The sequence below is a fragment of the Bos taurus genome, chromosome 5 (genome assembly GCF_002263795.3).
Source record: "Bos taurus isolate L1 Dominette 01449 registration number 42190680 breed Hereford chromosome 5, ARS-UCD2.0, whole genome shotgun sequence".
In the NCBI taxonomy this organism is placed as follows: domain Eukaryota; kingdom Metazoa; phylum Chordata; class Mammalia; order Artiodactyla; family Bovidae; genus Bos; species Bos taurus.
Genome location: NC_037332.1, coordinates 29,034,553 through 29,101,345, shown reverse-complemented (window position 1 = coordinate 29,101,345; position 66,793 = coordinate 29,034,553). Strand labels below are relative to the sequence as shown.

General features: G+C 39.5%; 1 protein-coding gene and 1 pseudogene across 1 annotated transcript; both read left to right on the top strand.

The window, feature by feature from the left end:
* The first annotated feature begins 16,145 nt into the window (after nucleotides 1–16,145).
* Nucleotides 16,146–52,470, top strand: TMPRSS12 (transmembrane serine protease 12). Its single transcript, XM_059887246.1, has 6 exons — nucleotides 16,146–16,727; nucleotides 16,779–16,834; nucleotides 17,615–17,895; nucleotides 36,584–36,852; nucleotides 45,770–45,912; nucleotides 51,969–52,470. Exons 1-6 carry the CDS (start codon nucleotides 16,325–16,327, stop codon nucleotides 52,218–52,220), a joined length of 1,404 nt encoding a protein of 467 aa, XP_059743229.1. The 5' UTR covers nucleotides 16,146–16,324; the 3' UTR covers nucleotides 52,221–52,470.
* LOC132345263 (large ribosomal subunit protein uL22-like) lies at nucleotides 36,860–38,115 on the top strand (annotated as a pseudogene).
* Nucleotides 52,471–66,793: the final 14,323 nt, after the last annotated feature.

Below are 66,793 nucleotides of genomic sequence, written 5' to 3'. Positions count from 1 at the left end.
TAACCGTGGACCTCCAGGGAATTCCCACTAGTTAAGGGAATTCCCATACTGTTAAGTCCTAATGCAGTAAAACAAGAAAAGGAGATAAAAGGTATACAGATTGAGAGGGAAGAAATAAAATTTTCTTTGCTCGTAGATGATATGATAATCTATATAGAAAATCCAAAAGATTCTACAAAGGAACTCCTGTTATTAATAAGTGATTACAGCAGGGATGCAGGATACAAGATTCATATACAAAAGTCATTTGCTTTCAGATGTAACAGCAATGAATAACTGGAATTTTAAATTAAAAATATAATACTATTTACATTAACACCCCCCAAAATGAAATACTTAGGTATAAATGTAACAAAATAAGTACAAGATTTGTATGAGCAAAACTACAAAACTCTGACAAAAGAAATCAAATAAGAACTAAATAAATGGACAGGTATTCCATGTCAATGGATAGACAGTTAACACTGTCAGGATGGCAGTTCTTCCAAACTTGTTCTACAGGTTCAAAACAAGCCCAATCAAAACCTCAGCAAATTATTTTGTGGATATTAACTGACTCTAAAGGTTATACAGAGAGGATAAAAGACTCAGAATAGACAACACAGTATTGAAGGAAAAGAACGAAGTTGAAGAGCTGCCAGTACCTGACTTAAAGACATACCATAGAGCTACAGTAATCAAGATGATACTCACAAAAGGACAGACAGACAGGTCAATCGAATAGAACAGAGAGCCCAGAGACAGACTTCAATAGGTACAGTCAACTAATCTTCAGCAAAGGAGCAAAGGCAATAAAATGGAGCAAAGACAGAGTTTTTAATAAATGATGCTGGAATAGCTGGAGATCCACGTGAAGAAAAAGGTGAATCTAGATATAGACCTGTATCCTCCACAAGAATTACCTCAAAAATGGACCACAGACCTAAATGTAAAACACAAAAGTATAAAACTCTTAGAAGATAACATAGAAGAGGGCTTCCCTGGTGGTCCAAGGGCTAGGACCCCATGCTCCCAATTCAGGAGACCCAGGTTCAATCCCTGGTCAGGGAACTAGAACCCACATGCTGCAACTAAGACCCAGCAACAGTTAACTAAATAAATAACTATTTTTTTTTAAAAAGAGAAAATCTAGATGACCTTGGGTTTGGCAATAATTCCAAAAGTATGATCCATGAAAGAAATAACTGATAAATTAGACTTCATTAAAAGTAAAAGTTTCTGCTCTGTGAAAGACGATGAAAAGAAAAGCTACAGACTGAGAGAAAATATCTGCAAAAGACATACCTAACAGAGGACTAGGGGCTTCACAGGTGGTGCTAGTGGTAAAGAATCCACCTGTCAATGCAGGAGACATAAGAGACACAGGTTCGATCCCTTGGTCGGGAAGATCCCACATGCTATAGAGCAGCTAAGCCCATTTGCCACAACTACTGAAGACCACACACCTAGAGCCTGCGCACCACAACAAAACGTAGCCCTGTTCTCCACAACCAGAGCACGGCCATAGGCAGCAAAGAAGACCCAGTGCAGCCAAGACCTAATTTTTAAAAAGTGAGATTCCACTAACACACTCACTCATTGTTCAGTCGCTAAGACTCTGCGGCCCCATAGACTGCAGCACACCAGGCTCCTCTGTCCTCTACGGTCTCCTGGAATTTGCTCAAACATGTCTGTTGACTTGGTGATGCTATCTAACCATCTCATCCTCTGCCACTCCCTTCTCCTTTTGCCTTCAATCTTCCCCAGAATCACGGTCTTTTCCAGTGAGTGGGCTCTTCACATCAAGTGGCCAAAGGACATGATGGAGTTTCAGCATCAATTCCTCCGACGGATATTCAGAGTTAATTTCCTTTAATATTGACTGGCTTGATCTCTGTGCTGCCCAAGGGACTCTCAAAAGTTTCTCCAGCACAATTCAAAAGCATCAGTTCTTTGGCACTCAGCCTTCTTTTTGGTCCAATTCTCACATCCGAACATGACTACTGGAAAAACCAAAGATTTGACTATACAGACCTTTGTTTGCAAAGTAATGGCTCTGCCTTTTTTTTTTTTTTAATTGAAGCATAATTGCTTTACAGAATTTTGTTGTTTTGTGTCAAACATCAACATGAATCAGTCATAGGTGTACATACGTCTCCTCCCTCTGGAACCTCTCCCCCATCTCCCTCCCCATCCCACCCCTCTAAGTTGATACAGAGCCCCTGTTTGAGTTCCCTGAGACATATGGCAAATTACCATTGGCTATTTTACACATGATAATGTAAGTTTCCATGTTACTCTCTCCATACATCTCACCCTCTCCTCCCCTCTCCCTGTGTCCATAAGTCTGTTCTCTATGTTTGTTTCTCCACTGCTGCCTTGAAAATAAATTCTTCAGTACCATCTTTCCAGATTCCATATATATGTGTTAGTATATGAACTGTGGTGTTGGAGAAGACTCTTGAGAGTCCCTTGGACTGCAAGGAGATCCAACCAGTCCATTCTGAAGGAGATCAGCCGGGGGGATTTCTTTGGAAGGAATGATGCTAAAGCTGAAACTCCAGTACTTTGGCCACCTCATGCGAAGAGTTGACTCATTGGAAAAGACTCTGATGCTGGGAGGATTGGGGGCAGGAGGAGAAGGGGACGACAGAGGATGAAATGGCTGGATGGCATCACCGACTCGATGGACATGAGTCTGAGTGAACTCCAGGAGTTGGTGATGGACAGGGAGGCCTGCATGCTGCGATTCATGGGGTCACAAAGAGTCGGACATGACTGAGCGACTGAACTGAAACTGATATGATATTTATCTTTCTGATTTACTTCATTCTGTATAATAGGCTCTAGGTTCAGCCACCGCATTAGAACTGACTCAAATGTGAATATTCCATTGTGTATATGTATCACAACTTCTTTATCCATTCATTGGTCGAACATCTAGGTTGCTTCCACGTTCTAGCTATTGTAAATAGTGCTGCAGTGAACACTGGGGTACATGTGTCTTTTTCAATTTTGGTTTTCTCAGGGTATATGCCCAGGAGTGGGATTGCTGGGTCATATCGAGGTTTTGTTCTTAGTTTTTTAAGGAATCTCCATACCATCTTCCATAGTGGCTGTATCAACTTACATTCCTACCAACAGTGCAAGGGGGTTCCCTTTTCTCCACACCCTCTCCAGCATTTATTGTTTATAGACTTTTTGATGAGGACCATTCTGACAGGTGTGAAATGATATCTCATTATAGTTTTGATTTATATTTCTCTAATAATGAGCGATGTTGAGCATCTTTTCATGTGTTTGTTAGCTATCTGTATGTCTTCTTTGGAGAAATGTCTGTTTAGGTCTTTTCCCCACTTTTTGATTGAGCTGTTTCTTTTTCTGGTATTGAGTTGTATGAGCTGCTTATATATTTTGGAGTTTAATCCTTTGTCAGTTGTTTCATTTGCTATTATTTTCTCCCATTCTGAAAGTTGTCTTTTCACCTTGTTTATAGTTTTCTTTGCTGTGCAAAAGCTTTTAAATTTAACTACATCCCACTTGTTTACTTTTGCTTTTATTTCTATTACTCCAGGAGGTGGGTCAAAGGGGATCTTGCTTTGATTTATGTCATCGAGTGTTCTGCCTATGTTTTCCTCTAAGAATTTTATAGTTTCTGGTCTTATATTTAGGACTTTAATCCATTTTGAGTTTATATTTGTGTACGCTAGTAAAGTAATGCTCAAAATTCTCCAAGCCAGGCTTCAGCAATACATGAACCGTGAACTTCCAGATATTCAAGCTGGTTTTAGAAAAGGCAGAGGAACCAGAGATCAAATTGCCAACATCTGCTGGATCATGGAAAAAGCAAGAGAGTTCCAGAAGAACATCTATTTCTGCTTTATTGACTATGCCAAAGCCTTTATGTGGATCACAATAAACTGTGGAAAATTCTGAAAGAGATGGGCATACCAGACCACCTGACCTGCCTCTTGAGAAACCTGTACGCAGGTCAGGAAGCAACAGTTAGAACTGGACATGGAACAACAGACTAGTTCCAAATAGGAAAAGGAGTACGTCAAGGCTGTATATTATCACCCTGCTTATTTAACTTATATGCAAAGTATATAAGTTTCATGAGAAACGCTGGGCTGGAGGAAGCACAAGCGGGAATCAAGATTGCCGGGAGAAATATCAATAACCTCAGATATGCAGATGACACACCCTTATGGCAGAAAGTGAAGAGGAATTAAAAAGCCTCTTGATGAAAGTGAAAGAGGATACTGTATTGGTGTTTTTCTTTCTGGCTTACTTCACTCTGTATAATAGGTTCCAGTTTCATCCATCTCATTAGAACTGATTCAAATGTATTCTTTTTAATGGCTGAGTAATACTACAGTATACTAACGCACATATATGGAATTTAGAAAGATGGTAACAATAACCCTGTGTATGAGACAGCAAAAGAGACACCGATGTATAGATCAGTCTTATGGACTCTGTGGGAGAGGGAGAGGGTGGAGAGATTTGGGAGAATAGCATTGAAACCTGTATAATATCATGTATGAAACGAGTCGCCAGTCCAGGTTCGATGCACGGTACTGGATGCTTGGGGCTGGTGCACTGGGACTACCCAGAGGGAGGGTAGGGGAGGGAGGAGGGAGGAGGGTTCAGGATGGGGAACGCGGGTATACCTGTGGCAGATTCATTTCGATATTTGGCAAAACTAATACAATATTGTAAAGTTTAAAAATAAAATGAAAACAACAACAACAAAAAAAGAAAGTGAAAGAGGAGAGTGAAAAAGTTGGCTTAAAGCTCAACATTCAAAAAACTAAGATCATGACATTTGGTCCCATCACTTCATGGGAATTAGATGGGGAAACAGTGGAAACAGTGTCAGACTTTATTTTTTTGGGCTCCAAAATCACTGCAGATGGTGACTGCAGCCATGAAATTAAAAGACCCTTACTCCTTGGAAGGAAAGTTATGACCAACCTAGATAGCATATTCAAAAGCAAAGACATTCCTTTGCCAACAAAGGTCCATCTAGTCAAGGCTATTGTTTTTCCAGTGGTCATGTATGGATGTGAGAGTTGGACTGTGAAGAAACCTGAGCACCGAAGAACTGATGCTTTTGAACTGTGGTGTTGGAGAAGACTCTTGAGAGTCCCTTGGATTGCAAGGAGATCCAACCAGTCCATTCTAAAGGAGATCAGCCCTGGGTGTTCTTTGGAAGGACTGATGCTAAAGCTGAAACTCCAATACTTTGGCCACCTCATGTGAAGAGTTGACTCATTGGAAAAGACTCTGATGCTGGGAGGGATTGGGGGCAGGAGAAGGGGACGACAGAACGTGAGATAGCTGGATGGCATCACTGACTCAATGGACATGAGTTTGGGTGAACTCCGGGAGTTGATGATGGACAGAGAGGCCTGACGTGCTGCAATTCATGGGGTCGCAAAGAGTCGGACATGACTGAGCGACTGAACTGAACTGAACTGATGGTGTTAGGAAGTGTTCTGATTTCATTCTTTTACATGTAGCTGTCCAGTTTTCCTAGCACCACTTACTGAAGAGGCTGTCTTTGCCCCATTGTATATTCTTGCCTCCTTTGTCAAAAATAAGGTACCCATAGGTGCATGAGTTTACTTCTGGGCTTTCTATCTTGTTTTACTGATCTATATTTCTGTTTCTGTGCCAGTACCATACTGTCTTGATGACTGCAGCTTTGTAGTATAATCTGAAGTCAGGAAAGTTAATTCCTCTGGCTCTATTCTTCTTCCTCAAGACTGCTTTGGCTATTCAGAGTCTTTTTTGTTTCCATATGAATGGTATGTTCTAGTTCCTTGAAGATGTGATTTTAATTTGATAGGGATCACACTGAATCGCACTGTAGACTGCATGTGGTAGCTTAGTCATTTTTATAATATGAATTCTTCCTATTCAGAAACATGGAACATCTTTCCATCTGTTTATGTCATCTTTGATTTCTTTCATCAGTGTCTTATAATTTTCTGTATACAGTTATTTTGTCTCCTTAGGTAGGTTTATTCCTAGATATTTTATTCTTTCTGTTGCAATGCTGAATAGGATTCATTTCTTAATTTCTCTTTCTGATTTTTCATTGTTAGTTTACAGGAATGCAAGTGACTTCTGTGTATTGATTTTGTATCCTGCAACTTTGCTAAATTCACTGATTAGCTCTAGTAATTTTCTGATAATATCTTTAGAGTTTTCTATGTATAATATCATGTCATTTGCAAACAGGGAGCACTCTTACTTTTCTGATCTGGATTCCTTTTCTTTTTTTTCTATGATTGCTGTAGTCTAGACTTCCAAAACTATGTTGAATAATAGTGGTGAGAGTGGACACCCTTGTCTTGTTCTTGATCTTAGAAGAGATGCTTTCAGTTTTTCACCATTGAGAATAATGTTTGCTGTGGGCTTATCATATATGGCCTTTACTATATTGAGGTAGTAGGTTCCTTCTGTGCCCATTTTTTGAAGAATTTTAATCATGCTGCTGCCGCTGCTAAGTCACTTCCGTTGTGTCCGACTCTGTGTGACCTCATAAACGGCAGCCCACCAGGCTCCACCATCCCTGGGAGTCTCCAGGCAAGAACACTGGAGTGGTGCCGGGAGCCAGCACGGGAGTTCCCACCCATGACAAGGTCATGTGGGAGAGCCCTGATGGGCAAGGCGAGTCAGGGCTCGAGAGGCCCCCTGGACCTGCCTGAGCATCTACCCCAAAACCAAAATCTGTTTGTTTTACTATTTCACAACTTTCACCAACTCTTCTGACATGAACGGGGGGCTATCCCCGACCATCTTTCTCTGTAAGAAAATCAACTTAAAACTCTAGTTAATAAGTCTCCTGGGCCTAAAAGGAGTGTTTCAATTCAAACCCCTCTGATGACTTTCTAGCTTGCCTGACAGGTTTGTTCGGACTCCTGCAGCTACGCATGTGATTGTTCACAGCCTCCGAACCACGAGAGGCACAGGAAGCTTAAGATATTCTAACAATGCAGAGCTTCTCAGAGAGTTAAAGTTGTTAGAATAGAACTAGTAGAGGATTTCTTTGTTGAGCTAATGCTTGCTGCCAAGTTTCCATATCCCTTACCTACTGTGTCCCTGGGAGTATATTGATTAATATAGTTGGTGTATAGAAATGTAAGTAGTAGCTTTAATGTTTGTAACCTTGGACCCTTGAGTTAATTCTTTTCTTGTTATAGCCCACCACATTTTTGCCCTATAGGAATGCAACTTTAATGCTTTTGGAGGGTGGTGCCTGACTTTAGAATAATCACCTTTAGAGAAAAATAAGTTTTCTGAAGAAAGGGTCATAAAATGTTAACAGGCCTCCTGGCCAGAAGATTATGTAAATCACCTAAAGCTTTTGCATATGATAAGTTTGCAGAAAGAAAGCCTGGCTTCAATAAGGATCAAGGACTGCTGACCTTGCATGACTCTACCCTTCCCGCCCCGCCCCTCCCATTATCCTCTATGCACAACTTAAGGTATAAAAACTACTTTGTAAAATAAAGTGTGGGCCTTGCTGAAACTTGGTATCCCCATGTCGTTCTTTGTCTTTCCTTTTCAGGCTGATTCCCTGGAGCACAGGGGCCCTCTGCGTTCACTTTCCTGCCTGGGCTTCTAAGACCCACTTGAGAAGGTGCCTAAGGTGGGGCACCTTCAGCTATTTGAGAGGGCGCCTGTGGCCTACATGAACAGAGCAAGTCCCATGCTGGGGCTTTATTGGCTTTCTGCGTAAACCAAGGAATATCAGCCTCTTTTCTCTCCTCTATTTTCTTAACTGCAAAATTCTTTCCTTATCTCTTTCTCTATTTCTCTCAGTCCCCGATGCCGTCCTCCCAAGGGAATCCCTGGATCCAACCAGGGCTGGACCCTGGTAGAGTGGGTTGCCATTTCCTTCTCCAATGCATGAAAGTGAAAAGTGAAAGTGAAGTCGCTCAGTCGAGTCCGACTCTTCGAGATCTCATGGGCTGCAGCCTACCAGGCTCCTCCATCCATGGGATTTTCCAGGCAAGAGTACTGGAGTGGGGTGCCATTACCTTCTCCCATTTTAATCACAAATGGGTGCTGAATTTTTTCTGTATCTATTGAGATTATCATATGGTTTTTATCTTTCAATTTGTTAATATGGTATATCACATTGATTCATTTGTGTATATTGAAGAATTCTTGAATCCCTGAAATAAACTCACCTAGATCATGGTGTATGAGCTTTTTAATGTGTTGGTGAATTCTGTTTGCTAAACTTTGTTGAGGATTTTTGCATCTATGTTCATCTGTGATATTGGCCTGCAGTTTTCTTTTTTTGTGTTGTCTTTGTCTTGTTTTGGAATCAGGGTGATGGTGGTTTCATAGAATGAGTTTGGAAGTGTTCCTTCCTCTGCAATTTTTTGAAAGAGTTTTAGAAGGATAGGTATTAGCTCTTCTCTAAATGTTTGATATAATTCCCCTGTGAAGCCATCTTGTCCTGGGCTTTTGTTTTCTGGGAGATTTTTTATCACAGTTTTGATATCAGTGCTTGTTCATAATTTCTATTTCTTCCTGGTTCAGTCTTGGAAGACTGAACTTTTCTAAGAATCTGTCCATTTCTCCCAGGTTATGCATTTTATTTCCATACAGTTGCTCATAATAGTCTCATAATCCTTAGTATTTCTGCATTGTCTGTTGTAGCCTCTCCTTTTTCATTTCTAATTTTGTTGATTTGATTCTTTTCTCTTTTTTCCCTGATGAGTTTGGTGAAAGGTTTGTTAATTTTGTTTATCTTCTCAAAGAACCAGCTTTTAGTTTTATTAATCTTTATTATTGTTTCTTTCATTTCTTTTTCATTTATTTTTGCTCTGACTTGTGATTTCTTTCCTTCTGCTAATTTTGGTGTGTGTGTGGGGGGGTCTGTTGTTCTTCTTCTTTTCCCAGTTGTTTTAGGTGTAAAGTTAGGTTGTCTATTCGACGTTTTTCTTGTTTCTTGAGGTAGGATTGTATTGCTATAAAATTCCCTCTTAGAACTGCTTTTGCTGCATCCCATTGGTTTTGAGTTGTCATGTTTTCATCTCATTTTGTTTTTTCTTTATTTCCCTTTTGATTTCTTCAGTAACCTGTTCCTTATTTAGAAATGTATTGTTTACTCTCCACGTGTTTGTGTTTTATACAGTTTTTTTCTTGTAATTGATATCTAGTTTCACAGTGTTGTCGTCAGAAGAGATGTTTGATACAATTTCAGTTTTCTTAAATTTACTGAGGTTTGATTTGTGATCCAAGATGTGGTCTATCCTGGAGAATGTTCCATGTGCACTTCAGAAGAAGGTGTATTCTTCTGCATTTGGATGGAATGTCCTGAAGATATCAATGAAATCCATCTCATCTAATGCAGCATTTAAGATTTGTGTTTTCATATTTTCTGTTTTGATGATCTGTCCACTGGTGTAAATGGGGTATTAAAGTCTCCTGATATTATTGTGTTACTGTAAACTTTTCCTTTTATGTTTGTTAGTGGTTGTCTTATGTATTGAGGTGCTCCCATGTTGAGTGCATAGATATTTACAATTGTTATGCCTTCCTCTTGGACTGTTCCCTCATTATGTAGTGTCCTTCCTTATCTCTTGAAACCTTCTTTATTTTAAGGTCTATTTTGTCTGTTATGAGAATTGCTACTCCAGCTTTCTTTGGATTTCCATTCACATGGAATATATTTTTCCATCCTTTCACTTTCAGTCTACATGTGTCTTTAGATCTGAAGTGGGTTTCTTGTAGACAGCATATCTATGGGTCTTATTTTTGTATCCACTCATCCAGTCTGTGTGTTTTGGTTGGAGCATTGAATCCATTTACATTTAAAGTAATCATTGATATGTTCTTATTGCCATTTCCTTAATTGTTTGGGGTTTGTTTTTGTAGATCTTTATATTTTCTTGTATTTCCTGACTATATAAGTCCCTTTAACATTTGCTGTAAAGCTGGTTTGGTGGTACTGACTTCTCTTAACTTTTGCTTGTCTGTGAAGCTTTTGATTTCTCCATCAATTCTGAATGAGATCCTTGCTGGGTAGAGTAATTTTGGTTGTAGATTTTTCCCTTCCAGTACTTTAAATATATCCTGCCATTCCCTTCTGGCCTGCAGAGTTTCTATTGAAAGATCAGCTGTTAAACATATGGGTTTCCCTTGTATGTTACTTGTTGCTTTTCCCTTGCTGCTTTTAATAGTCTTTGTGTTTAATCTTTGTTAGTTTAATTAGTATATGTCTTGGCGTGTTTCTCCTTGAGTTTATCCTGTATGGGACTTTTTGCATCTCTTGGACTTGATTGACTATTTCCTTTTCCATGTTGGGGAAGTTTTCAACTATAATCTCTTCAAAAATTTTCTCATACCCTTTCTTTTTCTCTTCTTCTTCTGGGACCCCTATAATTTGAATGTTGGTGCATTTAATATTGTCCCAGAGATCTCTGAGACTATTCCCAGTTCTTTTCATTCTTTTTACTTTATTCTGCTCTTCAGCAGTTATTTTCACCATTTTATCTTCCAGCTCACTCATACATTCTTCTATTTCAGATATACTCTTGATTCCTTCTAGAATATTTTTAATTTCAATAATTGTGTTGTTTGTTTATTCTTTAATTCTTCTAGGTCTTTGTTAATTGATACTTGCATTTTCTCCATTTTCAAGATTTTGGATCATTTTTACTATCATTATTTTGAATTCTTTTTCAGGTAGTTTGCTTATTTCCTCTTCATTTATTTGGACTTGTGTGTTTCTAGTTTGTTCCTTCATTTGTGCAATATTTCTCTGCCTTTTCATTATTTTTTTTAACTTATTGTGTTTGAGATCTCCTTTTTCCAGACTTAAAGGTTGAATTCTTTCTTTCTTTTGGTTTCTGCCCTTGTAAGTTTGGTGCAGTGGTTTATATAAGCTTCATGTAGGATGTAACTTGTGCTTATGTTCTGGTGGAAGGAGGTGACTTTTTTTTTTTCCTCTGATGGGCAGGGCTAGTGCGGTGGTACTCCTGTCTGCTGATGACTGGGTTTGTGTTTCTGTCTTGTTTGTTGTTTGGATGAGGTGTCCTGCACAGGGTGCTACTGATAGTTGGGTGATGCCGGATCTTGTATACAGGTGGTTGCCTTTGTAGGAGTTCTCACTATTTAATATTACCTAGGGTGAGGAGTTCTCTGGTAGTCTAGGGTCTTGGAGTCAGTGCTCCCACTCCAAAGGCTCAGGGCTTGATCTCTGGCCAGGAACAGAGATTCCACAAGTGGTCTGTTATGGCATTAAATGGGATTAAAATAAATACCCCAAAACGAAAAGCCAAAGACAACCGCAGACAAATGGCAATTACAAAATCAGGCAAATAATAATTAAAATAATGGACTATACACACATACATATACATCCATAAGCAAAATCAAAACAGTCCAACAAAAATGAAGTATAACAGACTGACCCGGTGAACAAAGGAAACCAAAAATGTTACCCACCAGTTAAGAACAAAACTAACTAAAGCACAAACTGGAAAACAAAACTAAAGCAGGGTACCAACTGGGGAATAAAGCAATGAAAGCAAAACTAACAAATATGGTGAGAAAAAGAAAGGAAAGAGAGAGAGAATAGAAATGCAAAGTTAAACAGAAGTAGATAAAGAATACTTATATATATTAAAGATTAACAGCAAGGGGTAAAGAACAGTAGGAAAAGCAAACAAAGGAATAAATGTAGAAAAAATAATAAGTTTTAAAAATTTAAATAAAAAGAGAGAGAAAAGGAAAACTCTACAGAACTGCAAAAGGTCAACATAGAGACAGAAATAACAGTGTGATTGAAAAAAAAAATCTCAAAAGCTTAAATAGATTTCACAATGCTAATAAAACCAACAACTACAACAGAAGGAGGGAAAATAACAAAAATAAATCCAAAGAAACTAAAGAACAAGTCAAAATATAAGAATAATAAATGTTTTTCTTGAGCCTCTGCTGTCAGCGTCCTTTCCCTCACTGGGAGTCACAGTCCACCTCACTTTGCTAGGATGCCCTCCAACACTGTGCTGGTCTCTGGACCTGCTGTGAGGGCAGCTTAGACTATAATCTGGTCCTACTCCTGTGTGTTCTTGCCTCCAATGTCCACAGCTGTCAGAACTAGTGCATTTTCTTTTGTGGGAGTGCTCAATGTCTTTTTATATATTCCATAGACAACAGGGTCTGACTAGTTGATCATGTGGATTTAATCTGCAGCTTGTACAGCTGCTGGTAAGGTTTTGGGCCTTCTTCCTTAGCCACACTGCCCCTGGGTTTCAATTGTGGTTTTATCTCCACCTTTGCATGTGGGTAGTCCACTGGGGTTTGCTCCTGATGCTGCCTTGAAGAACTTAGGTCTGCTCCAGTGAGTGCCAGGTATTGAGGTGGTGCAGCTGCTTGGGTTGCGGGGACCCTGGTGGCGCCAAGTGTGCAGGGATGTGGACTGCCTCAGCCACAGGAGTTAAAGGAGCGTATGAGGGACTTAAAGGGGCACACTGGGTGGAGTCCTACTCTACTGTTCCCTGCATCAGGCAGTTGATGGGCCAGCCTTTATTGTTCAGCTGCTGGTGCTGATGTGCGGGGAGAGAGAGGCTATGGTGATGGCTCCACCCCTCATGCATGACTCAGCAGTATCCCTGCTTCCATGGCTGCCTCGCTTTCCTCTATAGGCACTTCCTCCCTCACGTCCTCTCAGTCTGTCTCCAAGCAGTCAACAGCAGCCTTCGCCCTGGGATTGTCCACAATCTCTATGCTCCAGTTCCCACCTGCTGCACCTTCTAGGGGACCTGCGTCCGTGTCCAGGGTACATATATCTGTAGCAAGGATTGTCTGATTCTCATTTCATTTAAGTTGTCACAGATCAGCTGCTTTATGTTTCTTAGCCTCAAATGTTTCTCCTCTGACCCAGACATGCCCTGATGTGGGGATCAGACCCCTGCTTCAGTTCCCCCACCCGCCGAGGGTAGGTCCAGTCCTACTAACACTCCCTGCTTTTCCCCCTAGTTCATTCATCCTACTGAGTTTTGCGTGGTTCTATATATTCTTTTCCAGTGGTCAGGTACTCCTGCCTGTTCTCAGTAGGTATACTGCAAGCCCTTCTGTGTCTGAAGGTGTATTCTTGATGTATCCGTGGAGAGAGATGTACTCCACGTACACCTACTCCTCTGCCATCTTGTTCTCTCTCAAAAACTTTTCTGCTTTTTAATACACTCTCTAGGTTGGTCATAGCTTTTCTTCCAAGGAGCAAGCGTTTTTTAATTTCACGGTTGCAGTTACCATCCACAGTGATTTTGGAGCCCAAGAAAATAAACTCTGTCATTGCTTCTACATTTCCCCCTTCTATTTGTCATGAAATGAGGGAACTGGATGCCATGATCTTAATTTTTTGAATGTTGAGTTTCAAGTCAGCTTTTTGACTCTCCCCTTTCACCCTCAAGAGGTTCTTTACTTCCTCTTCACTTTCTGCCTTTAGAATGGTGGTGGTGGTTGTTCAGTCACTAAGTTGTGTCCAACTCTTTGCGACCCCATGGACTGCAGCCAGGTTTCCCTGTTCTTCATCATCTCCCGGAGTTTGCTCAGATCCATGTCCATTGAGTCTGTGATGCTATCTAACTATCTCATCTTCTGCTGCCCTCTTTTCCTTTTGCCTTCAATCTTTCCCAGCATCAGGGTCTTTTCCAATGAGTTGGCTCTTCACATTAGGTGGCCAAAGTATTGGAGCTTCAGCATCAGTCCTTACAATGAATATTCAGGGTTGATTTCCTTTAGGATTAGAATGGTATCATCTGTATATCTGAGGTTGTTGGTATTTATCCCAGCAATCTTGATCCAGCTTACAATTTATCCAGCCCAGCATTTTACATGATATACTCTGTATGTAAGTTAAATAAGCAGGGTGACAATATATAGCCTTGACATACTCTTTTCCCAATTTTGAACCAGTCTGTTGTTCCATATCTGGTTCTAACTGTTGCTTCTTGACCTATATACAGGATTCTCAGGAGACAGGTTAGGTGGTCTGGTATTCCCATCTCTTTAAGAATTTTCCACAGTTTGTTGTGATCTACAGTCAAAAGACTTCAGTGTAGTTAATGAAGTAGATGTTTTTCTAGAATTCCTTGCTTTCTTTATCATCTAACAGATGTTGGCAATTTGATCTCTGGTTCCTCGGCCTTTTCTAAATCTAGTTTGTACATCTGGAGGTTCTCAGTGCACGTACTGCTGAAGCCTAGCTTTAAATATTTTGAGCATAACCTTATCAGCATGTGAAATGAATGCAACTGTGCAGTAGTTTGAACATTCTTTGGCACTGCCCTTCTTTGGGACTGGAATGAAAACTGACCTTTTAGAATAGGCCAATCCAAATCACCAAATGCTGCTAAGAATGTGGAACAGGAACCCTCACTCATTGCTAATGGGAATGCAAAAATGGTACAGCAAGTTTGGAAGACAGTTTGGCCATTTCTTACAAAACTAAACATACTCTTACTGTATGATCCAGCAATTGCACTGTTTGATATTTGCCCAAAAGAGCTTAAAACTTATGTTTATACAGAAATCTGCACACAGGTATTTATAGCAAATGTACTCCTAATTGCCAAAACTTGCAAGCAACTAAGTTATTCTTCAGTAGGTGAATGGATAAGCTTCGGTATATCCAGATAACAGAATACTATTGACCACTAGAAAAAAGTGAGATCTCAAGTCATGAAAAGATATAGAGAAATGTTAAATGCATATTGCTAAGTAAAAGAAACCAATCTGAAAGGCTACATACTGTATGTATGTATTATATATTCTGAAAAAGGCAAAACTATGGAAACAGTACATGAAGAGTGGCTGCATTAACGAAATCCATAAGACAAACACATAAAAGACCTAAGCAGGTACTTAATATGACATAATTAATGTCCCTTAAATACAGGATGAAAACATGAAAACATATTCAAATATTCAAATTCATTTAAAGTCAGGAAAATGCAGATTGAAACCATGAGCCCTCAATTTATACCCATCAGACTGCTAAATTAAAAAGCAGCAGAAAGGAGTACATCAAGGCTGTATATTGTCACCCTGCTTATTTAACTTATAGGCAGAGTACATCATGAGAAATGTGGGGCTGGAGGAAGCACAAGCTGGAATCAAGATTGCTGGGAGAAATATCAATAACCTCAGATATGCAGATGACACCACCCTTATGGCAGAAAGTGAAGAAGAACTAAAGAGCTTCTTGATGAAAGTCAAAGAGGAGAGTGAAAAAGTTGGCTTAAAGCTCAACATTCAGAAAACTAAGATCATGGCATCTGGCCCCATCACTTCTTGGCAAATAGATGGGGAAACAGTGGCTGACTTTATTTTGACTCCAAAATCACTGAAGATGGTGATTGCAGCCAAGAAATTAAAAGACACTCCTTGGAAGGAAAGTCGTGACCAACCTAGACAGCATATTCAAAAGCAGAGACATTACTTTGCCAACAAAGGTCCGAATAGTCAAGGCTATGGTTTTTCCAGTAGTCATGTATGGTTGTGAGCACTGGACTATAAAGAAAGCTGAGCGCAGAAGAATTGATGCTTTTGAACTGTGGTGTTGGAGAAGACTCTTGAAAGTCCCTTGGATTGCAAGGAGATCCAACCAGTCCATCCTAAGGAAGATCAGTCCTGGGTGTTCACTGGAAGGACTGATGTTGAAGCTGAAACTCCAATATTTCGGCCACCTGATGCAAAGAGTTGACTCATTTGAAAAGACCCTGATGTAGGGACAGATTGAAGGCCGGAGGAGAAGGGGATAATAGAGGATGAGATGGTTAGATGGCATCACCGACTCAATGGACGTCAGTCTGGGTAAACTCTGGAAGTTGGTGATGGACTGAGAGGCCTGGTGTGCTGCGGTTCATGGGGTCACAAAGAATTGCACACGACTGATCATCTTAGGCTGAACTGAACTGAACTGAAATTTGATTCTATCAGCTCAGCCTAAGATGATCAGTTGAAGGTAAACTACTACAAAAATATAGTAAGATCAATGTGTACAAATGAAACTGGCCTCAGATCCCAACCTCCGTACTTCTCTGCCTTCTGCTTTACATTTCCCTTCTCCAGCTTACCCACTTCAGTTTAGACGCTCTTCCTTCTGGAAGCCTTCCTGGCCCTGGAAATCTGAGCTAGCAGCGCCCTCCAGTGGTTCCAGCTCTAAGCGTGTAGATCTGGCTCAGGAAGGTCTCATCAGCGAATCCGCAGACCCTGGCTGAGGGCGATACTCCGTCTGTCCGGTAACTAGAACAACGGGGAGGCCTGATTCATCCAGGTTATCTCGGCAGCCTCACAGGCCTCACGTATGGCTTCTAGCCTACTTCACGTGCACAGTCCTTCCCCGCCGCCCCGCGCACTTCGCCACTGCCTTCCACTCCCCTCTCTCCCACCTCGCAAACCACATCATCTAGGCCGCAGGCCCACGAGCTCGCGGAGAGGCGGGAGCCGGCAAGAAATGCCTGCCGCCATCTTGCCCACCGGGAGTTCAGACATGGCGCTGGGGCTCCCGAGTGCAGCGCTGTTGTTTCTGGCGAGCGCTCTCATATGCTCAGAACACTACTCGCTCTTCTCTGAAAGGAGTAGGCGCGGCTCCTCGTGGGAACAGGCTGGCGGTCTGGGGTGGCCTGAGGCCGTGAGTAGGAGGCCCAGAGGGCAGAAGGCGCGCGAGGCCCGCGAACAGCAAGAGTTGGACGCAAAGGGCAGTATCTGTTCTCTTCTTTAGTCAGTCGCCCTTTCTTTCTTTTGTCCCACTTAAGTAGTATTTGAATTTGGGGCCCTCCTTTTCTGTTTTTACCAACTGCCTTTACCTAAAAATGTACAGACCCTAGCTGCTGCTGCTTCTAAGTCGCTTCAGTCATGTCCAACTCTGTGCGACTCCATAGACGGCAGCCCACCAGGCTCCCCCGTCCCTGGGATTCTCCAGGCAAGAACACTGGAGTGGGTTGCCATTTCCTCCTCCAATGCATGAAAGTGAAAAGTGAAAGTGAAGTCGCTCAGTCGTGTCGGACTTTTAGCGACCCCATGGACTGCAGCCTACCAGGCTCCTCCGTCCATGGGATTTTCCAGGCAAGAGTACTGGAGTGGGGTGCCATTGCCTTCTCCCGTACAGACCCTTGCAGTTCTATATTAATGATGACTGTAATAGTAGTACTTTTGGTAGAAATGACATACACTTGTGCGTCTGTATATGCACCTTAAAATATTCTGGGGTGTGTCATTCCCACTTTACAGATTAATAGTTCATTGAAATTCAAAGCTTAAAGGGCTGTTAGGTGACTTTTTCATGCTGTTCAGAAAAATTAACCCCACAAGTTAAACGGCAAGTATTAGAAACTATAGCTCTTGGTTCACCAGTCCCAGGAGCTCTCAGTTGCCATTTCAGATAGGGAAAAATGTGTTACCTGACCAGAGAAACTTATCTCACTATTACACTTTTCAGAAGTAAAGTTTTAAAATTCATGAATTGAGCTTATTTGATGTCTATTTGTAAGCAGTCTGACATCATGTTTGTTTTAACTCGCTAAGATTTTTTTGTCAAATATGGGCATAGCTTAGGTATCCAGCTTGCTCTATCAGTTTTTTTTAATAGGAATTTAAAGATTATATAAATGTATTACGATTAGAAACAAATACATATAATAATATGTTCAGTTCAAATAATATATCATTTTTATTTTTAGATTGTGGAATAGCACCACTTATGCATATGTTCAAGGGGTCTCGGATTGTAGGGGGCACAGAGGCTCAAACTGGCGCATGGCCATGGCTAGTTAGCCTACAGATTCATTCTGGCAGATTTGGTGCTCATGTATGTGCGGGAAGCTTAGTGAAAAATAGATGGGTCCTCACGGCTGCCCACTGCACTAAAGACGCTAGGTATGTATTCAGAACATTCCTACTTTATTATTTTAGGGGATATTTTGAAGCTCTTCTCACCTATTAAGTCCTGACATTGCACCTTTACTGGTCTGTTCCTTTGAGACGGTGGGGAGACTAACGCATTTGGAGAGGGGCAACCTGTATCCTAGTCCTCCTCTGACACTTTGTGGTGCAGTGGTTTTAAGTAAGGTTCCAGAACCTACTAGATGTACCAACTTGATCAAATAATATAGCTGTGTTATACTGTCACAGAGGGTGACTTCCCTGGTGGCTCAGACGGTAAAGCATCTGCCTACAATGCGGGAGACCCAGGTTCGATCCCTGGGTAGGGTCGTGAAGAGTCGGACACGACTGAAGGACTTCACTTTCACTTTTCACTTTCATGCATTGGAGAATCCACTCCAGTACTCTTGCCTGGAAAATCCCGTGGACGGAGGAGCCTGGTAGGCTACAGTCCATGGGGTCACAAAGAGTAGGACACGACTGAGTGACTTCACACTTCACATACTGTCACAGAATCTAAGAGTTCACAGAGGTATTTTAAGGGTTTAGTTCAATTCTCTGTCCTATATTTGAATCCTTCTTACAGTACTGAAATAAAGGGTTCTCTAGTCTGAAATAATTATTGCTTTAATGCATTGAGCCGGGCATTTTTTCATACACAATTTCCACTACTCCCCACAACCACTCTTTGCTAGAGGGAGACCCTGACTGGAAAGCAACAAAATCAGGGATCAAATCCAGGTGTGTCAGAATGAAAATCCACACACGTAACCATACCATTTGGCTTTCTACTTAAAAACTACCTTTTGTGATGATGAACCTTGGAAAGAACCTCATTTAAATTTTGTACAGCTTTAATTCTTAGAAAGCCTTTCCTTATGCTGAATAAGTGTCTTGACTTTTATTCTGCCTGTTGAAGCCATATGTATTAAATTTCATTCCTCTTCCAAGCATTTGAAGATAGTATTAATTTTCCACCTAACAGTTCTCAAACCTAAATCTTATTGATATTTTTACCTTTTTACTCAACAAAAACTTACTCAATATGTTATATACTAGGAACTGGGCAAGATGCTGAGGAAGTCAACATTACTGAAGTACAGTCTAGTTTTTAGGAGTTCCTCCTGTTTCAGAAAACTCTGCTACTTCTATTCCTGTTCCCCTTCATTTTCTAAATCTTGCACCATCAGCTGTCCCTTATTCCTCCTTAAAACAACTATTTATCAAAGACCTGCTCTGAGATTAGGTACTGTTTAAGGATGTTACATATAATTCTGTATTTAAATAGAATACCCTCTCAGTAGCCCTCTGGGAGAAGGCAATGGCAACCCACTCCAGTACTCTTGCCTGGCAAATCCCATGGATGGAGGAGCCTGGTAGGCTGCAGTCCATGGGGTCGCTAAGAGTCAGACACGACTGAGTGACCACTTTCACTTTCCCCTTTCATGCATTGGAGAAGGAAATGGCAACCCACTCCAGTGTTCTTGCCTGGAGAATCCCATGGACGGAGAAGCCTGGTAAGCTGCAGTCCATGGGGTCGCACAGAGTCGGACACGACTGAAGCGACTTGGCAGCAGCAGCAGCAGCCCTCTGAAATTGCTGTTAGCTCCATTTCACACTTGAGGAATCCAGAGATCAGAGAGATTTGGTAACTTGCCCAAGATCACACTGCTGTAAAGTGGCAATCTATTGATTTAAACCTATTCTCAAATCTATGCTGTTTCATTATATCTCACTGTCTCTTTAGTATTTTTCAATATTTTCCTCGTTTCTTCCCTACAGCTTTCAAACATGTGTAGCTCAACTCATCATTATTTAACAAACAAACGAACCCTACCTGTTTCTGTTCTTCCTTTCTGTTCGGGTTTTTTTCTCCAGGACTTGGAAATGACGAACCTGAAAGAATGACATTTGGACAGTCTCTTGTAAGGACTGACAAGTTTATTTTTGTAGTCAAGTTTTTTTATAGAAGCAGGAACAAAGAGCTTAAAGTATGCGGCCGGCAGAGCGCATATGGAGTTAACACATAATCAGTAAAGACATTTTAAGGACAGCGCGCTCTAAATGACTCATGGGCTTATCTCACAACCCGCTCTCACAAGTAACATCCCTACTTATTATTAACTCTTGGTGCTGAGCATAACCAAAGGCAGGAGATGTTTTATTGTCTGCAGTGTAAAGCTGAGTATTTTTGGCCCTTTGTCATTTTTTCAAGGACTTTCTCCTTTTACGGCTATTTTGCACTATGCTTCTCAACACTTTCACTACTAGATTCCTTGAAAAAAAAAGGCTCCTTTTGTTCCACCTGCATTGACTCATAAAATCCCAGTTGCAATCTGATTTCCCAGCGTGCAATAGAACACACTATTAAAGACCCACCTCCATGCCAAATCCAATGAGCTCCACTCAATCCTTATCCTATTTTATCTCTATAACATTTGGCAAAGTTGATTACTGTTCTCTTCTTTCTTACTGGCTGCGCCATGTGGCTTGTAGGATCTTAATTCCCTGACCAGGGATCCAGCTCACACCCTCTGCATTGGAAGTGTGGGGTTTAACCACTGGACCACCAGGGAAGCCTTGTCATCTTTTAAATGACAGTATTTTCAAGAGTTCCACCTTCTATCCTCTTTCCTTATCATCTGAACTCTTTCTGAGAGATGTCTCATCTCGGAAATGAGATGAGACTCCTGTTTTAGGAGTCATCATGTGCTAGTAACTCCCAAGTCTCTCCAGCTGAGTCATATTTCCAGCTCCCTCCTATACATATATATTGGAGTCACATTCTCAAGAAGTCTAAACATGAAATTTTAAAATCTTTCTTCTAATTCTTTCCCTTCTCTATTTTCTTAGATAATAGCTTCACCAACAGTTCCATTACCCAGAGAGTTAGTTGACTCTCTGCAGTATCTCTTAAATTTGTTTCTTTTTGTCTCCCAATACTACTCTCCATTGATTAGAAGTAGATTCAGAATATCAGTCTCCATATCCTTAGTTCCTTACTCCTTACACTGTTACTGTGGTAAATATCTGAATGAATGTGAAGTGGTATCTCATTGTGGTTTTCATTCACATTTCCCTAATGATTAGTGACGGTGAGCACATTTCCATGTGCTTTCTGGCCATCGTATTTCTTCTTCCTTTTTTTAAAGTTTGATTTACTTTAGCTTTGGCTGCACCATGCAGCATGTTCTGTATGCAGGTCAGGAAGCAACAGTTAGAACTGGACATGGAACAACAGACTGGTTCCAAATAGGAAAAGGAGTACGTCAAGGCTGGATATTGTCAACCTGCTTATTTAACTTATATGCAGAGTACATCATGAGAAATGCTGGGCTGGAGGAAGCACAAGCTGGAATCAAGACTGCCGGGAAAAATATCAATAACCTCAGATGTGCAGATGACACCACCCTTATGGCAGAAAGTGAAGAACTAAAGAGCCTCTTGATGAAAGTGAAAGAGGAGAATGAAAAAGTTGGCTTAAAGCTTAACATTCAGGAAACAAAGATCATGGCATCCAGTCCCATCACTTCATGGCAAAGAGATGCAGAAACAGTGGAAACAGTGACATTTTATTTTTGGGGGGTCCAAAATCAGTGCAGATGGTGACTGCAGCCATGAAATTTAAAGATGCTTACTCCTTGTAAGGAAAGTTATGACCAACCTAGAGAGCACATTAAAAAGCAGAGACATTACTTTGCCAACAAAGGTCTGTCTAGTCAAGGCTATGGTTTTTCCAATGGTCATGTATCAATGTGAGAGTTGGACTATAAAGAAAGCTGAGTGCCGAAGAATTGATGCTTTTGAACTGTGGTGTTGGAGAAGACTTGAGAGTCCTTTGGACTGCAAGGAGATCCAACTAGTCCATGCTAAAGGAAATAAGCCCTGAATATTCATTGGAAGGACTGATGTTGAAGCTGAAACTTCAATACTTTGGCCACCTGATTCGAAGAGCTGACTCACTGGAAAAGACCTTGATGCTGGGAAAGATTGAGGGCAGGAGAAGGGGAGGACAGAGGATGAGATGGTTGGATGGCATCACCAATTCAATGGACGTGAGTGTGAGTAAACTCCGGGAGTTGGTGATGGACAGGGAGGCCTGGTGTGCTGCAGTCCATGGGGTTGCAAAGAGTCGGACATGACTGAGTGACTGAACTGAACTGAACTGAACTGATGCAGCATGTGGGATCTTAGTTCTTGGACTAGCAATCAAACCTGGAAGCATGAACCACCAAAAAAGTTCTGTATTCTTCTTTGAAGAACCATTTATTCAAGTCCTTTCCCCATTTTTGAACTGGGCTGTTTGGATTTTTGTGGATATTGAGCTGTAGGAATGCTTTATTTATTTTCAATATTAATCCCTTACTAGTCAAGGCTATGGTTTTTCCAGTGGTCATGTATGGATGTGAGAGTTAGACTATGAAGAAAGCTGAACGCTGAAGAATTGATGCTTTTGAACTGTGGTGTTGGAGAAGACTCTTGAGAGTCCCTTGGACTGCAAGGAGATCCAACCAGTCCATCTTAAAGGAGATCAGTCCTGGGTGTTCTTTGGAAGGACTGATGCTGAAGCTGAAACTCCAATACTTTGGCCACCTCATGCGAAGAGTTGACTCATTGGAAAAGACTCTGATGCTGGGAGGGATTGGGGGCAGGAGGAGAAGGGGACGACAGAGGATGAGATGGCTGGATGGCATCACTGACTCGATGGACATGAGTTTGAGTGAACTCCGGGAGTTGGTGTTGGACTGGGAGGCCTGGCGTGCTGAGATTCCCGGGGTTGCAAAGAGTCAGACACGACTGAGTGACTGAACTGACTGACGGAAATATATATGATTTGCAAACATTTTCTCAAATTCTGTGACTTGTCTTTTCACTCTCTTAATAGTGTACTTTTATGCAAAAGTTTTAACTTTGACCAACTCCAATTTATTTTTTTCTTTTGTTATTTATATGTTTGATGTCACATCTGAGAATCATTGCCAAATCCAATATCATGAAGCTTTTCTTCTGTGTTTTCTTCTAAGAGTTATATAGCTTTATTCTTACACTTAGGTCTTTGATCTGTGTTGACTTAACTTTTGCATATGTTATAAAGTAGGATCCAATTTCATTCTTTTGTATGTAGATATCCAATTTTCCCAGCACCATTGCTGAAAAGTCTTTCCTTTCTCTATTGAATAGTCTTGGTACTCTTGTTGAAAATCAACTGACCACATATGCAAGAGTGTATTTCTGGGCTCTCTAGTCTTTTCATTGCCATATATGTCTGCCCTTATGCTAGTACCACACTGTTTTGATTACTGTAGCTTTTCATTAAGTTTTGAAAACTAGAGGTATGATCCTCCAACTTCATTCTTCTTTTTCAGATTTATTTTGGCTACTTGGGGTCTTTTGATATTCCCTATGAATTTTAGGATTTTTTTTTTTAATTTCTGCAAAAACATTGGTATTGGTATAGGTGCTGCATTGACTCTATGGAGCATTCTGTGTAGTACTGTCATTTTTAACAGTATTAAGTCTTCCAATACATGAACAAGGGATGTCTTTCCATTTATTTACATCATCTTTAATTTCTTTTAGCAAAGTTTTGTAGTTTTCAGTGTATATAACTTGCTTTCTTAATCTTATGGTCTGAATATAAATTGAAGTCAGTTCAGTTCAGTTGCTCAGTCATGTCCAACTCTTTGTGACCCCAATGGACTGCAGCACTCCAGGCTTCCCTGTCCAGCACCAACTCCTGGAGCTTGCTTAAACTCATGTTCATTGAGTTGGTAATGCCATCCAACCATCTCATCCTGTCATCCCCTTCTCCTTCTGCCTTCAATCTTTTCCAGCATCAGGGTCTTTTCCAAGGAGTCAGTTCTTAGCATCAGGTAGCCAAAGTATTGGAGCTTCAGCTTCAGCATCAGTCCTTCCATGAATATTCAGGACTGATTTCCTTTAGGTTGACTGGTTGGATCTCCTTGCAGTCCAAGGGACTCTCAAGAGTCTTCTCCAACACCACAGTTCAAAAGCATCAATTCTTCGGTGCTCAGCTTTCTTTATAGTCCAACTCTCACATCCATACCTGACTCCTGGAAAAACCATAGCCTTGACTAGATGGACCTTTGTTGGCAAAGTAATGTCTCTGCTTTTTAATATGCTGGTTGGTCTATGTTGGTCATAGCTTTTCTTCCAAGGAGCAAGCATCTTTTAATTTCATGGTTGCAGTCACCATCAGCAATGATTTTGGAGCCCAAGAATATAAAGTCTGTCACTGTTTCCATTGTTTCCCCATCTATTTGCCATGAAGTAATGGAATCAGATGCCATGATCTTAGTTTTCTGAATGTTGAGTTTTAAGCCAGCTTTTTCACTCTTCTCTTTCACCTCATCAAGAGGCTCTTTAGTTGTTCTTCACTTTCTGCCATAAGGATAGTGTCGTCTGCATATCTGAGGTTACTGATATTTCTCCCGGCAATCTTGATTCTAGCTTGTGCTTCATCCAGCCCAGCATTTTGCATGATATACTCTGCGTGTAAGTTAAGTAAGCAGGGTGACAATATACATCCTTGACGTACTTCTTTCCCAGTTTTGAACCAGTCAGGTTCCATGTCTGGTTCTAACTGTTGCTTCTTGACCTACATACTGGTTTCTCAGAAGGCAGGTAAGGTGGTCTGGTATTCCTGTCTCTTTAAGAATTTTCCAGTTTGTGGTGATCCACACTGTAAGTAATACAAACTGATTTAGCTATTCTTTGTCATTTGATGGAGGATTTAATCTGTTTACATTTAAACTAATTATTGATAGGTAAGGACTTACTATTGCCATCTTAATTGTTTTCTGGTTTTTTTTATAGATCCATTATTCCTTGTTTATTAGCCTGCTGTTTTGTGTGTGCGTGTGCTTTGATGTCTTTTGGTATGAGTAAGCCTTGACTTCTTTTTTTAAATTTATTTTTAATTGGAGAATAATTGTTTTACAAAGTTGTGTTGGTTTCTGCCATACAACAATGTGAATCAGCCATAAGTATACATATGTCCCTGCCCTCTTGTCACAGAGCACAAGGTTGGGGTCCCTGTGTTATACACCAACTTCCCACTATCTGTTTTACACATGCTAATGTTGCTTTGACTTCTTTATTGTGTCCTTTTGTGTAATTGCTACAGGTTTTTCCCTTGAGATTATCAAGAAGTTTACACAAACTACCTTAAAATTATAACATCATATTTTAAGCTGTTACAACTTCAATAGAATTCCTAAACTTTACACTTTAGCTTTTCCTCCACCTCACATTTTAGGATACTGTTGTAATGATTTATGTATTTTTATGTAACTAATGGATGATTATAGTTATGATTATTTTTACTACATTAATTTAACTTTTAAACTAAAATTGTAAGTAAATTATATGCCACTATTACCAAATTACCGAATGTAAGTTTGACTGTATGTTTACCATTACCAATGAGTTTTGCACTACCTTTTAATGTCTTTATGATGTTAATTAGTGTCCTTTTACTTTCACTCAAAGAACCTCCTTTAGCACTTCTTGTAAGGTTGTTGTTCAGTCGATCAATTGTGTCTGACCCTGTGACCCAATGGACTGTAGCACGCCAGTCTTCCAAGTCCTTCACCATCTTTCAGAGTTTGCTCAAATTCATGTCCATTGAGTCAGTGATGGCATCCAACCATTTTGTCCTCTGTTACCTCCTTCTCCTCCTGCCTTCAATCTTTCCTAGTATCAGTAAGTGTGTTAGTCACTCAGTCATGCCTGACTCTTCGCGATCCCATGGACTGTAGCCTGCCAGGCTCCTCTTTCCATGAAATTCTCCAGGCAAGAATACTGGAGTGGGTTTCCATTTCTTTCCCAGCAGAGGGTCTCTTCCAGTAAGTCAGCTGTTCACATCGGGTGGCCAAAGGATTGGCACTTTAGCTTCAGCATCAGTCCTTCCAATGAATATTCAGGGTTGATTTCATTTAGGATTGACTAACTTGATCTCCTTGCAGTCCAAGGGACTCAAGAGTCTTCTCCAACACCATATTTCAAAAGCATCAGTTCTTTGGCACTCAGTCTTCTTTATGGCCCAGCTCTCACATCCATACATGATACTGGAAAAACCACAGCTTTGACTACATAGACCTTTGTCAGAAAAGTAATGTCTCTGCTTTTTAATACACTGTCTAGGTTTGTCATAGCTTTTCTTCCATGGAGCAAATGTCTTTTAATTTCATGGCTGCAGTCACCATCCACAGTGATTCTGGAGCCCAGGAAAATAAAGTCTGTCACTGTTTCCATTGTTTCCCCATCTATTTGCCATGAAGTGATGGAACCAGATGCCATGATCTTAGTTTTCTGAATGTTGAGTTTTAAGCCAGCTTTTTCACTCTCCTCTTTCACCCTCATCAAGAGGCTCTTTAGTTTCTCTTCACTTTCTGCCATTAGGGTGGTTATCATCTACATATCTGAGGTTATTGATATTTCCCCCAGAAATCTTGATTCCAGCTTGTGAATCATCCAGCCCAGCATTTCACATGATGTACTCTGCATATATGTTAAATAAGCAGAGTGACAATATACAGCCTTGACGTACTCTTTTCCCAACTTTGAACCAGTCCATTGTTCCATGTCCAGTTCTAACTGTTGCTTCTGGACCTGCATACAGGTTTCTCAGGAGGCAGGTAAGGTGGTCTGGTATTCCCATCCCTTTAAGAATTTTCCACAGTTTGTTGTGATCCACACAAAGGCTTTAACATAGTCAATGAAGCAAAAGATGTTTTTCTAGAATTCTTTTGTAAGGTTAATGTAGTAGTAATGAACTCCTTCAGCTTTTGTTTGTTCAGGAAGTCTTTATCCAACAATTTTCTGTCTACAAGGGACTCACTTTAGTTTTAAAGGCACACATAGGGGACTTCCCCGGTGGTTCAGCAGTTACAAGTTTGTCTTGCAATGCAGGGGGTGCAGTTCAGTTCCAGGGAACTAAGATCTCATATGCCATGGAGCAACTGAGCCTGCATGCCACAACCAGACAGCACACACATCACAGTGAAAGTTCCCACATGAGACTATGAAGGTCCCATGTGCAGCAACGAAGATTCCATGTGCAGCAATCTTCATTGCTGCACCAGACCACCTTACCTGCCTCCTGAGAAACCTGTATGCAGGTCCAGAAGCAACAGTTAGAAGCAGCCAAATAGATAAATTAAAAAAAAAAATTTTTAAGGCACATATAGACTGAGAGAGAAGGGATGGAAAAAGATATTTCAAGAAATTGGTAACCTCCTAAAAAAGCAAGGGTATTTATATTAGACAAAATAGACTTTAAGCATAACATGGTAAAAGAGACAAGAAAAGATCAGCATACAATGGAAAAGACCCTGATGCTGGGAAAGATTGAAGGGAAAAGGAGAAGAGGGTAGGAGAAGATGAGATGGTTAGATAGCATCACCCACTCAATGCACATGAATCTGCAAACTCCAGAAGATGATGAAGGACAGGGAAGCCTGTTGTGCTGTAGGCCATCAAAGAGTCAGACACAACTTAGTGACTGAACAACAATAATAAAGGGGTCAAGCCATCAAGAAGATATAATAACAGTAAGTATTTATGCATCCAACACTGGAGCGTCTAAATATATAAAGCAAGAACTAACAGAGTTAAAAGGAGAAATAAATAGCAATTCAGTAATAGTTGGGGACTTTAGTTGGGGATCTTAACAATTGACAGATCATCTAGAGAGAGAATCAATAAGGCAACAGCAGATTTAAACAATGCTATAGATCAAGAAGGACTTAACAGACATAGACAACCTTCTAGCCAACAGCAGCAGACTATACATTCTTCTCAAGTACACATGGAACATTTTCTATGACAGACCATATGTTAGGCCACAAAACAAGTCAGCAAATTCAAGGAGACCGAAATCATACCAAGGATCTTCTCTGAACACAATAGCATGAAAGTAGAAATCAATAAAAAGAGGAAAATTGGAAAATGCATGAATACATGGAAATTAAACAATACTCTCCTAGGAAACCAATGGATCAAAGAAGAAACTAAAAGAGAAATTTAAAAAGGATTTTGAGACAAAAATGGAAACACAACTTAAGCAGCAAAAGCAGTTCTAAGAGAGAAGTTCATGGCAATAAATGTATATATTAAGAAGCAAGATAATACCAAATAAAGAACCCACCTCTGTACCTGAAGGAACTAGAAAAAGAAGAAACTGAACCTAAAATTAGAAGGAAGGAAATAATAAAGATTAGCACAGTGTTAAATAGATACCAAAAATATATAAAACATTAACCAAACTAAGAGTTGGTTCTTTGAAAAGATAAACAAAATGGATAAACACTTATTTACCAAGGAAAAAAGAGGGAGGACCCAAATCAACAAACTTATAAATGCAAAAGGACATAGTATAACTTATACCACAGAAATACAAAGGATCATAAGATTTTTTAAATGGGTATAGAATCTGAGTAGATATTTTTCCAGAGAAGATAAATGGTCAACAGGTACCCAGAAAGATGCTCAACTCACTAGTCATTAGGGAAATGTAAATTAAAACCACAATGAAATATTACCTTACAATGACCATCATCAAAAAAGACAGCTAACAAATGCTGGTGTGGATATGGAGGAAAAGGAACACTTGTGAACTGCTTATAGGAGTATATAAATTGGTATATCTACTATGGAAAAACAGTATGGAGGGTTCTCAAAAAATTAAAAATAGTACTATAACATGATCCAGCAATTCTATCTCTGGGACTATATCCAAAAGGGATGAAACATTAACTCGAAAAGATACCTGCACCCCATGTTCATAGCAGAATTATTTATAACAGCTTCTAAGTGACAAGTAATGGATGAATGGATAAAAAAGTAAAGAAATGTGATGTGTGTGTGTGTGTGTATAATTTAGCCATAAATAATGAGGAAATCCTATCATTTGTGACACTGTGGACGGATCTTGAAGGCATCATGCTAAGTCAAATAAGTCTGACAGACAAATTCATACTGCATGTTCTCTGTTATAAGTAGAATCCAAAAAAATAAAAAATCCCCACCAAATTCAGAGAAAAAGAGATGAGATTTGTGGCTTGTTTCCAGAGGCAGGCTGTGGGGAGAAGGGATATTGGAGGAGAAGTAGTCAAAGGTACAAACTTCCATCATTAGATAAATAAGAACTAGGAATATAACGTACAACATGATGAGTATAGTTAAGACTGCTGTATGATATACAGGAAAATTGTTAAGAGAGTATGTCCTAAGAGTTTTCATCACAAGGAGAATTTTTTTTTTTCCTTTTTATTGCATATAAATGAGATAATGGATGTTACTTAAACCTTTTGTGGTAATCAGTTTACAATATATGTAGATCAATGTGCAGTACACCTTAATCTTATACAATGATGTATGTCAATTATTTCTCAATAAAACTGAAAAAATTTTAATTCAAGAAAGATAAATTAATTTTATCTTTATCTTTAAAGATAATTTAATTCAAGAAAGAAAAGAAACATTATTTAAAAGTTCAGTTCAGTCGCTCAGTCGTGTCCGACTTTGCAACCCCATGAACCGCAGCACGCCAGGCCTCCCTGTCCATCACCAACTCCCAGAGTCCACCCAAACCCATGTCCATTGTGTCGGTGATGCCATCCAACCATCTCATCCTCTGTTGTCCCCTTCTCCTCCAGCCCTCACTGTTTCCCAGCAACAGGGTCTTTTCAAATGAGTCAGCTCTCCACATCAGGTGGCCAAAGTATTGGAGTTTCAGCTTTAGCGTCAGTCCTTCCAATGAACACCCAGGACTAATCTCCTTTAGGATGCACTGGTTGGATCTCCTTGCAGTCCAAGGGACTCTCAAGAGTCTTCTCCAACACCATAGTTCAAAAGCATCAATTCTTTGACATTCAGCTTTCTTTATAGTCCAACTCTCACGTCCATGCATGACTACTGGAAAAACCATAGCCTTCACTAGATGGACCTTTGTTGGCAAAGTAATGTCTTTGCTTTTTAATATGCTGTCTAGGTTAGTCATAACTTTCCTTCCAAGGAGCAAGCGTCTTTTAATTTCATGGCTGCAATCACCATCTGTAGTGATTTTGGAGTCCAGAAAAATAAAGTCAGCCACTGTTTCCACTGTTTACCCATCTATTTCCTATGAAGTGATGGGGCCAGATGCCATGATCTTCGTTTTCTGAATGTTGAGCTTTAAGCCAACATTTTCACTCTCCTCTTTCACTTTCATCAAGAGGCTCTTTAGTTCTTCTTCACTTTCTGCCATAAGGGTAGTGTCATCTGCATATCTGAGGTTATTGATTTTTCTCCCAGCAATCTTGATTCCAGCTGGTGCTTCCTCCAGCCCAGCGTTTTTCATGATGTACTCTGCATATAAGTCAAATAAGCAGGATGACAATATACAGCCTTGACGTACTCCTTTTCCTATTTGGAACCAGTCTGTTGTTCTATGTCCAGTTCTAACTGTTGCTTCCTAACATGTATACAGGTATTTAAAAGTAGCTTAAAGCATTTAAGCTATAATTTCCTTTTAAACACAATAGAACTAGGACTTTAAAATATTTTTACAAAGTTTTTAGAGGTTACCTAGTCCACTTTTAAGATAGCTAAATATCTTCTACTTCCTTGGAATAAATTCTAGAAAGCTGAATTGCAGTGTCAAATACAACATAGTTTTTATAGGTTACTGGTACATGCTGCCAAAGTACCCATCTATTTGTATTTTCCCCAATGAATGAGAGTAACTTTGTTCCTCTGACTCTTGTCTGTACTGAGCATAATCATCAAATATGCATACACACAGTTTGCCAATTTGAAGGATGAGAAGAGCTTTAGCATTTGTAAACAACAGGGTATAAAGTAAATAGTTCCTCCAAACCAAATTCAAATGCAGTAACTATTAACCACTTGGGGCTTTAATTGTTAATTTTTGACCTATAAAAGATTTTTTGGTTTAGTTTGATTTCTGCTTGCTTTTTTTTAAAAGACTGTCAAGATCCATTCAGTTCAGTTGCTCAGCCATGTCCAACTCTTTGTGACCCCATGAATCGCAGAACGCCAGGCCTCCCAGTCCAACACCAACTCCCGGAGTTCACTCAAACTCATGTCCATCAAGTCGGTGATGCCATCCAGCCATCTCATCCTCTGTTGTCCCCTTCTCCTCCTGCCCCAAATCCCTCCCAGCATCAGAGTCATTTCCAATGAGTCAACTCTTTACATGAGGTGGCCAAAGTATTGGAATTTCAGCTTTAGTATCATTCCTTCCAAAGAACACTCAGGGCTGATCTCCTTTAGAATGGACTGGTTGGATCTCCTTGCAGTCCAAGGGACTCTCTAGAGTCTTCTCCAACACCACAGTTCAAAAGCATCAATTCTTCAGCACTTAGCTTTCTTCACAGTCCAACTTTTACATCCATACATGACCATTGGAAAAACCATAGCCTTGACTAGATGGACCTTTGTTGGCAAAGGAATGTCTCTGCTTTTGAATATGCTATCTAGGTTGGTCATAACTTTCCTTCCAAGGAGTAAGTGTCTTTTAATTTCATGGCTGCAGTCACCATCTGCAATGATTTTGGAGCCCAAAGAAATAAAGTCTGACACTATTTCTACTGTTTCCCAAGAAGTGATGGGACCAGATGCCATGATCTTCGTTTTCTGAATGTTGAGCTTTAAGCCAACTTTTTCACTCTCCTCTTTCACTTTCACCAAGAGGCTTTTTAGTTCTCTTCACTTTCTGCCATAAGGGTGGTGTATATGCATATTTGAGGTTACTGATATTTCTCCTGGCAATCTTGATTCCAGCTTGTGCTTCTTCCAGCCCAGCGTTTCTCATGATGCACTCTGCATATAAGTTAAATAACCAGAGTGACAGTATACAGCCTTGACGTACTCCTTTTCCTATTTGGAACCAGTCTGTTGTTCCATGTCCAGTTCTAACTGTTGCTTTCTGACTTGCATATGGATTTCTCAAGAGGCAGGTCAGGTGGTCTGGTATTCTCATCTCTTTCAGAATTTTCCACAGTTTATTGTGATCCACACAGTCAAAGGCTTTGGCATAGTCAATAAAGCAGAAATAGATATTTTTCTGGAACTCTCTTGCTTTTTTGATGATCCAGCAGATGTTGGCAATTTGATCTCTGGTTCCTCTGCCTTTTCTAAAACCAGCTTGAACATCAGAAGTTCACGGTTCACGTATTGCTGAAGCCTGGCTTGGAGAATTTTGTGCATTAGTTTACTAGCATGTGAGATGAGTGCAATTGTGCGGTATTTGAGATCCATTAGTTGCTTCTTTTACATTTAGTGTCTTGCTTTATAAAGTCCTTTCTCACAAAGATACAGTCCAGAGGAATATATAAGTCATTCCCAACATCAAAGTTATATATTCATCTATATTTTCTTTCCAGTTTAAGTTTTAAACCTCTCATCCTAATTTAATATCCAAATATTTTATTCAAGGATTTCAAAAATGTTAAAAAGTAAACAGTTTAGTGAATTCCCAATACATATTACGAAGCTTCGGTTCATCAGCTCATGCCTGATCTTATTTCATCTTTATTCTTGCCAACTCCCCCTCCAATTATTTTGAAAGTAATCTCAGACATACCACTTTATGTGTCTCTGAAAGATAAGTCTTTATTTAAAAGATCTGTGTATTTAAATATTTAATCCATTTGGAGTTTATTTTACTGTTTAATATTTTTCAGAGATTTAATTTATTTCACTTTTCAAACTTGTTAGTTCCAATACCATTTATTGAATAATTCATCCATTTGTCCATTGATAAGAACTGCTCAGATCAGATCAGTAGCTCAGTCGTGTCCGACTCTTTGCGACCCCATGAATCGCACGCAGCACGCCAGGCCTCCCTGTCCATCACCAACTCCCGGAGTTCACCCAGACTCACGTCCATCGACTCAGTGATGCCATCCAGCCATCTCATCCTCTGTCATCCCCTTCTCCTCCTGCCCCAAATCCCTCCCAGCATCAGGGTCTTTTCCAATGAATCAACTCTTAGCATGAGGTGGCCAAAGTACTGGAGTTTCAGCTTCAGCATCATTCCTTCCAAAGAAATCCCAGGGCTGATCTCCTTTAGAATGGACTGGTTGGATCTCCTTGCAGTCCAAGGGACTCTCAAGAGTCTTCTCCAACACCACAGTTCAAAGCATCAATTCTTCGGCGCTCAGCCTTCTTCACAGTCCAACTCTCACATCCATACATGACCACAGGAAAAACCATAGCCTTGACTAGATGAACCTTTGTTGGCAAAGTAATGTCTCTGCTTTTGAATATGCTATCTAGGTTGGTCATAACTTTCTTTCCAAGGAGTAAGTGTCTTTTAATTTCATGGCTGCAGTCACCATCTGTAGTGATTTTGGAGCCCCCAAAAATAAAGTCTGACACTGTTACCACTGTTTCCCCATCTAATTCCCATGAAATGGTGGGACTGGATACCATGATCATCGTTTTCTGAATGTTGAACTTTAAGCCAACTTTTCCACTCTCCTCTTTCACCTTCATCAAGAGGATTTTTAGTTCCTCTTCACTTTCTGCCATAAGGGTGGTGTCATCTGCATATCTGAGGTTATTGATATTTCTCCCAGCAATATTGATTCCAGCTTGTGCTTCTTCCAGCCCAGCATTTCTCATGATGTACTCTGCATATAAGTTAAATAAACAGGGTGACAATATACAGCCTTGATGTACTCCTTTTCCTATTTGGAACCAGTCTGTTGTTCCATGTCCAGTTCTAACTGTTGCTTCCTGACCTGCATACAAATTTCTCAAGAGGCAGATCAGGTGGTCTGGTATTCCCATCTCGAAGAATTTTCCACAGTTTATTGTGATCCACACAGTCAAAGGCTTTGGCATAGTCAATAAAGCAGAAATAGATGTTTTTCTGGAACTCTCTTGCTTTTTCTATGATCCAGAGAATGTTGGCAATTTGATCTCTGGTTCCTCTGCCTTTTCTAAAACCAGCTTGAACATCAGAAGTTCACGGTTCACGTATTGCTGAAGCCTGGCTTGGAGAATTTTGAGCATTACTTTACTAGTGTGTGAGATGAGTGCAATTGTGCGGTAGTTTGAGCATTCTTTGGCATTGCCTTTCTTTGGGATTGGAATGAAAACTGACCTTTTCCAGTCCTGTGGCCACTGCTGAGTTTTCCAAATTTGCTGGCATATTGAGTGCAGCACTTTCACAGCATCATCTTTCAGGATTTGAAATAGCTCAACTGGAATTCCATCACCTCCACTAGCTTTGTTCATAGTGATGCTTTCTTCTTCTTTTTTTTTAATTTTATTTTATTTTTAAACTTTACATAATTGTATTAGTTTTGCCAAATATCAAAATGAATCTGCCACAGGTATACATGTGTTCCCCATCCTGAACCCTCCTCCCTCCTCCCTCCTCCCTCCCCATACCATCCCTTGGGTCGTCCCAGTGCTCTAGCCCCAACCATCCAGTATCGTGCGTCAAACCTGGACTGGCATCTCGTTTCATACATGATATTTTATATGTTTCAATGCCATTCTCCCAAATCTTCCCACCCTCTCCCTCTCCCACAGAGTCCATAAGACTGTTCTATACATCAGTGTCTCTTTTGCTGTCTTGTACACAGGGTTATTGTTACCATCTTTCTAAATTCCATATATATGTGTTATTATAATGTATTGGTGTTTTTCTTTTTGGCTTACTTCACTCTGTATAATAGGCTCCAGTTTCATCCACCTCATGAGAACTGATGCAAATGTTTTCTTTTTAATGGCTGAGTAATACTCCATTGTGTATATGTACCACAGCTTTCTTATCCATTCATCTGCTGATGGACATCTAGGTTGCTTCCATGTCCTGGCCATTATAAACAGTGCTGTGATAAACATTGGGGTACACGTGTCTCTTTCCCTTCTGGTTTCCTCAGTGTGTATGCCCAGCAGTGGGATTGCTGGATCATAAGGCAGTTCTATTTCCAGTTTTTTAAGGAATCTCCACACTGTTCTCCATAGTGGCTGTACTAGTTTGCATTCCCACCAACAGTGTAAGAGGGTTCCCTTTTCTCCACACCCTCTCCAGCATTTATTATTTGTAGACTTTTGGATCACAGCCATTCTGACTGGCGTGAAATGGTACCTCATAGTGGTTTTGATTTGCATTTCTCTGATAATGAGTGATGTTGAGCATCTTTTCATGTGTTTGTTAGCCATCTGTATGTCTTCTTTGGAGAAATGTCTGTTTAGTTCTTTGGCCCATTTTTTGATTGGGTCATTTATTTTTCTGGAGTTGAGCTGTAGGAGTTGCTTGTATATTTTTGAGATTAGTTGTTTGTCAGTTGCTTCATTTGCTATTATTTTCTCCCATTCTGAAGGCTGTCTTTTCACCTTGCTAATAGTTTCCTTTGATGTGCAGAAGCTTTTAAGGTTAATTAGGTCCCATTTGTTTATTTTTGCTTTTATGTCCAATATTCTGGGAGGTGGGTCATAGAGGATCCTGCTGTGATGTATGTCAGAGAGTGTTTTGCCTATGTTCTCCTCTAGGATTTTTATAGTTTCTGGTCTTACGTTTAGATCTTTAATCCATTTTGAGTTTATTTTTGTGTATGGTGTTAGAAAGTGTTCTAGTTTCATTCTTTTACAAGTGTTTGACCAGATTTCCCAGCACCACTTGTTAAAGAGATTGCCTTTAATCCACTGTATATTCTTGCCTCCTTTGTCAAAGATAAGGTGCCCATATGTGCGTGGATTTATCTCTGGGCTTTCTATTTTGTTCCATTGATCTATATTTCTTTGTGCCAGTACCATCATAGTGATGCTTTCTAAGGCCCACTTGACTTCACATTCCAGGATGTCTGGCTCTAGGTGAGTGATCACACCATCGTGATTATCTGGGTCGTGAAGATCTTTTTTGTACAGTTCTTCTGTGTATTCTTGCCATCTCTTCTTAATATCTTCTGCTTCTGTTAGGTCCATACCATTTCTGTCCTTTATTGAGCCCATCTTTGCATGAAATGTTCCTTTGGTATCTCTGATTTTCTTGAAGAGATCCCTAGTCTTTCCCATTCTGTTGTTTTCCTCTATTTCTTTGCATTGATCGCTGAAGAAGGCTTTCTTATCTCTTCTTGCTATTCTTTGGAACTCTGCATTCAGATGTTTATATCTTTCCTTTTCGCTTCTCTTCTTTTCACAGCTATTTGTAAGGCCTCCCCAGAGAGCCATTTTGCTTTTTTACATTTCTTTTCTGTGGGAATGGTCTTGATCCCTGTCTCCTGTACGATGTCACGAACCTCATTCCATAGTTCATAAGGCACTTTATCTATCAGATCTAGGCCCTTAAATCTATTTCTCACTTCCACTGTATAATCATAAGGGATTTGATTTAGGTCATACCTGAATGGTCTAGTCATTTTCCCTACTTTCTTCAATTTAAGTCTGAGTTTGGCAATAAGGAGTTCTTCTCAGGTACTTGAATCCGTTTGAGACTTTCTGTCCCACCGATCTTTTTCTCCTTTCAAAACTACATCACAGTAGTTAGGTTTTTCCTTGATACGACTTTGTCAGATGAAAGTAGGATTAATTTTTTTTTTGTTATTAATCTAACATGAGAAAAACAAAAACTAGTGGGAGAAAAAGAATATTTACTTAAATAACCATGTTTATAACAAAAGCATTTACTTTCTTTCAGAAATCCTGTAATATGGAGAGCTGTGATTGGAACTAATAATATAAAAGGGAGTGAGCCATACAGCAAGAAGATCAAAGTTAATGCAATCATTATCCATCCAGACTTCAACGTGGAATCTTATGATAATGATATTGCACTTTTTCACTTAAAAAAAGCAGTGCGTTATAATAATTACATTCAGCCTATTTGTCTACCTTTTGGTGTTTTCCAAAGACTAAACAAAAACACAACATGTTTTATAAGTGGCTGGGGAAGAACAAAAGAAGAAGGTAATTATAATCTGAGTTTTGCTGATACAGGTTTTCCTGATAATCGGCAGAGGGTGAATTCTTTTATGTATGTTTTTATATCTCCTTATATCATGAGTTTAAACAGTAGGTCTTTATAAACCAGTGAAAAGAAAATGTGTTTTAATTTTCTATGTTTTTTTCTTCCTTGTGGGAGAGAGAAATTTATCTTCCAAAGCAGAAATAGAGACTTCTTTTGTTATACGTGCCTACATGCCAAGACACTTAAACTTTTAGACTATCTCAGAGAGAATGATGGCTCCAAGTGTTTCTATAGTTTCTGAGACTCCTAGGTGATAAAGCAAGTTCTGTGGCAGATCTGCTTATCTTAAATGATAAGCCTCTGGCTATAAGGAATCAAATTTAGTATCCTTTTTATTTAGTGTACTGTTTAGTATCAAACAAGTTGATTGCTATGTATTTTCTACAGTACACAAAGGTGCACAAAAAATTGACTATCTGAACTAATGGAAGGAATTAAAAAAAATAGAAAACAGTCTCTGCAGACAATATTAAAGAAAAATAGAATTGTACGACAAACATTATAACTTCCCTATGATAGTAGGGAATTTTCACACAACTCTTTTATTATTGGCATATTATGCAGATGAAAAATTAGTAAAGATTTATAATGTTTGCTTTTCCAGTAAGTGGCCTGAGTGACCTCTAAAAATGGTGGGCTATTCACTCGACCCAGACAACCCCACAAAATCATGCAAATCAGGAGGTTCAAATCTTCGTGTTCACTTTAAGAACACTCGTGGAACTGCCCAGGCCGTAATGGGTATGCATATCCGCAAAGCCACCAAGTATCTGCAGGATGTCACTTTAAAGAAGCAATGTGTGCCATTCTGTCGTTACAGCGGTGGAGCTGGTGGGTGTGCACAGGCCAAACTGGGGCTGGACGCAGGGTCGGCGGCCCAAAAAGAGTGCTGAGATTTTACTGCCCATGCTCAACAATGCAGAGAGTCATGCTGAACTTAAGGGCTTGGATGTAGCTTCTCTGGGCACTGAGCACATCCAGGTGAACAAAGCCCCCAAGATGCGGCGCAGGACTTACAGAGCTCACGGTTGGATCAACCCCTACATGAGCTCTCCCTGTCATATTGAGATGATCCTTACTGAAAAAGAACAGATTGTTCCTAAGCCAGAAGAGGAGGTTGCACAGAAGGAAAAAGATATCCCAGAAGAAACTGAAGAAACAAAAACTTATGGCCCCGGAATAAATGCTGCAAAAAATAAATGCAAATAAAAGTGTTGGTTGTAAAAAAATAATAATAATAAAATTATAATGTTTGAATTAGCAAGCTTGATTTAATAGCCAAATCAGAAAATTCTGCACCCCAAAATCAGACACTTTCATCTTTTCAAGTACAGGTAGAACCTTTATAAAAACTGACCGCTAACTAGGCCATAAAGAAAATCTCCAAGTTTGAAGGACAGGTAATGTACAGACTATATACTCTGATTACAATTAATTTAGAAATAAGAGAGATGGGAATATGATGGAATAAGGAGGTTGGAAAATCCTCATCCCCCAACATAAGCATAAATTGGAAAAAAAACTCAAAAACTGTCAAAAGCAACCATTTCAGAGCCCTGGAAATAAAAACGCACAATAAATTGAAGAGTATTTGTTTATTATAAGCATCTAGAAATTTGGGTAAAAAGAGGAACTTGTAGTTTTCTTGCTGTGGCTGCTCCTAACTCCCCTTCAGATCAGTCAGTATAATAGCTTTACCAAGATCAAGAGGATCAAGAGGATCATGAGGAAAAAGGATCTTGCTACCAGAGGATATGGACTTGATTTGGAGTAGTAGTTGATAATCCAGGCCAGCAGCACTGTCAATAAAAGTAATTGATTCAAAAAACTAAATAAAAAATTTTTTAAATAAATTTTAAACAAGTATTGGACTCAGCAAGAGATGAATGGGGGAACACACAGCTCTGCTGGTCTGGGATTGTGATCCTAGATGCAGCCAGGAGTGGAAAAGTTCAGAAATTTGACAAGAAGAACCTCAAAATTAGACAGCTACAGAATGGCTAGATAAGCTCTCCAAACATCCTTGGTTTACTGGGAAACACACATGTATACACGTGCGGGGAAAAAAACCTGAGAGAGCTTAGCATAAAATGAAAACCAAGGCAGACTTGAAATCTGACTGAACTCTGAACATGCTCCCCAAACCATACATAGATTCATCAGCAGAGGATGAAAGCCCAAATCATTAACTGATTAGTAAACTATACACACACATGGATAAGCCCTGTGAAGGCAGGTTAAAAGGTAAAAATCAGAATTAAAAGACTGAGCAGAGACATCAACAGTCACACAGTGTGGGACACACAGATTCTACAGTTTAAGTCCAAGCAAGTTATTTTTAAGAAAACACAACAACATTGTTGAGAAGAGAATCAAAACCCAGAGTTGTTACAGTACATTAATCTGAAAATGCACAATTTTCAACAGAAATACTGTAAGACATCCAAAAAACTAAGAAAAACAAACAAACAAACCCACAGAAATGTGACCTATATTCAGGGGAAAAAAGTAGTCAATAGAAACTGACTCTGGACAGGTTTAGATGTTGAATACAGCAAAGACTTCAAAGCAGCTCTTTAAATATGTTTGACAAATTAAACAAATTATTGTTCAAAGAATTAAAACCGTGATGACAATGACTTAACAAATAGGGAATGCCTGTGGAGAAATAAACAATTTAAAAAAGGACCGAATGGAAATTCTAGAGATTTGATATGGCACAAGAAAGCATCTGTAAACTTAAACTACAGAACAGAAATAATATAATCTGGAGAAAACAGAAAAAATTCTTGAAGAAAAATAAACACACTCAGAGAGGCCTGTGGCACAACATCAAGTATACCAGCATACATATGGTGGGATTTCTGGAAAGGAAAGAGAGAAAAAATGGGGACAAAAAAATAGCTGAAGAAAATAATGGCCCCAAACTACCTGAATTTCATGGAAAAAGAAAAACAACACAAAACTTTAATTTAAAATAAAGAAGCTCAACGAATCCCAATTAAGATTTTAAAAAAACTAAAAATGTGCAAAACATGTACGCTTAAAACTACAAAATGTTACACAGGGAAATTAAAGAAGACCTAATAAATTGAAAGACATACTACATTCATGGATTCAAAGACTCAATATTGTTAATATGGCTATTATCCTCAGACTGACCCATATATTCAATGCAATCCCTATCAAAATCCCAGCAAAGTTTTTTATACAATTTGACAAGTTGATCCTAAAATGTATTTGGAAAGGCAAAGAACCTTGATTTCTTGATATTTTTTGAATAGTCAAAAAGTTTTTTTGAAGAACAACAAAACTAAGTTACTCTACCTAATTTAAATTTACCTATAGTAAAAACTACAGCCATTAAGACAGTATGGTATTGATTTATTTTCTGGTAGCATGTTTAGAATTTTCTATGTATAGTATCATGTCATCTGCAGATAATGACAGTTTTACTTCTTCCTTTCCAATTTGGATTCCTTTTCTTTCTTTTTCCTCTTCAACTACTGTGACTAGGACTTCCAAAACTATGTTGAATAAAAGTGGCAAGAGTGGGCATCCTTGTCTTGTTCCTCATCTTAGAAGGAATGCTTTGACCTTTTCACCATTGAGTATGATGTTAGTTATAGCGTTTATTATGTTGAAGTATGTTCCCTCTATGCCCACTTTCTGGAGAGCTCTTCTTGTAAACTGATGTTGAATTTTATAAAAATTCTTCTGTATCTATTGAGATGGTCATATTGTTTTTATTTTTCAATTTGTTAATACAATGTATCAAACTGATTGATTTATAGACCTTGGAAAATCCTTGCATCCCTGGGCTGAATCCCACTTGGTCATGATATATGATCCTCCTAATGCATTGTTGGATTCTGTTTGCTAGTATTTTGTTAAGGATTTTTGCATTTATGTTCATTAGTGATACTGCCCTATAATTTTCTCTTTTTTGTGATATCTGTAGAATTCAACTGTGAAGCCATCTGGTCCTGGATATTTGTTTGTTTGTTGGGAGTTTTTAAATTACTGATTCACTTTCAGTACTGTTAATTCAAATTTGGTTTCTTTTTGGTTGAGTCTTGAGAGATTGTACCTTTCTAAGAATTTGCCCATGTCTTCTAAGGTATCCATTTTATTGGTGTATATTTGCTTGTAGTAGTCTCTTATGATCCTTTGTATTTCTGCAGTGCTGGTTGGTTAAACATAGCAGAGATCAATGGAACACAATACAGAGTCCAAAAAAACCCCCAAACAACCCAACTTATGTTTATGATCAACTGATTTATTTATACAAAATTCCTAGAAAAGGCAAACCTACAGTGACAGAAATTCTATCAGTCATTTTCTGAGTGTGAGGCTGGAGGTGAGAACTGACTGCAACTGGGCATGGAGAGGACTCACTGGAGTGGAAGTATCCTAAAACTGGATGTGAGCCTGGTATAAATTTACCAAAAATCATTGAACTGCTTTCTTACAGTCTGAGAATTGTTATGTAAATTAAACATAAATAAAGCTTCTTTAAAAATGACCAAAAAAATTTAAATCACACATTTGAAAAATTTTAAATATACTACTAAATAACTCCTATGTCAAAGAAGAAATAATTATAATCTTAAATCCTTGTATCTATATAATAATTTATATCAGTTCAGTCAGTCAGTTGTGTCCGACTCTTTGCAACCCCATGGACTGCAACATGCCAGGCTTCCCTGTCCATAACCAGGGAAGTTTACTCAAACTCATGTCCATTGACTCAGTGATGGCATCCAACCATCTCATCCTCTGTCGTCCCCTTCTCCTCCCACCTTCAATCTTTCCCAGTATCAGGGTCTTTTCCAATGGTCAACTCTTCGCATCAGATGGCCAAGTACTGGAGTTTCAGCTTTAGCATCAGTCCTTCCAATAAATATTCAGGACTGATTTCCTTTAGGATGGACTGGTTGGTGCTCCTTGCAGTCCAAGGGACTCTCAAGAGTCTTCTCCAACACCACAGTTCAAAAGCAGCAATTCTTTGGCGCTCAGCTTTCTTTATAGTCCAACTGTCACATCCATACATGACTTCTGGAAAAACCATAGCTTTGACTAAACAGACCTTTGTTGGCAAAGTAATGTCTCTGCTTTTTTGTTTTTTGTCTCTGCTTTTTAATATGCTGTCTAGGTTTTAACTGTCTAACTTTTCTTCCACAGAGCAAGCGTCTTTTAATTTCATGGCTGCAGTCACCATCTGCAATGATTTTGGAGTCCCCCAAAATAAAGCCTCTCACTGTTTCCATTGTTTCCCTATCTGTTTGCCATGAAGTGATGGGATCAGATGCCATGATCTTCGTTTTCTGAATGTTGGGCTCTAAGCCAACTTTTTCACTCTCCTCTTTCATTTTCATCAAGAGGCTCTTTAGTTCTTCTTCACTTTCTGCCATAAGGGTGGTGTTATCTGCATATCTGAGGTTATTGGTATTTCTCCCAGCAGTCTTGATTCCAGCTTGTGCTTCCTCCAGCTCAGCATTTCTCATGATGTACTCTGCATATAAGTCAAATAAGCAGGGTGACAATATACAGCCTTTCCCGATATGGAACCAGTCTGTTGTTCCATGTCTAGTTCTAACAGTTGCTTCCTAAACTGTATTCAGATTTCTCAAGAGGCAGGTCAGGTGGTCTGGTATTCCCATCTCTTTCAGAATTTTCCACAGTTTGTTGTGATTCACACAGTCAAAGGCTTTGGCATAGTCAGTAAAGCAGAAGGAGATGTTTTTCTGGAACTCTCTTGCTTTTTTGATGATCCAGTGGATGTTGGCAATTTGATCTCTGGTTCCTCTGCCTTTTCTAAATCCAGCTTGAACATCTGGAAGTTCACGGTTCACGTACTGTTGAAGCCTGGCTTGAGAATTTTGAACATTACTTTGCTAGTGTGTGAGATGAGTGCAATTCTATGGTAGTTTGAGCACTTTGGTATTTTGAAAACTGACCTTTTCCAGTCCTGTGGCCACTGGTGAGTTTTCCAAATTTGCTGACATATTGAGTGCAGCACTTTCACAGCATCATCTTTTAGGGTTTGAAATAGCTCAGTGGGAATTCCATCACCTCCACTAGCTTTGTTCCTAGTGATGCTTCCTAAGGCCCAGTTGACTTCACATTCCAAGATGTCTGGCTCTAAGTGAGTGATCACAACATCATGGTTATCTGGGTCCTGAAGATCTTTTTTGTATAGTTCTTCTGTGTAATCTTGCCACCTCTTCTTATCTGCTTCTGTTAGGTCCATACCATTTCTGTCCTTTATTGTGCCCATCTTTGCATGAAATGTTCCCTTGGTATCTCTAATTTTCTTGAAGAGATCTCTAGTCTTTCCCATTCTATTGTTTTCCTCTATTTCTTTGCATTGATCACTGAGGAAGGTTTTCTTATCTCTCCTCTTTGGAACTCTGCATTCAAATGGGTATATCTTTCCTTTTCTCCTTTGTTTTTTGTTTCTCTTCTTTTCTCAGCTATTTGTAAGGCCTCCTCAGACAACCATTTTGCCTTCTTGCATTTCTTTTTATTGGGGATGGTCTTGATCACTGCCTCCTGTACAATGTCAAGAATCTCCATCCATAGTTCTTCAGGCACTCTGTCTATCAGATCTAATCCCTGAATCTGTTTGTCACTTCTAGTGTATAATCATAAGGGATCTGATTTAGGTCATACCTGAATAGTCTAGTGGTTTTCCCTACTTTCTTCAATATAAGTCTGAATTTGGCAATAAGGAGTTTGTGATCTGAGCCGCAGTCAGCTCCCGGTCTTGTTTTTGCTGACTATATATATAGAGTTTCTCCATCTTTGTGCAAAGAATATAATCAATCTGATTTCGGTATTTACCATCCGGTGGTGTCCATGTGTAAAGTCTTCTCTTGTGTTGTTGGAAGAGGGTGTTTGTAATTGAGCAGTATAGTATTTGTGCAAGAATATTCTAAGTAACCAGTGGAACAGAACAGAAAACACAGGCATCTATTTCTGGACTCTCTTTCTCCTATTCACTTCAAAAATCGCTAGTTATTTTGAATAACCCTACACCAATATCACACTGGGTTAGTATTGTTCATAAATCAGGTAGTAGGTTTACAGATGTTCATTCCATTATTATATCTGGTTAACATCTATGTTACATATACTCTTTTATATACAGCCAGTATTACTTTAATTATTTGAAAACCAAGGGTAGAAATGCGTCTTTCCTCTAGGAAGCACTGATCCAGGAATTTGGATGTCATTAGATATACTTTATTTTTATTTCCTTTTCTTATTCTCTATCCATGTTGACTTTCCTTTCTCAGGCTGCCTGTCCTCATAAGTGTGGAACTATGGCTGCAGGCTGATTTGAACTTATATTAATAGCTAATCATGTGACTAGGGTGAAACAGATTCTTCTCTGGTTGCTGGTGCTTCTAAGTCACTTCAGTCATGTCCTACTCTGTGCAACCCCATAGACAGCAGCCCACCAGGCTCCCCGTCCCTGGGATTCTCCAGGCAAGAACACTAGAGTGAGTTGCCATTTCCTTCTCCAATGCATGAAAGTGAAAAGTGAAAATGAAGTCACTCAGTCGTGTCTGACCCTCAGCAACCCCATGGACTGCAGCCTTCCAGGCTCCTCCATCCATGGGATTTTCCAGGCAAGAGTACTGGAGTGGGGTGCCATTCCCTTCTCCTATTCTCTGGCAGCTCCAGTTAAAAAAGCTGGATAAGTATTCCAATTGACTAGGCTTATACCAATGGAGAAGGCAATGGCAACCCATTCCAGTACTCTTGCCTGGAAAATCCCATGGGCAGAGGAGCCTGGTAGGCTGCAGTCCATGGGGTCTCGAAGAGTTGGACATGACTGAGCAACTTCACTTTCACTTTTCAGTTTCATGCATTGGAGAAGGAAATGGCAACCCACCCCAGTGTTCTTGCCTGGAGAATCCCAGGGACAGGGGGGCCTGGTGGGCTGCTGTCTATGGGGTCACACAGAGTCGGACATGGTTGAAGTGACTTAGCAGCAGTAGCAGCAGTAGGCTTATACCAAATATAGTCACCTCTAGACTAATTCCAGGAGAATGGAATTCTGTGAATGGAACAGTTTGGTCATTTTCCCACTTGCAGTAAAGGGTAAAATGTCTATTACTTGAAAAGCCAAGGAAGAATGTGGTGCACATAAAATATTCAGCTTCCACATGTGATAACTGCAATTCTGAGACAGTCTGATGGTATCAGATGCTGCTGTTACAGTAGCTTTTCTGTGGATAAATCTTAGAATAATCTGAAGTGTTATCTTGTATCTTCCTATCTTTTCTGTAGCAAAGAACCACTTTATGTTCAAGAATAAGCATAGAAGTTATGGGAGTACATGAATTAGAAATCTGCTTTATTTTCACGTTCAACATTTTGCAAGACGGCATCATTAGAAAATTTAATTAAAATTATTCACAACTTACAACATAAGACTGACCTCAGCATTTACCTCTTTCAGTTCAGTTCAGTTGCTCAGTCGTGTCCGACTCTTTGTGACCCCATTTACTTCTTTAGCCCTTGATAATTTTTATAGTTTTATTTTGCAACACTACAGATCCTTCTGTGAGACCTCCAAGAAACACAAGAGAGCAAACATTAAAAAAAAAGTAACCTGAAATTCCTACTATCTAGAGATAACTATCGTTAAGACTTGGTAGACTTTCTTTCACCATATCTCCAGGCATTCATACATGCATACATATCTGGATACAATTTTACATAATTGTTCAATCAGTCACTATGGAAAGAAAACCTGTTGAACATGAACATTTCATATTGCTATCAAAATGTCTGCTCTCCAAAATAATTTAACTGGTATTTTTTTGTTGTTGTTGTTAATAGGTAATGTTACCAAAGAGTTACATGAAGCAGAAGTGCATTATATTTCTCGAAGTTTCTGTAATTCTGAGAGGAGCTATGGGGGTATAGTTCCTAACACCTCAATTTGTGCAGGTGATGAAGATGGAATTTTTGATTCTTGCAGGGTAAGACCAAATAATTTTCATTAGCAATATTTTCTAAAGACAGAAAGGAACTGAACAAGTCTTTGATCACTTTCTGGTGAAGTCTTAATTCTCAAGTCTAAATTATTTTTCTCCTTTTTAAGTATTCCAACAATCCAAATCATCATGCTTGCCTGATTCCTTGGTTTCTACAATCATGATCAACCTTAAGAGATATTTGCCTTGAATCTTTTTTTTTTCATTACCACCTTTTTAAAGGTGGTACAATTTATAATTTATAATTCACCCATTTAAAAGTGGGGGGTTTTATATTTAGAGTAGTGAACCATTACCATAATCTAATTTTTAGAACACTTTTGTCACCCCCCTCAAAAAAAAAAAAAAAAAAAAAACTCTTCCCATTAAGGCAACCATTAGCCTGTAGAGATTTGCCTATTCTGGAAATTTCCTATGAACAGGATCATTCAATTTGTGGTCTTTTGTGACTAGGTTCTTTTACTTAGCATAATGTTTTAAAGGTTTGTCTCCATTATAGCATGTATTAATACCTTATTCATTTTATTGCCAAATAATATACCATGGTTTGGATATGTCACATTTTATTCATCCATCCATTTGTAGATGGATATTTAAGCTATTTCTGCTTTTTTGGCTATTACAAATAACATGGCTATAAATATTTGTGTACATGTTTTTATGTGTAAGTATGTTTTTCTTTCTCTTGGAAATTCTACATAGGAGTGGAACTGCTGAGTCAATTCTTAACATTTTAAAGAACTGTCAAACTGTATTCCAAAGTGCCTACACCATTTTACATTCTTGTGCAACAATTTGAGACTTCTTCTGTTTTTTATTGGAATATAGTTGATTTGCAATGTTGTGTTAGTTTCAGGTATAGAGCAAAGTGAATCAGTTATACACACACACACACACATATATACACATATATTCACTTTTTTAAGGTTCTTTCCTCATATAGGTCATTACAGAACATTAAGTAGAGTTCCCTGTGCTATACAGCAGGTTCTTTAGTTATCTGCTTTAAATCTAGTCGTGGGTATATGTTAATCCCAATCTCCCAATTTACCCCTCCCCTCTGATCCCCTATTAACCATGAGTTTGTTCTCTACATCTGTGACTCTAATTCTATTTTGTAACCAAGTTCATTTGTACTCCTTTTTTTTAGATTTCACATATAAGCAATATCATATATTTGTCTGTGTCTGACTTATTTCACTCAGTATGACAATCTCTAGGTTCATCCATGTTGCTGCAAATAGCATCACTTTTTTAATGGCTGAGTAATACTCCATTGTATATGTGTATCACATATTCTTTATCCATTCGTCTGTTGATGAACACTTAGGTTGTTTCTGTGTCCAGGCTATTGTAAACAGTGATGCAATGAATGTTGCAGTACATGTAATCTTTTTGAAATATAGTTTTCTCTGGGTATATACCCAGGAGTGGGATTGCTGAGTCATATGGTAGTTATAGTTTCAGTTTTTAAAGGAACCTCTATACTGTTCTCCTGGAGAAGGAAATGGCAACCCACTCCAGTGTTCTTGCCTGGAGAATCCCAGGAACGGGGGAGCCTGGTGGGCTGCCGTCTATGGGGTCGCACAGAGACGGACACGACTGAAGCGACTTAGCAGCAGCAGCAGCATACTGTTCTCCACAGCAGCTATACCAATTTACACTCCCACTAACAGTGTAGAAGAGTTCCCTTTTCTCCACACCTTCTCCAGTATTTACTGTTTGTAGATTTTCTGACGATGGCCATTGTGACTGGTGTGAGATGATACTTCATTGTAGTTTTGATTGGCATTTCTCTAATATTGATAATTAGTGATGTTGAGCATCTTTTCATGTGCCTTTTGGCCATCTCAGCAATGTATCAGTTCAGTTCAATCGCTCAGTTGTGTCTGACTCTTTGAGACCCCATGGACTGCAGCATGCCAGACCTCCCTGTCCATCACCAACTCCTGGAGTTTACTCAAACTCATGTCCGTTGAGTTGGTGATGCCATCCAACCATCTCATCCTCTGTAATCCCCTTCTCCTCCTGCCTTCAGTCTTTCCCAGCATCAGGGTCTTTTCAAATGAGTCAGCTCTTTGCATCAGGTGGCCAAAGTATTGGAGTTTCAGCTTCAGCATCAGTCCTTCCAATGAATATTCAAGACTGATTTCCTTTAGGATGGACTGACTGGAGCTCCTTGCAGTCCAAGGGACTCTCAACAGTCTTCTCCAACACCACAGTTCAAAAGCAGCAATTCTCCAGCACTCAGCTTTCTTTATAGTCCAACTCTCACACCCATACATGACCACAGGAAAAACCATAGCTTTGACTTGATGGACCTTTGTTGGCGAAGTAATGTCTCTGATTTTGAATATGCTGTCTAGGTTGGTCATAACTTTCCTTACAAGGAGTAAGCATCTTTTAATTTCATGGCTGCAATTACCATCTGCAGTGATTTTGGAGCCCAAAAAAATAAAGTCAGCCACTGTTTCCACTGGGTCCCCATCTATTTCCCATGAAGTGATGGGATCAGATGCCGTGATCTTCGTTTTCTGAATGTTGAGCTTTAAGCCAACATTTTCACTCTCCTCTCTCACTTTCATCAAGAGGCTCTTTAGTTCTTCTTCACTTTTTGCCATAAGGGTAGTGTCATCTGCATATCTGAGGTTATTGATATTTCTCCCGGCAATCTTGATTCCAGCTTGTGCTTCTTCCAGCCCAGCGTTTCTCATGATGTACTCTGCATATAAGTTAAATAAGCAGAGTGACAGTATATAGCCTTGACATACTCCTTTTCCTATTTGGAACCAGTTTGTTGTTCCATGTCTAGTTCTAACTGTTGCTTCCTGACCTGCATACAGATTTCTCAAGAGCCAGGTCAGGTGGTCTGGTATTCCCATCTCTTTCAGAATTTTCCACAGTTTGTTGTGATCCACACAGTCAGAGGCTTTGGCATAGTCAATAAAGCAGAAACAAATGTTTTTCTGGAACTCTCTTGGTTTTTCGATGATCCAACAAATGTTGGCAATTTGATCTCTGGTTCCTCTGCCTTTTCTAAAACCAGATTGAACATCTGGAAGTTCACAGTTCATGTACTGTTGAAGCCTGGCTTGGAGAATTTTGAGCATTACTTTACTAGCGTGTGAGATGAGTGCAATTGTGCGGTAGTTTGAGCATTCTTTGGCATTGCCTTTTTTGGGACTGGAATGAAAACTGACCTTTTCCAGTCCTGTGGCCACTGACTGAATTTTCCAAATTTGCTGGCATATTGAGTGCAGCACTTTCACAGCATCATCTTTCAGGGTTTGAAATAGCTCAACTGGAATTCTATCACCTCCACTAGCTTTGTTCCTAGTGATGCTTCTTAAGGCCCACTTGACTTCGCATTCCAGGATGTCTGGCTCTAGGTGAGTGATCACACCATCGTGATTATTTGGGTTTCTAATTTCTCCACATCCTTGTCAGCACTTATTATTGTCTATCTTTTTTTAAATAGAAATACAATTGATTTTCAATATTGTATTAGTTTCAGGTGTACAGCAAATTGATTCAGTTATATGTGTATACTTTTCCAGATTATTTTCCATTATTGTTATGACAAGATACTGAAATCCTTGTTGCTTATCTATTTTATGTATAGTAGTTTGTATCTGTGAATTCCATACTTCTAAATAATTTATTCCTCTCTATCCCTTTCCCCTCTGGTAATCATCAGTTTATTTTCTATGTCTGTGGTTTGTTTCTGTTTTGTTTAATGATTTTTAGAAACAACTTTATTTCTTTTTGGCTGTGCTGGGTCTTCACTGCTACGCAGGCTGTACTCTAGTTGTGGTGAGTAGGAGCTGCTCTTTGTTGCGGTGTGCAGGCTTCCCATCGTGGTGGCTTCTCTTGTTGCACAGCAAGAGCTCTAGGCACGCAGACTTCGCTAGTGTGGCACGTGGGCTCAGCACATGCAGCTCCCAGGATCTACAGCACAGGCTCAGTAGTTCTGGTACCTGGGCTTAGTTGCTCCACAGCATGTGGGATCTTCCTTGACTAAGGATCAACCTGTGTCTCCTGCACTGGCAAGCAGATTCTTTACCACTGGGCCACCAGGGAAGGGCCATCTTTGATTTTTTTTTTTTTTTTCAATATTTACTTGGCTGTGCTAGGTCTTAATTGTGGCACTCGGGATCTTCAACCTTCACCGCAGGATCTTTAGTTGTGGTAATTGAAGTCTCAGATCTGGGAGCACAGAGTCTTAGCCACTAGACCACCAGGGAAGTCCCATCGTGTTTTTTTTATTTTTCTCACTTTTTGTTTTTGGCTGCACTGGGTCTTTCAGAGAAGGCAATGGCATCCCACTCCAGTACTCTTGCCTGGAAAATCCCATGGACGGAGGAGCCAGGTAGGCTGCAGTCCATGGGGTCGCTAAAAGTCGGACACGACTGAGCGACTTCACTTTCACTTTTAGCTTTCATGCATTGGAGAAGGAAATGGCTATCCACTCCAGTGTTCTTGCCTGGAGAATCCCAGGGACAGGGAGCCTGGTGGGCTACCATCTATGGGGTCGCACAGAGTCGGACACGACTGAAGCGACTTAGCAGCAGCAGCAGCAGCACTGGGTCTTCTTTCTGCACATGGGCTTTCTCCGGTTGCAGCGAGAGGGGGATACTCTCTAATTGCAGGCTTCTTATTGTAGTGGCTTCTCTTGTTGCAGAGCACTGGCTCTAGAGGGTGCAGGGTTCGGTAGTTGCAGCCTCAGGCTCTAGAGCAGGGGCTCAGTAGTTGTGGCACAGAGGCTTAGTTGCCCTGCACCCTGTGAAATTTTCCAAACCAGGGCTCAAACCTATGTCCTCTGTATCAGCAGGTGGATTCTGAACCACTGGACCACCAGGGAATTCCCATCTGTGATTTTTTTTTTTTTTTACAAAATCCAATTTATCTGGTTTTTTGTTTTGTCCCTTGTGGCTTTTAAATCTTTCTTTATTCCTCTTTTTTCTTCACTGCTTCTAAATCTACCAGCACATCACTCCCAAACAGTGCCCCATGCTCTGATCTTTTCCTACTCATTTTCATTTCTGCTATTCAGGGTTTATCTTTCCTGTATCTTTTTCCTTAAAAATCTTACTGAAAAGAAGGATTCAATCTAATTTAATTGCATTCATAAATGAAACATTCTAATTGTCAAAAAATAGTTTTTTAATGCTTTCCTTATATAGAGAATTTGAAAACACCTTAGAAACATGGTCTTTAAACTTTAAGCATTAAAACAGTTATCTCAGTGTCCTTATTGTTTTGAATGATTAATACTCTTCAGTAATGGTGTTTCAGTGTATTAACAGTCGAGTATAAACCATGACAAAGATTTGTCATTTGTAATACCATTAAATGTTAGCTTCTCAGTCATGTTGACTCTGTGATCCCATGAACTGTAACCCACCAGGCTCCTCTGTCCATGGAATTCTTCAGGCAAGAGTACTGGAGTGGGTTGCCATGCCCTTCTCCAGGGGATCTTTCTGACTCAGGGATCAAACCCCAGTCTCCTGCATTGCATGCTTAGCTATTTATTCCTATGATCCTGCACCAGTCAATGTCAACACTCAGAAAGATGCCATGTCTTGCAAGATGCCTGTTCACTCCTGTCCTCTAGTTAGCAAACCACACACACACCTAAATGAATCCATTATATATCTTAGTTCTACCATTCCTACATAGCATTAATACAAGTATTCTAATAGACAATATTTATAGTATTTTGCACAGTTCCTAAATTATATTCCTCCTGAGTAACTACACTAAAAATCCAAACAATTCGATTTATAGTATTTTGGTTCAAAACTATGCAGGTGGAAAATTTATCCACCAGCTATATGGTTCCTCAAAAATAACAGGCCAGACTGAATACCTGTTTCAGTTGGAATATAAAACTGAAAATCTATGCATCTTTATAAATTAGAAGTAAGTTAAAAATGTATATTTATATAAATATATGATTAGTGTGATTAATTTATTCCAGATTTATTGTTGTTTAAAGCCTACTGGAAGTAACTAATACTATTTTGGGACTTTTTTAATAGGGTGATAGTGGTGGACCATTAATGTGCTACCTACCAGAACGTAAACGATATTTTGTAATGGGAATTACCAGTTACGGATACGGCTGTGGTCGAAAAAATTTTCCTGGTGTCTATAGTGCACCATCCTTCAACCAAAAGTGGCTGACAGAGCAACTCTACCAATCAAGCAATAAAGGCATACTTAATATAAATATTCTACTTGGACAGGTCCTTATAGCCTTAGGTTCTGTTGTCTTACTTGCAACTCCATAAAAAAATTCTGAAGAATCTTTATTTTGCATCGTGTCCCTTTCCAGGTTCTACATAATGAAAATCATTTATTCTTTTGATAAATAATTGCCCATTTTAGAGTTCCCATGTGAACATTTTTTGGAATAAAAGGACTGTGACATATTAGATAAGTGATTACAAATTTGGCACTCAATCACATTCTTCCTTCATGTATCTTGTTATACTTTATAATCATAATTTTGCATTTGGAATATCTTCCTAGAATTTGTATAAACAGCTATATACTTAATGTATATAAATGTCAAATAATAAAGAGTTAATTAAAAGAAAAGTTGGTTTTTGTTAATCAAAACTTTTAAGTTAGGTTTTATTTTATTCAAAAACATTTGGTTGTATGATATATAGTTTTTGAATTATCATCTTGTTTCTGACTCTCAAAGGATATTTGAAGAAGTATCTGCCTATTATTCAAATTCTAATTAGAACTATTTAATATTAATACTTCCTTTCCGATGCCAAGAGAGAATTGTGGTGCAAACACCTCCAAATAATTTACTTCTTATTTAGAAATGTATACTAAGACTTTTTTTTTTGCAATGTTATAATCTACTTTCTGAACGTTATTTTCTTGAAGCCCATGCTAAAAGTCTGTATTCCTTGGGCCCTTGAATTAAATGTGAGGAGAGGTGACTGAGAAGCATGCTCAGAAAGCAAGAATACCAACCTGGGATTAACTTTATGATGACCAATCTATAATATGAATTATTAAAACAAAAAAGACAGTATTAGAATCTACTCACATCTCCCTTAAACTCTGGAGAACTCATGCATAAAGGAGAAGTAATTATTTTCTCATCCTTCCTTTTAATATTCAACCAGTTAAAACCATGTATTTTTGTTGTTTTGTTTTGCTTAGCTTAAACCTAATTTGAGGATTTAACTGAAAGCAAGCATGAGTTTTCCATCAATTAATTCCCTTGGGGATCATCAGTTTAATGTTCAAGGGGTAGAAAACTGATTTTTTTATAGACATGTGAGCAACATTCAGGGGATACTGACTCTTCTTTTTTGAAGGAGACCCTAGTTTATCCATTGACAAGGTCTTATAAGGAATTAGTGGGTGATGCTTCTATAACAATCAGTATAATACATTAGTCATTTTCTGTTTATTCTACCTATCATTCAGATTCACTTGATAAGCCCTGGATATTAATGTTAAGAAACTCTTCTGAATGTATTGACAGCACTGGAGGGAAAATCCTTGCTTTTCAATTCAAAGGTATGTCCTACTTACTGCTTAGGTCTGCCAGTCTAATCAGGCAGCATCTATTATCTGCAACCTCTTATCTTTTTGCCCAGTTTAGTTCACTTATTTCAGCCAGCCAGAATTCAGTTGTATAACATTTCTCTACACCACAAGAGACTATTAGAGGATAGATTTTGGAACCTAAGACAGACTTTGTTTCAAATTTCATTCTGTTAACTTAGTATTTGTAAGAGTTGGGACAATTATTGATACCTACTTGGCGCCAGTGTTGTGATAATTAAACAAGTTGATTATACAAAGTTTTGATATACTGAAGGTACTCAGTTCCTATTATTATTATCCCAGGTAGCACTAGGGCTAAAGAACCCACCTGCCAATGCAGGAGATATAAGTGATGCAGGTTTGATCCCTGGGTTGGGAAGATCTCCTGAAGGAGGAAATGGCAACCCACTCCAGTATTCTTGCCTGCAGAATCCTACGGACAGAGGAGCCTGGCAGGCTACTGTCCGCATGGTCGCACAGAGTCGGACACAACTGATGCAATTTAGCACACACATGATTCATACAGTCTTTTCATTATATATATCAGATAGATAACTTATTTCTTTCAAAATCTGAAAAATTTACTAGAACGAAGGACTTGTTATTACTTATAAACTCAAATTTTAATGTATATTATTTTTAACATAAAAGAAGCAGACTCACAGATACAGTGGTTACCAGTTTGGGGTGAGGACGATATAGAGGTGGGGAGTGGGAGGTACAGACTACTGCGTATAAGATAGGTTCGAGGATGCCCTGTGCAACATAGACAATATAGCCAATATTCCGTAATGGAAAGCGGAGTGAAGTGAAGTGGCTCAGTCGTGCCCGACTCTGCAACCCTGTGGACTGTAGCCTACCAGGCTTCTCAGTCCATGGGATTTCCCAGGCAAAAGTACTGGAGTGGGTTGTCATTTCCTTCTCCAGGGCATCTTCCCGGCCCAGGGATCGAACCCGGGTGTCCTGCATTGTAGGCAGACGCTTTACCCTCTGAGCCACCAGGGAATCCCAATGGAAAGTGGAAAGTTACCTTTAAAAACTGTATGCTTTCTATTTTACACAATGACAACACCTTTACAATCATTGTGTAAAATAGAAAGGACAAGGACAAATGCAGCATAACGACTAATAAATTGCAATTCTCGACACTTTCTATATGATTGGAATCCCTGCCCCCTTTTTTCTTTTTCTTTTGTCTCCTGATGATTAGGCCAGGGTCTAGGAGTAGAGAGGGGATTAGGTACTGGGAGCAAAGAAAGAATTAGTGTGGAACTTTTGAGATGATCCCTAACATACTGTACTACTTGCTTTTACAATGTGTTAGCAGAGACCAATGTGTTATAAATGTAGAGTGACGTGCTTTCTGCCAAGTGGTAATTCACCCTGGTTTGCTATGTTAAAGCTGTAAATACAACAGAACATTAATAAACGTCTCTTGTGTAGCAAAAAAAAATAAAAATAAAAATAAAATAAAATAAAATAAAAACTGTATGCTGCTGCTGCTGCTGCTGCTAAGTTGCTTCATTCGAGTCCGACTCTGTGCGACCCCATAGATGGCAGGCCACCAAGTTCCCCCGTCCCTGGGATTCTCCAGGCAAGAACACTGGAGTGGGTTGCCATTTCCTTCTCCAATGTGTGAAAGTGAAAAGTGAAAGTGAAGTTGCTCAGTCGTGCCTGACTCTTAGCGACCCCATGGACTGCAGCCTACCAAGCTCCTCCGTCCATGGGATTTTCCAGGCAATAGTACTGGAGTGGGTTGCCATTTAAAAACTGTATAAAATCGGGCAATTCCCTGGTGCTTCAGTGGTTAGGACTCAGTGCTGTCACTGCTGTGGTCTGGATTCAATCCCTAGAAGATCCCAAAAGCTGTGTGGCGCAGCAAATAAAATATTTTATAAAATTAAAAAATTAAAGTGTACTATTATAAATTTTAATTTTTCCAATTCCCAAAATAGTCTATCCTCATATTATGCTATCAAAATCTGAAGTACAGAAAATTAGTAGAGAAAAAATCGTACATAGGCGTACTATGCAAAGGCAGCTACCATAAGTTCTGCCTATTTCATTTACAAGGAGGATTTTTACAGACTCTTCTTAAGCATTATTTTATCCCAGCTATTTTCAGTCTAAAAGGTGAAAGATGAGTACTACGACTGTCCGCCTTTATTCGCCAAACATTAAACTCTTGCCCTGTTTGCACATTCTTTTTTTCTCTCTCCACACACACACGCTTTTTTTTTTTTTGTTTGTTTTTAACAATCTGAAAGCAAATACTACAACACATTATCTCCCAAGAGCAAGAATCACAATACCATTATCCCACCAATGAAATTTAACAATGATTTATTAATACCATCTAATATAGGGTCTATATTCCAATCTTCCTATCTTAAAAATGTTTTTATAGTCTCTGCCCTACTCCAGTATATAATCCAAATTCCACACATTGCAATGTCCTTTAATTTAAAAGTTTCCTCTGTCCTTATTTTATATTCTTTTTTGTCTTTCATAACAGCGATAGAGTCCAAGTCAACTATCTTATAGAATCCTCTGCATTCGGGCTCACCACAGGGACGGGGATACTGGCAGCAGCAGTCCTGGAAGATCCCCCTAGGCATAAGCCCTCTTGGAGGTCACCATTAACCTCACCATACAGCCCACAGACCCCAGGCCTGGGTTGCTTCAGGCCAAACAACAGGAAGGGAGCAAAACCCCACTTCAGTTCAGTTGCTCAGTCATGTCTGACTCTTTGCGTCCCCATGGACTGCAGCACGCCAGGCCTCCCTGTCCATCAACAACTTCCAGAGCTTGCTCAAACTCATGTCCATCGAGTTGGTGATGCCATCCAACCATCTCATCCTCTATGTCATCCCCTTCTCCTCCTGCCTTCAATCTTTCCCAGCATTAGAGTCTTTTCTAAGGAGTCAGTCCTTCACATCAGGTGGTCAAAGTACTGGAGTTTCAGCTTCAGCATTAGCCCTTTCAATAAGTATTCAGGACTGATTTCACTTAGGATTGACCCCTTTGATCTCCTTGCAGTCCAAGGGATTTTCAAGAGTCTTCTTCAACACCACAGTTCAAAAGCATCAAGTCTTCGGCACTCAGCTTTCTTTATAGTCCAACCCTCACATCCATACATGACTACTAGAAAAACTGAGCAAGGCTCTGCCCACCAGAGCAAGACCCAGTTTTTCCTGGTCCTTCCCATTAGGAGGGGCTTCTCTCATAGCTCAGTCGGTAAAGAATCTGCCTGCAATGGAGGAGACCTGGGTTTGGTTCCTGGATCAGGAAGATCCTCTGGAGAAAGAAATGGCAACCCACTCTAGTATTCTTGCCTGGAGAATCCCATGAACAGAGGAGCCTAGCAGGCTACAGTCCATGGGGTTGCAAGAGTTGGACAAGACTTAGCAACTAAGCCACCAGGCAGTAGTTCTATTTTGTTTTTTTGGGAGGGTCAGTTGGTAAAGAATCCCTGTACAAAAAATATCTTCACGACCCAGATAATCACACTGGTGTGATCATTCACCTAGAGCCAGACATCCTGGAATGTGAAGTCAAGTGGGCCTTAGGAAGCATCACACGAACAAAGCTAGTGGAGGTGATGGAATTCCAGTTGAGCTATTTCAAATCCTGAAAGATGATGCTGTGAAAGTGCTGCACTCAATATGCCGGCAAATTTGGAAAACTCAGCAGTGGCCACAGGACTGGAAAAGGGCAGTTTTCATTCCAATCCCAAAGAAAGGCAATGCCAAAGAATGCCCAAACTACCGCACAATTGCACTCATCTCACATGATAGTAAAGTAATGCTCCAAGCTGGCTTCAGCAATATGTGAACCGTGAACTTCCTGATGTTCAAGCTGGTTTTAGAAAAGGCAGAGGAACCAGAGATCAAACTGCCAACATATGCTGGATCATTGAAAAAGCAAGAGAGTTCCAGAAAAACATCTATTTCTGCTTTATTGACTATGCCAAAGCCTTTGACTGTGTGGATCACAATAAACTGTGGAAAATTCTGAAAGAGATGGGAATACCAGACCACCTGACCTGCCTCTTGAGAAACCTATATGCAGGTCGGGAAGCAACAGTTAGAACTGGACATGGAACAACAGACTGGTCCAAATAGGAAAAGGAGTATGTCAAGGCTGTATATTGTCACCCTACTTATTTAACTTATATGCAGAGTACATCATGAGAAATGCTGGGCTGGAAGAAGCACAAGCTGGAATCAAGATTGCCAGGAGAAATATCAATAACCTCAGATATGCAGATGACACCACCCTTATGGCAGAAAGTGAAGAGGAACTAAAGAATCTCTTGATGAAAATGAAAGAGGAGAATGAAAAAGTTGGCTTAAAGCTCAACATTCAGAAAACTAAGATCATGGCATCCGATCCCATCACTTCATGGCAAATAGATGGGGAAACAGTGGAAACAGTGTCAGACTTTATTTTTTTGGGCTCCAAAATCACTGCAGATGGTGATTGCAGCCATGAAATTAAAAGACACTTACTCCTTGGAAAGAAAGTTATGACCAACCTAGATAGCATATTCAAAAGCAGAGACATTACTTTGTCAACAAAGGTCCATCTAGTCAAGGCTATGGTTTTCCAGTAGTCATGTATCGATGTGAGAGTTGGACTATAAAGAAAGCTGAGCGCCAAAGAGTTGATGAACTGTGGTGTTGGAGAAGACTTGGGAGTCCCTTGCACTGCAAGGAGATCCAAACAGTCCATCCTAAAGAAGATCAGTCCTGGGTGTTCATTGGAAGGACTGATGTTGAAGCTGAAACTCCAATACTTTGGCCACCTGATGTGAAGAGCTGACTCTTTTGGAAAGACCCTGATGCTGGGAAAGATTGAGGGTGGGAGGAGAAGGGGATGACAGAGGATGAGATGGTTGGATGGCATCACTGACTCAATGGACATGAGTTTGGGTAAACTCCAGGTGGTGATGGACAGGGAGGCCTGATGTGCTGTGGTTCATGGGGTCGCAAAGAATGGATGCGACTGAACAGAACTGGTAAAGAATCTGCCTGCAATGCAGGAGACTCCAATTCAATTCCTGGGTCAGGAGAAGGGATAGGCTACCCACTCCAGTATTCTTGGGCTTCCCTTGTGGCTCAGCTGGTAAAGAATCCATCTGCAATGTGGGAGACCTGAGTTCGATCCCTGGCTTGGGAAGATCCTCTGGAGAAGGAAAAGGCTAGCCACTCCAGTATTCTGGTGTGGAGAATTCCATGGACTTTATTGTCCATGGGGTTGCAGAGAGTTGGACATGACTGGGTGACTTTCACTTTCCCATTAGGAAGCTTACACAGGCCTCTTAGCTTCCTCCATCACAAGGCAGACAGAAGAAGCAAGAAGAACCACAATGCCATAGCTGCTAGAACAAAAGCCACATTACAGAAAGTTAATCAGGAGGAAAAAGCAGAATGTCCCAGATGGAAGGACAAGATAAAATCCCAGAAAAACAACTAAATGAAATGGAGATAGACAATCTTCCAGAAAAAGAATTCAGAATAATGATAGTGAAGATGATCCAGGATCCCTAGAAAACAATGGAAAAGAGGCAAGAAATGTTTACCAAAGACCTACAAGAACTAAAGAACAAGCCAAGAGGAATAATACTCTAGAAGGAATCAATAGCAGACTAACTGAGGCAGAAGAACAGATAAATGACCTGGAGGACAGAATGGTGGAAATCACTACCATAGAACAGAATATAGAAAGAAGAATGAAAAAAAAAAAAAATGAAGACACCCTAAGAGACCTCTGGGACAACATGAAATGCACCAACATTCACATTATAGAGGTCTCAGAAGAAGAAGAAAGGACCTGAAAAAATATTTGAAGAGATAATAGCTCAAAAATTCCTGAACGTGGGAAAGGAAGTAGTTAACCAAATCCAGGAAGTGCAGAGTCCCAGGCAAAATAAATCCAAGGAGGAACACACTCAGACACGTAGTAATCCAACTGACAAAAATTAAAGACAAAGATAAAATATTAAAAGCAACAAGGGCAAAACAACAACGTACAAGGGAACTCCCATCAGGTTATCATCTGATTTTTTAACAGAAACTCTATAAGCCAGAAAGGAATGACACATTATACTTAAAGTGATGAAAAGGAAGAACCTACAACCAAGAACATTCTACCTAGAAAGATTCTCATTCAGATTTGATGGAGAAATTCAAAGCTTTCCAGACAAACAAAAGTTAACAGTATTCAGCATCACCAAACCAGCATTACAACAAATGCTAAAGGAACTTCTCTAGGCAAGAAACACAAGAGAAGGAAAAGATCTACAGAAAATAAACTCAAAACAATTAAGAAAATGGTAATAGCATCATACACATTGAAAATTACATAAATGTAAATGGATTAAATGTATCAACCAAAAGACATAGACTAGCTGGGCAGGTGAAAACATGTTCATCTATGCACTTCCACTTACCACATCACTCTGCTTGAACACCCCAAATTGTATGTAATTATTCTATGTTGTTAGGTTAATCATGTTCCTATCATGGCTTGCAGTTGTAATTACCTTTTACTTTCTGTCTGGCTATTGATTGTGAAAACTGATAAACATCTTTTACTATTCTGATTATGCACCTGTTACTCACTTAGTACCATTATATCATGATTTGTCATTGGACAAATAACAGAAGTCTATATCATCAAAACTACCATTTAATAGGAAAATATGTAATCACTTTTTAAAATACAGATGCGTATCAGAATTATCTTGAAATTTTTTTGAAAAATACAAATGTCCAGGTATTTTTTTCTCTCCAAAGCTCCAGATATGTTTCCAATGAGCAGCCATGTTTAAAAACAACTAGACTATATGATGATCTTTTATCTAGCTTGTTTTGCTTTTTCTATTTCATATTCAGTGCTCTCATTTCATTTAGTTTATGTTTTCCAATTTCTCCATCTCTTTTTTTCTTTCTCAAGCCTTTATCAAGCAAAGTTTTTGTATACTTATAAATAGTATGTATAATATATATCAGAAAACTTACAAATTTTAGCCTAACTAAAAAATTTATAACATTTTGATTCCTCTTGTTTGACTTAATATGAAGAGAATGCTAGATTTCTAATAAAAAAATAGGTATGCAACAAGCAACAAAGAGTTACTGTATAGCACAGGGAACTATAGTCAATATCTTGTAATAACCTATAATGGAAAATAATTTCAAAAATAATATTTGTGTATATGTATAACTAAATCACTTTGCTGTGAACCTGAAACACTGTAAGTCAACTACACTTCAATAAAATATATATATTAAGCAAAAAAGAATCAAAATAGACTTGAATAAATGAAATGCTTTAATACTGTGAATTTTAATAAAACACTTTGTTAAACCTTTGACATTATTTAAGGATAGTATGGGATTTTAAGCATATTAACATTGATTTAAAAAAAAAAATCTTCTGCACTCTGAATTTATCTGAATTCCTCATGATAAGTCAGAGTAAAGGTTTTTTCACAAGTACTGTTGTTGTTGTTCAGTTGCCAAGTTGTGTCTGACTCTTCACTACCCCCACAGACTGCAGGACACAAGGCTTCCCTGTCTCTCACCATCTCCCAGAGTTTGCCCAGGTTCATATCCATTGAGTCAGGTGATGCCACCCAACAATTTCATCCTATGTCGCCCTCTTCTCCTTCTGCCTTCAATCTTTCCCAGCATTAGAGTCTTTCCCAGAGTCAGCTGTTTGCATCAGGTTGCCAAAGTGTTGGAGCTTCAGCATCAATCCTTCAAAGAGTTTTCAAGGTTGATTTCCTTTGAGGTTGACTAGTTTGATCTCCTTGCTGTCTAAGAGACTCTCAAGAGTCTTCTCCAGCACCACAGTTCTTTAAGCATCAATTCTTCAGCACTCTGCCTTCTTAATGGTCCAGCTCTCACATCCATACATGACTACTGGAAAGATCATGGCCTTGACTATATGGACCTTTGTCAGCAAAGTGATGTCTTTGCTTTTTAACACACTATCCAGGTTTGTCATAGCTTTCCTGCCAAGAAGCAGTCATCTTCTAATTTCATGGCTGCAGTCACCATCTGCAATGATTTTAGAGTCCAAGGAGAGGAAATCTGTCACTGCTTCCTCCTATTCCCCTATCTGCCATGAAGTGATGGGACCGAATGCCATGATCTTAGTTTTTTTAATATTGAGTTTTAAACTGGCTTTGTCACTCTCCTTCTTCACCCTCATCAAGAGGCTCTTTAGATCCTCTTTGCTTTCTACCATTTGAGTGGTATCATCTGCATATCTGAGGTTGTTGATATTTCCCCCGGCAATCTTGATTCCAGCTTGTAACTCATCCAGCCGAGCATTTCGCATGATGTACTCTGTATATAAGTTAAATAAACAGGGTAACAATATACAGCCTTACTGTACTCCTTTCTCAATCCTGAACTAGTCAGTTGTTCTTCTACACAGTGTTCTGTTGCTTTTTGACCTGCATATAGGTTTCTCAGGAGGCAGGGTAGGTGGCCTGGTATTCTCATCTCTTTAAGAATTTTCCAGTTTGTTATGATCCACACAGTCAAAGGCTTTGGCATAGTCAATGAAGCAGAAGTAGATGTTTTTTCTGAAATTCTCTTGTTTTGTCTACGATCCAACAGATGTTGGCAATTTGATCTCTGGTTCTTCCGCCTTTTCTAAATCCAGCTCGAATATCTGGAAGTTCTCAGTTCATGTGCCGCTGAAGCTTGGCTTGGAGAATTTTGAGCATTACTTTGCTAGAATGTGAAATGAGTGCAATTGTGTGGTAGTTTGAACATTCTTTAGCATTGCCTTTCTTTGGGATTGGAATGAAAACTGACCTTTTCCAGTCCTGTGGCCAATGCTGAGTTTTCCAAATTTGCCGGCATATTGAGTGCAGCACTTTCACAGCATCATCTTTCAGGATTTGAAATAGCTGAACTGGAATTCCATCACCTCCATTAGCTTTGTTCGTAGTGATGCTTCCTAAGGCCCACTTGACTTTGCACTCCAAGATGTCTGGCTCTAGGTGAGTGATCACACCATCATGGTTATCTTGCCACCTCTTAATCTCTTCTGCTTCTGTTTGGTCCTTACCATTTCTGTCCTTTATTGTGCCAATCCTTGTGTGAAATGTTCCCTTGATATCTCCAATTTTCTTGAAGAGATCTCTAGTCTTTCACATTCTGTTGTTTTCCTCCATTTCTTTGCATTGATCACTTAGGAAGACTTTCTTATCTCTCCTTGCTATTCTTTGGAACTCTGCATTCAGATGGGTATATCTTTCCTTTTCTCTTTTGCCTTTCACTTTTCTCAGCTATTTGTAAGGCCTCCTCAGACAATCATTCTGCCTTTTTGCATTTCTTTTTCTTGGGGATGGTTTTGACCACCGCCTCCTGTACAATGCCACAAACCTCTGTCCATAGTTCTTCAGGCACTCTATCACATCTAATCCCTTGGATCTATTTGTTACTTCCACTGTATAATCATAAGGGATTTGATTTAGGTCATACCTGAATGGTTCTAGTGGTTTTCCCTACTTTCTTCAATTTCAGTCTGAATTTGGCAATAAGGAGTTCATGATCTGAGCCACAGTCAGCTCCCACTCTTGTTTTTGCTCACTGTATAGAGCTTCTCCATCTTCAGCAGTAAAGAATATAATCCATCTGATTTTGGTATTGACTATCTAGTAAAAATAGGAAGTCAAGACACACATCGAGTAACAGGCAAATTTGGCCTTGGAGTACGGAATGAAGCAGAGCAAAGACCAACAGAGTTTTGCCAAGAAAATTCACTGGTCATAGCAAACACCTTGTTCCAACAACACAAGAGAAGACTCTACACATGGACATCACCAGATGGTCAACACCAAAATCAAATTGATTATATTCTTTGCAGCCAAAGATGGAGAAGCTCTATACAGTCAGCAAAAACAAGACTGGGAGCTGACTGTGGCTCAGATCATGAACTCCTTATTGCCAAATTCAGACTGGAATTGAAGAAAGTAGGGAAAACCACTAGACCATTCAGGTATGACCTAAATCAAATCCCTTATGATTATACAGTAGAAATGAGAAATAGATTTAAGGGCCTAGATCTGATAGATAGAGTGCCTGATGAACTATGGAATGAGGTTCATGACACTGTACAGGAGACAGGGATCAAGACCATCCCCATGGAAAAGAAATGCAAAAAAGCAAAATGGCTGTCTGGGGAGGCCTTACAAATAGCTATGAAAAGAAGAGAAGCGAAAAGGAAAGATATAAACATCTGAATGCAGAGTTCCAAAGAATAGCAAGGAGAGATAAGCCTTCTTCAGTGATCAATGCAAAGAAATAGAGGAAAACAACAGAATGGGAAAGACAAGAGATCTCTTCAAGAAAATCAGAGATACCAAAGGAACATTTCATGCAAAGATGGGCTCAATAAAGGACAGAAATGGTATGGACCTAACAGAAGCAGAAGATATTAAGAAGAGATGGCAAGAATACACAGAAGAACTGTACAAAAAAGATCTTCATGACCCAGATAATCACAATGGTGTGATCACTGACCTAGAGCCAGACATCCTGGAATGTGAAGTCAAGTGCGCCTTAGGAAGCATCACTACGAACAAAGCTAATGGAGGTGATGGAATTCCAGTTGAGCTATTTCAAATCCTGAAAGATGATGCTGTGAAAGTGCTGCACTCAATATGCCGGCAAATTTGGAAAACTCAGCAGTGGCCACAGGACTGGAAAAGGTCAGTTTTCATTCCAATCCCAAAGAAAGGCAATGCCAAAGAATGCTCAAACTACTGCACAATTGCACTCATCTCACACGCTAGTAAAGTAATGCTCAAAATTCTCCAAGCCAGGCTTCAGCAATATGTGAACCGTGAACTTCCTGATGTTCAAGCTGGTTTTAGAAAAGGCAGAGGAACCAGAGATCAAATTGCCAACATCCATTGGATCATGGAAAAAGCAAGAGAGTTCCAGAAAAACATCTATTTCTGCTTTATTGACTATGCCAAAGCCTTTGACTGTGTGGATCACAATAAACTATGGAAAATTCTGAAAGATGGGAGTACCAGACCACCTGATCTGCCTCTTGAGAAATTTGTATGCAGGTCAGGAAGCAACAATTAGAACTGGACATGGAACAACAGACTGGTTCCAAATAGGAAAAGAAGTAAGTCAAGGCTGTATATTGTCACTCTGTTTATTTAACTTATATGCAGAGTACATCATGAGAAACGCTGGGCTGGAAGAAACACAAGCCGGAATCAAGATTGCCAGGAGAAATATCAATAACCTCAGATATGCAGATGACACCACCCTTATGGCAGAAAGTGAAGAAGAACTAAAGAGCCTCTTGATGAAAGTGAAAGTGGAGAGTGAAAAAGTTGGCTTAAAGCTCAACATTCAGAAAACGAAGATCACAGCATCTGGTCCCATCACTTCATGGGAAATAGATGGGGAAACAGTGGAAACAGTGTCAGACTTTATTTTTGGGGGGCTCCAAAATCACTGCAGATGGTGACTGCAGCCATGAAATTAAAAGACGCTTACTCCTTGGAAGGAAAGTTATGACCAACCTAGATAGCATATTCAAAAGCAGAGACATTACTTTGCCAACAAAGGTCCGGCTAGTCAAGGCTATGGTTTTTCCTGTGGTCATGTATGGATGTGAGAGTTGGACTGTGAAGAAAGCTGAGCGCCGAAGAATTGATGCTTTTGAACTGTGGTGTTGGAGAAGACTCTTGAGAGTCCCTTGGACTGCAAGGAGATCCAACCAGTCCATTCTGAAGGAGATCAGCCCTGGGATTTCTTTGAAAGGAATGATGCTAAAGCTGAAACTCCAGTACTTTGGCCACCTCATGCGAAGAGTTGACTCATTGGAGAAGACTCTGATGCTGGGAGGGATTGGGGGCAAGAGGAGAAGGGGACGACAGAGGATGAGATGGCTGGATGGCATTACTGACTCGATGGACGTGAGTCTCAGTGAACTCCGGAGTTGGTCATGGACAGGGAGGCCTGGCGTGCTGCGATTCATGGGGTCGCAAAGAGTCGGACACGACTGAGCGATCTGATCTGATCTGGTGACATCCCTGTGTAGAGTCTTCTCTTGTGTTATTGGAAGAGGGTGCTTGCTATGACCAGTGCATCCTCTTGGCAAAACTGTTAGCCTTTGCCCTGCTTCATTTTGTACTCCAAGGCCAAACTTGCCTGTTACTCCAAGCATCCCCTGACTTCCTACGTTTGCATTCCAATGCCCTATGATGAATAGGAACTTTTCTCTTTTTCTTTTTTTTTTTGATGTTAGTTCTAGGAGGTCTTTTAGGTCTTCATAAAATTGATCAACTTCAGTTTCTTCAGCATTGGTGCTTGGGGCACAGACTTGGAATCCTACGTTTATGACATAAACAATATACTTCTACTGTATTCCATCAAAACATACAATGTCAGTTTGTCTCATAGGTGATGCTGTTTGATCATCTTATCACTTTTATCTTGAATAAAGTGGTATTTGCCATATTTCCTTATTGCAAAGATACCCTTTTTCTTTCATAATTAATTAATAACCTTTGAGAGGATACTTGGAGATCATATGAATATCCTTTTCCTCAAGAAATTTACACTCAATGGTTTTAGTCGAAGTTCCTTGCTCAAATCAACTACTACATTAAGGGTTGCAAAATGCTTATTTCTCATTCTTTTTATATTTATTAGCAAGTATTTTTCTGCAAAAGAGCTTTCTTCCTCTCTCTTCTCCTTTTTTTCAACATCAGAATGGATTATAGGCTTCTTTTTAAAATTTAGTGTATAATCCAGTTACCATCATTATTCTCTTGGTGCCCAAACTGTTGCAGATTGGCCAATGAAATTCAAGGCGGCTACTATGTTCTTTTGCCATTCCTCCATTAGCTTTTAAGCACTTCCTTTCTAGCACAACAAGATGTTCTAGGCTAAACTTTTAGTTTTCCTGACTCATATCTAAAACCACTCAATCTCCAAGGAACCCTAATTTCTTTTAATGGGAAATGGTTTTTAAAACCAAGAATAAGGAATGGTCATTGCTACTGAGTTGTCATTCATTTTAGGTTAAGTGGAGAGAAATAAGAAATACATTTTTTTAAGGCATAACTTCATCCTGGTTGGACTTCACTGGTAGCTCAGATGGTAAAGAATCTGCCTGCAGTGCAGAAGACCTGGATTCCATCCCTGGGTCAGGAGGATTCCCTCAAGGAGGGAATGGCTACCCACTCCAGTATTCTTGCCTGGAGAATCCCACAGATAGAGGAGGCTGG

Coding starts and splice junctions, on each gene's coding strand:
- TMPRSS12 (XM_059887246.1), top strand. CDS start 16,325: ATGGCTTCTAGCCTACTTCACGTGCACAGTCCTTCCCCGCCGCCCCGC. Junction 16,728..16,778: donor GGACGCAAAGGGCAGTATCT/GTTCTCTTCTTT, acceptor CCACTTAAGTAG/TATTTGAATTTGGGGCCCTC. Junction 16,835..17,614: donor AACTGCCTTTACCTAAAAAT/GTACAGACCCTA, acceptor TAATAGGAATTT/AAAGATTATATAAATGTATT.